A 72,089-nucleotide genomic window follows, 5' to 3' on the forward strand; every position below is an offset into this window, starting at 1 on the left:
GCGGCGCTTCCTGCACGCAGCCATGCCACCCTCCCCGCTTCCCGGCGGCCTCCTCCCTCCTTCTTGCCGGCCTCCTCCCTCCATCTCGGCCTCTGTGGAGGCTGAAGCCTCCGCAGAGGCCAGGAAGGAGTGTGCGGGGCCGCCAGCAGCGGCCTCCTTCTCAGCCTCTGTGGAAGTTGAAGCCTCCGCAGAGGCCGAGAAGGAGCGCATGGGGCTGCCTTATTTAATTATTTATTTTTTGGCTTCGGCCCACCAGTTGTCTGAGGGACAGCAACCTGGCCCCCGGCTCAAAAAGTTTGCTTACCCCTGCCCTAAAGTAACCCCATCATGGGGTTTTCTAGGCAAGGTTTGTTCAGAGGAGGTTTGTCATTGCCTTCCTCTGCAGCTGAGATAGTGTGGACCTTACTGCAGAGGATCTCCGCAGAATGGCCTGAAAACAGAATGGGAGGGGCCTGGAATGAGTGGGGGGATGCATTTTACTACACAGAGAAGTCCCTCACTCGTTCCGTTCCATTCTCTTCCATTCCCGTTCTGTTCCAGAGGAGGCGATTTTTGAGAACTGTTCAGAATCAAAAATTGCCTCCTCTGGAACAGAATGGGAACAGAAGGGAATGGAATGAGTGAGGGACTTCCTTGTGTGCTGTAAAATGCATCCCACTCTCATTGCATTCCCTTCCTGGCCCCTTTTGGACTGTTCTCAGACTTTCCCAGGAGCCCTATGCAGTAAGATTTTGTGACTTGCCCAAGGTCATCCAGTGAGTTCCCTTGGCTGAATGGGGATTCGGGCCCTGATTTCCAAAGTCATAGTCCAATGCAGAAATCACTATACCATGTTGGCTTCATCACCATGACTGCATTTTAACATAGCCATTGGCCTGCAACAAAGGGGAAATCTGGGATTTACTGCTTCAACTGGCCCAGCCAGCTGAGACATTTTTTAGTCCCTTCAGTCTGGGATTTTCCAGGTATTCTAGGACAAATGACAAACCTAACCCAGCCCCAGCTCTCCTCCCTTCATTTTCTTTTGTGCCCAGGCACTTCTCCAGTCTTTCAAAATCTTCTGGTGCTGTCTAAGGACACACTAGCCCCTTTGAGCAGCTGGTCATGTTTTCCATAGGGGTCAACTGGCAGTAGTAAGGAGAAAGAGGAGCTAGCATTCCTGGCAGGAAGAGGAAGGGGGGAGTAAGGCTCCAGGGAGGGGAAAGGCAGCTTCTACCGTTCTTCACAACCTGCTGCCCAAGGTAGCCTCCTCGCCCTGCCTTGAGGGTAGGTATGCCTAAGGTACTGTTTTGTGCCCCGGGCCACATGAAGTTTCAGCATTTTCTTTGAAGCTGCAATCTCATGCCCACTATCTGAGAGTGAAACTCCATACAACTCCAGGGGATCCTGCAATTGAGCTGGCAAGTATACAGTAGAATTGTAAATACACTTATTAGTGGCTGTTAAAAAATTCTTCACTCTTTCACTAGGAACTGTAAAACCTCTCTATGGGTGAAGGGCAAAAGGAACAGAGGAACAACTCAGAAGGCACCCTTAAGAAGAGCTACCATTTTTTTTAACTAATAAGGGACATTAAGAAAGAGAAATATGTGAGATGTCTTGAGAAATGATCAATATAATGACCAACCAATAAAAAATATTCAGCTAATGCATCATATGCCTTTCAGTTAATACAGTATCATAATCGCTACTATCACGTGAATATTATCCCCACATCTTCTCTAGGGTCAATATTACAGGGGTCAATAACATCACCCACAACATCAGAGATACTGTATTTTCTGGCGTATAAGACTACTTTTTAACCCAGGAAAGTCTTCTCAAAAGTCGGGGGTCGTCTTATACTCCGGGTGTCATCTTATAGGGCAGATGAAACTTCTGAGCCGGACTGGAGAATCTGCGGTCACCGCATATGGTGGGGGGAGCTCAAAAATGGCCGCGGCCACATCCCCACCACATGCAACGATCGTATGAAAGCAACTACCACTCTGATAGTCTTGGAGACAAGGAGGGCTGGGCAGGCAGGGAGAGCTGACCAATCCAAGCAGGCTTCGTATACAACAAGGTTTCCTGCTACGTATCTGCATGTCATTTGAATTAAAATTACCACATTGAAATCAAATCTGATGTTTTTTTTAATTTTTATTTGGTGTGCGTTGGAAGAGGGGTAGTCTTATACAGTGAGTATATCCCAAATTCTATATTTTAACTGGAAATGTTGGGGGTCGTCTTATACGCCCAGTTGTCTTATACGCCGGAAAATACGGTACATTTAACTTGTTATTCCTCCTCCAATGTGATATATGCATCCTATGTCAATAATGTCCCTCTGCACTCTACACTGGACAAAAGCAGGACAGTCTCTACATTTATTTTGCAAAATGTATATATGCAAGAGGACTAATGGACACAAATCTGACATTAAAAAGGACTTTACCCAAAAACCAACTGCAGAAATTTCAACCTCCCTGGACCTACAATGCAGGATTTATATATGCAGACCCTTGAAAAAGTTAGGGTAAGGATCATGATTTGCATTTTTCTCAATCCTATTACATTCCATCCCACTCTCACATCTGTGTAAATACACTTTGTAACCTGAGGCTTTAATATCACTCTGTACTGCATCTGAGGAATTGGGTTTATATCAATGAAATCTTATGCTAAAATAAAAACCAGTTTAAAAGCGCTTCTATGTTTTTTCCCCTCTTCCACTCCCTTCCTCCTTTTTATTGATTTATAATGTAATCCATTAATTGTCATAGCTAGGAAAAGGTGAAAAACTGGTTCTTTTTTTTAAAAAAAAGAAATATCTTAGCAATTTTAACAAATGTGGTCATAAAAGGGATGTAACAAACTTGGCATTTTAAAAATCTGAGGGAAAAAATGAAAAGCAAAAATCATCTGCTCAAATAGAGAAGTTGAAGTGTGTAGCCGTCTTGAAAAAAAAGTTTGGCTTTGAATTCCTATATGTTTGTTATGATTTGTTGGGATTTCCACCTCTTTGTTCTGAGATGCTCTTGACCTTTCATGCCTACATGACAAGCAGAAACAACATATCATGCCTATTCATGTTGAGATAGAATATCTTTTGAATTTGCCCTGCACAGATGTTCAATTGTTTGACTTGGTTAAAATTTTGGCAAGAACACCAAACTTTGGCAAGAACTTACCAAGCAAATGTCTTCATGAATAGAATGGAAAGAACTGGAGATTTCAAATGTTCTAATACAGGTGAAACTGGCAGATTAGTCCACCCAAGTCACACATCTAAGTTTTCTGTATTTGAGAGAGATTTCAACAGCAAATTTCAAAAGACAGAAACAAGAAGAGGCATAACATTGCTGGGAATGATGTGATCCTTGAGATTTTGGTGGAGTCCAGTTCTCAGTATGCCTCATCATTAACTGTGCTAGGTAGAACTGCTGGGACTTGCAGTTCAACACCATCTGGAGGGCCACATGGTTCCCACCCTATAAAGGATATATTTTATAATTTCCCCAAACATTTGCAAATGGTTGGGAAAGATAGCAGGAGAATCAAAACAGCAGCAAGTTCCCATACATGCCTAACTTGAATAATACAGATGAGAGTTCTAAGATGTTTACTGTGTGTATTTCCTAAGAGTGCTGCATTGGCAGGGAGATGAGCGAAAGGTACCCACGAGGCATTTCAACTAATCTCTATGATCAAAGAGATGTAATAGAAGACTATCCCTATAATTGCTTTCAGGAGTTTCAGGCTGAGTGTGTTATATAGGTTTTAGATGTCCATCAAGAGAAAAAAATTTGAAGAGGATTTTCATATTTTGCAAGGAGGAAGTTATTTAGAAAACCTTGTCGCCTTTTGAGCAAGCTTGAAACGTTACTTCTTAAAAGTGCTTGCAGTTCTACTTCCAAGGCTCAAAAAAAAAAAGAGCTAGCTACCAATTTTGCTTTACTTTCCCATTTTTAAGAAAGTAATTATTTTTAGTTACTTTAAAAAAATTCAGAATGCAGCTGCACAAGTCACGGCACAAACCAGTATTTGAACCTTATGAGCTTTCCCACCATTTAATCAGGCTAACTTGCCATAATTTTAAAAGTAACTAAAAGCAATAATAATACTGCAAAAGGAATGAAAATATGCATTGCTTAACCTTCATCACAATGTAACATAAGGTGTATCTACATGGTAAAAAATAATGCAGTTTGACACCACTTGAAGTGCTTATACCTCCATCCTATGGAATTCTGGGATTTGTAGTTTTACAAGGTATTTAGTCTTCTTTGCCAAAGAGTGCTGGTGCCCCACAAACTACAAATCCCAAGATTATGGCAGTTAAAGTGATATCTAATGGCGTTATTTCTACAGTGTAGGCCTTGTCCGCACTGCAGAAATAAAGCAAGTTGAAATCACTTTAACTGCTGTGCTTCAATGTTATGGAATTCTGGGATTTGTAGTGTATTGTAGTGTAGATTTGTGACATATGGCTTGGGCCCAGGGTACTTGGAGGACCGCCTCTCTCCATACAATCCGCCCCGCACACTTAGGTCTGCCGGGAAGCAATTGCTAAGAGTCCCAGAAGCGAGATATTCCAGCACTAATCAGAGGGCCTTCTCCATCTCAGCCCCTAGGCTCTGGAACTCGCTTCCCGGCGAGCTTCGTTCGGCCACCTCACTGGACCAATTTAAAAAGGGGTTAAAAACACACCTGTTCCAGCAGGCATATCCCTAATGCCCCTGAAGTACTCCCCTCTCCCCTCTCAGCAGCACTGTAATGCTAGCTGGTGTTATTTGTATTGTATTGTGTATTTGTGATTTTATTTTGAGGTTTTACTGTGTATAATGTTGTGATGTATTTTAACATGTTGTTACCTGCCTTGATCACTGGAAAGGCGGGCTACAAATAAAATTTTATTATATTATTATTATTATTATATTTAGCCTTCCCTGTCAGAGAGCTCTGGTGTCCTACAAATACCACACAATTTGCCTAGTGTCTTTTTTTCTTCCCTTGGATAACACCCTAAATTAACCTCCTTCATGTTTTCTGAATACAAAAAACACTGTATGTTTCTCGCATGATTTGGGGAATCATCTAAATAACTACCAGTTTCTATTTTGTAAAATGGCAGTGTTATCTATTACATGCTGGCTTTTCCCTACAGTCTCACATGTAGCTTGAACTTTGTACTGGGAAAGTTTCAGCAAACCTTATCTTCTACCACTGTGTACCTCTCTTTTCTTGACTAGGAAATATGTCACTTCATACATTTTTTGCATTAGATTTTAGATTAACCTTTCAGATAACTAAAAGGAAAGAACAGCATTATTCATATTCAAAGTGGTCAATTCCACTTTCTCTGTGCTCTCGGTAACATTCTAGCTGAACATTTAGAAATACAGTTGTTGTTGGGGGGCTCCAAGTATTTATGGCAACCCTAAGGTGAACCTATCATAAGGTTTTCATGGCATGTTTCTCCAGAGGGCCAAAATGACTAAAATTTCAATAATATGACATTCTAGTTGAGCATTTAGAAATTAGGTACAGTCAGTCCTTCATAGCCATGGATTCTTTATTGGTGGATTTATTATTATTATTATTATTATTATTATTATTATCATCATCATTATTTTATCCCACCTTTCTCCCAATATAGGGACTCAAACCATCCACAGCTTGAAAATATATTTAAAAAGACATGAATTTCAAAAAGCAAATTTTAATTTTGCCATGTTATATAAGGGACGCCATTTTCCTATCCCTTGTATTTAATGAGCCTTGACCATCCACAGATTTTGGTACCCATGGGGAGTCCTGGAACCCAACCCAACAATGTACAAGGGCTCATTGTACAGGCATTCAAAGAAAAAGGCCATGTAAATACAGCAGGCATAAGAAGTGTGAATGAATTTCAGTTTCTCGCTCCTTCCAGTGCTTGGATTTTGAGGAATTAAGGCAAATTTCATTGGGAAGAGAATTCTTACTGGAAAGCCTTTTGCTCCCTATCCCCATAGCTATATCCCTGCTGCAGATCACCCCAATTTGTTTGAAAGGTGAACTGCCTCTCATTCCAGTATAGATGATTCACCTCTTTTGGGGGCCTGGAAAAGGGTCATTCAAGGGGCTTGGGGGAGCACTGACTTGGGGGTTGCCCTTTACCTACCCCTTTAATATAAGATGGGAATGTGGCATTTTTAAAACTCCAACAACCAGCTCAGATTACCATGTCCTTGACAAGCCCTTCTCCTGCCTTTTAATAGCCATAGCTTGCAAAAATAAAATCCAACAGCTAATCTCCACCCTCCTCTCCACCCACCTCATACACACACACACACACAATGAAGAGAAGTGTGGAGGAATTCATCACCATTTAGTTTCTCCATATCAGGTCACTGATATGGGTTACGTTTTGTTAAAAGGGGGTATCTTGCTTCTAACCCAGTCAGATGCTAAGAGCACACTGCTTGTAACTTTTCAACTGCTATGGTATTTCATTTTTCAGGGATAAGTCTGTCCCTGGTCCCTGATTAAAGAAATCATAGTGATTAGCCAAATGGGTCTTGATTCATTAATAAAATCTGCATAAACTGGCCTATGCCAAAAATAATCATTTTGGAGAAAAAGAGGACATTCTTTCTGCATAGATGGTGCCTGTATATGTCCCAAAAAGGATCCATCTAGAGGAGGCTTTTCTTCCTGAGGGAGGGAAAGAGAATAAATAATCTAATCCAAATTTTTTCTTAGGCTGCATCTGAATTGCAGAAATGGTGCCACAACAAACTACAGTTCCCAGGATTCCATAGTATAGAGCCATGGCAGTTAAAGTGGTGTTAAAGTAGATTATATCCGCTGTATGGATGCAGCATTCAATAATTATTTAAGTATTTATATATTTATTATGAAATAAATATAATTAAATAATTTCATTTTAAAAACTGGTTTGCCTGATTAATTAAGTGGCCTTTTTATATGATCGAAGAGTTTTTTAAAAAGGGTTCCTGAGTTATCAAAGGCCCGAGACAGACGGGCAAAAAGGCAAAAAGGCAAAAAGCGACTTTAGGGTTAGGGACTGTTGTTATGGTGACTCTAAGATGGGCCACGGGGTTTTCTGGGGCTGAGAGTGTGTGACTCATCCAACATCACCCAGTGGGTTTCCATGACTGCGCAGGCATTCAAACCCTGGTATCCAGAGTAGTCCAATGGTCAAACCACTAAACTATGCTGGCTCTCCATAAAAGGATTACAGGGTCCCAGTATATAATATCCTTTATTTGGGGCAAACAAAGTGGCATTGATTAGTTGTTACTATCAAGCCAGCAGAGTGAGTACAGTTCATGTGGGGTAGGGGGTGGAGGGTTCAAACGTAACATAACAACTTCTCTTTGATGCTTCTCTCCTACTCCAGACATAAAGCCATGTCACATCTGTGAAATATGGTCAAGAGGACACCTTCAAATTTCTGTTAATAGCAGACAGAAAAGAAAAGTAGTGAAACCAGTTTGAAGCAACTACTAGTACACTAAGATCCAAGGATTTACACAAACAGGAGATTAATGTATCCAGTGCACATTGGCTTGTTCTGGTTCCTGTGTATAAAATAATAATATTCCTCACAAGGGAACAATAGCATCAAGGTGGGGACTCAGGGAGACATGGTGGAAATATTTGTTTGTAGCAAATATCTTGTTTACACTGTAATCTTTGCAGGTAGGAACTATGGGCAGCTTCTGCAGTCTATGCCCTCAGCTGTCACAGAATATGTGGAAGAAGAGAAAAGAGTCCACATACATACATCTCAGGTGGCTTCCAGATGGAGGTGATGTCATCATTGCTCTTCTACTTTATGCTACTAGTGGAATTGTAGTTGGTCAGCCACACTTCAAGGATCTAGCATGCTATTTATGAAAGAACAGGCAGGTGGATGGGAGGAAGGATGGATGAGATGTGTGTCTTGTCCCCACAGTGGTCCCAACATAGTTGTGTTTGTTCACTGCCTTTTCTCTGTCCCTCATTGACTTATTAGTAAGAATACATATCTTTCTCTTTCCAGGAGAAGTTGGTGCTTCTCAACAACACTTTAGCACCCCATTTTGTGTGTACCCATGTGTATTTGTAGTTTTCTGAAGCAGTTCAACTGCAATATAAATAATTAAATGCTGACTGTAAAACAAGTATCTACAGCACATAGCAAGAAGATTACAGCTAAGTTTACTTCCAAGCAAACATGGTTACAAAGCAAGCTCTAAGTAAAAAAGATTTACACATCAAGGTGTAATAATTTCACCTGGGAAAGTTTGATCGCTAGTCAATTTCATAACCTCATCTAATCAGATAACCTGATCTAGTCAATTTCATAACTCAACCCAGCTAGGAAACTTGCTGTCTTGATTTTCCCTGCTAATTAGTGGGTTCACTAACAAGAAAAACATGTCAAACACTAATGCAGGGGTTGGCAACCTTTTCCCCCTGAGGGCCACACATTGGGGATGCTTCAGAACCTTAGAATTGGCCCCAGGCCGCCGCAAACTGGTGGTCTGTACTGGGCCTATATTTCTAAATGCTCAACTGAAGTTTTAAGTCACTCCAATGTTAGAAATGTGGAAACTGAGGGGAAAATAAGGGCATTGCCCTTATTTTGATCCCCTCCACCAATAACTACATACCTGTATCACAAACCCAGTATCTTATTTTTTGTCATTCACTCACCCCACATTCCATATGCATGTGCATATGTGAAGCTGGGATTGTCACCCTAATATTCATCACTTTGTCCTTGCTTACACAAAATCACATTTGCCATTTTACTGCCTATTCTTTCAGATATTTTTGGAGCTCCTTGCTGTCTGTTTTGGTTTTCATCATTGAATAATTTAGCATCATCAGCAAACTTGAATATCTCACTACTCCCCACTACCTCTAGACTGCATACATTAAAAATACCACTCCCAATATCTCAGAGAGAACAGAGCTAATGTATTCTTTCACATCCAAAAGAGCAGATACAATCATATCAGAACCTCACAAAGATGAAAACTTTACAAGGTAACAACAGATATGTCTACATAGGCCATTTAGACCAGTTTCTCCCACCCCATCACCCTTGGCCTCATGACACCGGGCCAAAGCCCTGATTCAACTGCACGCTGTGATCACAACGTAAGGACAATTCTACATTGAATCTGGACCATTCCTACCTTAAAACAGTTTAAAAGAACTTGCCTTTTGCTCTGGATTTCCCAGGAAAATACAGAGCACTCCAGAGTGACACCCAATGGCTATCTACACAAGCATTCAGTTGTGGCATCCAGCATCACTGCTGCTGGTACAGGCCAGTCTCTCTGAGGTCACAGCAAGATGCCTGGCCATATGATAGTTATTCTTCATGTTTTACTGCAGAAGAAGTGACTCATGCCAGCAGTGGTGACGCTGGGTGGCACAGTGGGATGCATGAAGAGCCACCTGGCATTGTGCCAGAATGAGGAGGTAATGGGATGGGGGGTTGGGGGGTCAGCATTCTTTGGAAACAGCCCAGAGTATTCTGTCCAGTGTAGACCCACTTTATATCTTTCCAAACTGGTCTATGACTTTTAGAAAAAATCTTTGTTATCAAGTGGAATGTATACATGCTGTCTTTCTTTGGAAAGCCTAGTAGAGGCCATTCTGTTCACATCTAAAAATTGCTCAAGTGTGAACTTTGAAATCTTTCTGTGAAGGACTCTGACTGTGCAAGACCATTGCTTGCATATCTTTGTTGTGTTAATTGTTCTATCAAAGCACCATTTCTGGTACCATACTGATGGGCTATTGGCAATCAGAGTTGTTTGTCCAGCTGCTAGCTCTTTCCATTCAAGTGGCCTGAGGAAGGAAAGTCACAAGGTCTTCATGTGAAATATTCTTCAAGTGTTTTCATTGTGATGCAACCTCAAAGATGTTCTACTTTTAACAAAAGATAGACATTGCTCCTAAAAATGGAATAAGAAGTCATGAAGCAAATCACAAAAGTGTTCCGAAATGCAACAGGTCTCATGGAGTGATGCAAAATCTTACTGATTTGTTCAAATCCTTTCACCTGATATCTCTACCATTTTCCACAAGTGGCTTTAAATGTGCCCTAACTACACCAAACATTGTGAAATACACGTGTCAGTCTTTTATCGCTCTTTGACACTGACAAAATGTGATTTGCCATATGATGTTTCAGCCCTTGTTCTGCTCCACGTTAATGCAGTTAAGAAATATATATGATGCTGATTTATATCAGGGCAACCAGCAATTTAAACTCTAGCACTATCTTTACATTGTTTAAGATGAGCTGAAATAATGGATAACTTTTGCAATCACCAGCCAGAAGTCAGGGCACCAGTGAAGAAAAAAACTGGTTTTCTGGATGGCAAATTGAAAACACAGGGGTTGTACCGATGGCCACCCCTTTACTGACCGGATCGGGGCCACAGAAACCCCATGCCACAGCCCCATTCTGGCCTCTGGAGAGTGCAAAAAGTAGCTGCAAAAAGCGGCTCCTTTTTTGCCCTCCAAGGGGCGCCATAGCCACAGCAGTGTGACTTTATGACACCCCTTTGGTGCTGCATCACATGTAGACCGGCATGCACCAAAATGGTGTCCTAGGGGAAGGATTAGGGTGTCCAACATGTGGACGTTGTGCCCTAACTCCACCCACAGGCAGGCACAAAGTGCGGGGCTGTATAGGCTCACAATTCAGAAAATCTTCCATATGTTATTTGCCTCTGAATTGGGGAGAATAAGTAGTATTTCCATTTTCTAGTAGATTCACTACTTGTTACTTAAAATTCTCCTCTCTTCAGTGAATGAAGATGTAGCCATCTCAGGTACCAAAACCAAGCCTGAGATGGTGGTGATGATGATGAGACTAAGATTTCAGCTCCTTTTGCACCCTGGAAAGAGCGCCACAGCTCCATTGCTGTGGCTTGGCAGTGCTCCTTCAGCACTGCATCATATGGACACAGTGCTGGAGGAGTGCTGTGACACCACACACCATATGGAGTGGTGTGTGGCATCATGGTACCATGGGTGCAATCAGGGTGTGCCTCCACGCTAGCCTTAATGACCGGTCTGAACAGGGCCTAAGGCTGCAATCTTATACTTACTACTCTAGGAGAAAGATAAGATCCATTGGGACTGAATCAATGGAACTTAATTCTCAGCAGACAAGTATAAGTTTACATTAACAGTGCTGGGCAATGGTTTTTGTTTTATCTTCCCAAACACAGGACTTTGGTTTTTCAGTGCCTCTCTCTCTATATATATATAGACAGATGCATCAAGAGAGGGAAACTGAACTGGCAGAGCCTGTCATTGCTAGCACCAAAAGAATAGGCATCCATCATGACAGTCAGTGTGATTATGTTTTTCATGCAGCCATTTGTATGTCCTACTCATGTTGTTATTGTTGTGTTGTTGTGTGCTGTCAAGTCATTTATGGCAACCCAAATGGGAACCTTTCACAGGGTTTTCTTGCAAGATTTATTTAGGTTTGCCTTTGCCTTCCTCTAAGGCTGAGAGAGTGTGACTTGCCCAAGGTCATCCATTGAGTTTCCATAGCTGAGTGGGAATTCAAATCCTGGTCTCCAAAGTTGAACCCTGAGACCACCTATACCACATTGGCTCATGAAATTATGAAATATGATTGGGTATAGGTTACTCATATGCTATGGCTGAACAGTGTGTGAAGCTTATTCTTGCAACTAGTAACTCATAATTCATGAACAGTTGGACTACAGCTCTGGAGACCAGGGTTTGAATTGCTGTTCCACCATGGAAATGCATTGGGTGACCCTGAGCAAGTCACATTCTCTCAGTCAGGAAGGAAAGGCAAATCTCCTTTGAACAAATCTTTCCAAGAAAACCCCATGATAGTTCTTATAAATTGGAAATGACTTGAAGACACACAACAACAAATGTTTTTATATTTTATAAATGAGTTACACCAGTTAAACTCCACTTAACATTCTAGTTATTGATGCTGTGGAATATTCACCTTATGATTTATGTGAAACTTTATAAGAAAAAAAAAACCTCTAGAGGGGAGATCCTTTTTGCAGTTCCACCATCCTCACAAGCACATTGGTGAGGACATAAGAAAGTTGCTGGCTTCTCAAACTTCCTGTCAATGATCCACTCCCTGCTATCCTTCCCCTAATGAGAAAGTACTTTTTTTTAATTGAACTGAGCTTTTGCTGAGATGGCGAGGGAGGGGCTTTTAAGGGGTGTGTTGTATTTTTATCATTTTAAACTAGGTTCTATTAAAATATAACAATCCATTTAATTATAACTTGATTTTAAAGCTGTGTTTTAATCATGTTGTGAGGGATCTTTGGTTGCAGTATTTGTAGCATAAGTTAAAGAAAATAAGCCACTCTTTTATTGAAAATGGAAGGCTTCAGTACAGGCATTACACTTTGTCTTACCTGCAAGTGGGTTCATGTTTAATCATTTCTACCAGGCATTTTGTTTATAGGGCTTTCGTGGCATACACTTGATCCTAATATCAAAACAACATAAGTGATCTTCCTTCTCATGGAAGGTTCAGACATGAGAAGAAACAAGCTGGACCAGACCAAAAGACAGTCTAATCCAGCATCTTGTTTCTCCCCATAGTCAACCAGAATCCTTCATCACCAGGTCCCAGACAACAAATCCTGTCTTTGTTTCCCTTTGTTTGTGTCTTCTGTTATCCTGCAACATTGCTCTAACCTTCCAGTGTGTGACTTTGCTCAGATCTCAGTACCAATGCACACCTGTCTTGGAGACCTCACTGACCTTTTGACCAGTAATGCCATTTTACCCCTGTGTGCCTGTCAACTTTCACACCTGAGGATTAAACAGGTTTACTCTTAACTCAATCTGTAACATGAATGTAATATTTATATGAGCTGCACTGGATATTCAGTTGCTTTTCTACCTTCTATGCTATGCTAACAACATTTATGTGTGGCACAAAAAAGTGTCTTCTCTTTGAAAATGTACTGTAAGGGCTAAGGACACAGGAGTCTCTCTTCCAACAACATGACATCCACAGATTGGATGAGATTTATAATCAAGTGTGTGTGCAGGGGGGGGGGGGGGGTAGGATGTTTGTCCAGTTGTTCCATGGAATTGCTGATAACTGCTACATAATTCAAGTCTCTGTTCATCCCTTCACTGCTGCTGACAAAAATATTACATTCACATAACAGTGGCCCTTGTTGTCCACTGGGGTTTGGTTCCAGGATCCCCCGTGGATAAGAAAATCTGTGGATGATCAAGTCCCAGTAAATACAACGGCATAGCAAAATGGTGTCTCTTATATAAAATGGCAAAATATTTTCAAGCTGTGGATGCTTGAATCCATGGATAAAAAATCCATGGATAAGGAAGGGCAACTGTACAACTTGGGTGGCAGAGCTTAGAAAATTCCTCCCCCTCCTCCTCTTCTTCTTCAACTTCTTCATCTTCTGGACTACAGTACTCAAAATCCCACAGAATCAAACATAACCAAAAACTTGAATTGGGTTTAGCTCCTCCCTATTGCCAAAATCACAACACCTAGCCAAACTGACAACGACCACCCCAAGTTGGAAGCTGTCTAAAGTGCCATTTTGGTGCACGCTGGTCCACACAGCACGCGCTGTGATGATGCACCTCTGGCGCTGCACCCAAACAGCATAGCCCCAAAAGGGCAGCATCACGCTGCACAGTGGCAGCTATGGCACCCCTTTGAGGGTGCAAAAAGGAGCCAGGTTTTTTTGTGCTCTATGGAGGTCAGATTGGTGCCATGGCATGCAGTGGCCACGGCACCGATCTGACCAGTAAAGGGGCAGCTGTATGCCGCCCCAAAGGAGTAGTCTCCTAAGATACTTTGTGAAGCTGATTTCAGCTGCCCAGGGCTGGTGAACTGGGCCTTGGCAGGGAACATGGAAGTAAGCCCATAGCCAGGGCAAAGGGGGTGGATTGGGGGGAGGGGGCTACCTTTCTGGATGAAATCTTCCAGAGCGCACCATACCAGCATGATCAACTAGGGATTGTATGTTGTGTGCCTTCAAGTCAATTCCAACCTATGATGACCCTCAGATGAACCTATGACAGAATGTATTTGACAAATTTCTTCAGATGGGGTTTGCCATTGGTATCCTCTGAGGGTGAGAGGCTGTGACAGACTTGCCCAAGTGGATTTTCATGACCGATTCAAACTCTGCTCTCCATAGTCATAGTCCAACACTCAAATCACTACACCACGCTAGGGGTGCTGGGAGTTTTTAATAATAAAAAAGTAACTTTCCTGACCTCTGCCCATAGGTTCAGCTGTTTCACTAGGTGGGTGGGATGCCTTTCAGAATCCCCTGTGCTTGTGATATCTGGAGGGTGATAGTCAGAACAATGCAAGCCTGTAGAACCACACAAATGCCTTTTTTATGGGCTGCTAAATCAACAGACCAGACAAGCTCAACTCCTCTTTGGGGAATATGCGATCCCTCCAAAAACAGGGGAACTGTGGTCAATTTTCTTTGTAAACTACTCAGCTCACTTCCTGCACTGCGTGGGAGACAGGAGATGAATTATGGACGACACACAATGGCCTGGAGGAGATGTGATGGAAAAGAGGAGATAACAAGTCCGAGCAGTGAAAACTGGCCAGGGTCTCACAAACTGAAAGATTCCTGAGAGCTAGAGGGAAAGGATGCTGAACCACTAAATCCCCCCAAACTATTTTGCCAAACTTTGACATGCATGATTTCCTGTGCTTATTTTTTTTCTTTTTCTTTTTTATAGCAAAAATAACCAGCTGTTCCTTGTATAGTCCAGGAAACAAGTTTGATTTATGGCTTGAAGGCTAGTTTTGAAAAGAGGAGGGGAAAGGCGTGAGTGGCTTGTGGCAGCCCACAGGGCCGGAGAAGTCACTCAGGCCTGTCCACTTGAAGAGCTCCCAGGCCCATTTCCTGAACAGCCCCCTTCTACACTCATCACCTCCGACAGCTATTATTGACAACGGGTTTGACTGGGGCCTGGGAGTATTTGAAAGCCACAGGGGTCCGGGGGAAACAATCCGGCTGTCAATTACCTTTTCCCCTGTTGTGAAAAGGGGGCCCAGGACAATGGCCAAGGCTCAGCGGGTGGGTGTGCTGTTCCAAGGATGTGACCCACTCTGCATTCAAAACTGGCTAAATGGGGGTGCCTGCCTCTCCCTTCTCCCCCTGCCCCATCCCGCCTCTGCTCAGATGAGGATGACTGGAGAGCAGAAGGTATATAGGTGTTACCATGGAAAGGTTCAGAAGTTCTGCTCAGGCAGAACTGACTTTGGCATCTTATTAGCATCTTATTGCGGATGCATCTTCCTTTCTTTATGTCAGAGAGGCTGGCAGCAGCAGGGGGAGAGGAGGCCTTCTTTTCTTCCTGCAGTGCACCTCCCTTTGCTCAAACAGGCCTGACCAGAGCAGCACCGCCCAAGCAGCAGTACCTACATTGTGTCTTTAAAACACACAACACACATGCACACACACATGCACACAACTTCCTGCTGAACACTGATGACTTGCTGAGCGCCCTGTCCATCATCCGGGCCTCTTTGTTCAGCAGTCACTTCCCATTTGAATTTGACTGACTGAGGAACCCAGAGTTATTTGTAAAGAACAACAAGGCTTTTCATTCATAATTCCAGGAGGGGAGAGCGAGAGGGTGGGGAGGGGAGGGGAGGGGAAGAGAGACCAGGGTGCTAATGACCAGGCCTGAATAACCATGGAATGTGGTTTATTCAAGGCAGGAAGATGCCCAACTGGCAAGCCAAATGAGGGCACGGGTGGGGAGGGGGATGGTGGAAAAGCCACTAGGGAAACAGCCCTTTGAAAAGGGAGACTGTGGAACTGGGCTCATATCATTCCAAAAGAATGAAAGGTTAGAAAGAGGGAAGATTGCTGGAGCTGGGCAGGAAGGGACATAAAACTTGTATTTATATCTCTGTGCGTTTCCTGAGAAGCCAACATACCCCAAAGCCTCTGAAAAGCCACCACTCCATCCCTGCTACTTCAGGAGAGGGAGGCAGGGAAGGAAGGAATTAAGTATGTGACTTCAAGTGAAGTGTGTTGTTTTGCCTTCAAGTCATTTCCGACCTATGTCAACCTTGCCACAGGGCTTTCCTGGCATGTTTCTTCAGAGGGGGTTTGCCACTGCCTACTTTTGGGGCTGACAGAGTGTGACTTGCCCAAGGTCACCCAGGGGGGTTTCATGGTTGAGCTGGGAATCGAATCCAGGTCTCTGAAGTTATAGTCCAATGCTCAAACCACTATACCATGCTGGTTCTCTGTCAAGTAAGGTTTGTGCCTTCAAATGGACCAGTGTGGTGTAGTGGTTTGAGCGTTGGACTATGACTCTGAAAACCAGGATTTAAATTCCCCACTTGCCCATGAAAATGTACTGGGTGACCTTTGGTAAGTCACATTCTCTCAGCTTCAGGTAAAGGTAAAGGCAATCCCCCTCTGAACAAATCTTGCCAAGAAAACCCTGTGATAGGTTTACCTTAGGTTCACCATAGGTACTTGAAGGTACATAACAATGACAACAACATATGCCTTCAATTCATATATGTTGGTTTATGTGACCCCCATTAATTTCAGAGGGTTTTCATAGGCAAGACACCCAGAGGTGGTTTGCTATTGCCTTCCTCTGAAAGGTAGCCGGCAGCCCTCTCATTTTCCTTCCAGGTAGTAACCAAACCTTCCCTGGATTTGTTTCCAAAATTAGATATCCGGTTCGGCCACAAGCTAAGAATCAGTGCTGGGGAAGCATTGTTTATTAATGGCTTACATTTACATCCCACTATTTAAAACTTGGCTTTAAAAATAGATTTTGCCAAAGACAAAGGCAAGAGGGGCCACTGTTCCATTTACTTCAGAAGATGACTGGACTGGTAGCTGACCTTTACACTGAAGACAGCATAGTAGCCTCCACTGCACCTGAAGGAAAGAGGAAATACACAGGACAGGTCATATGGCTCAAGATTAGTGGCTGAGGGGTTTTTGCTGCTTCCCATTCTGCCTAATGGATCTGGATAACTTTTGATAATTTTGAAGGCAGAGATCCTGCCTGCCTATTAGAGAAAAAGATCAGACTAAAACACTGGTGCAACAAGAAATATATCCAGGAGGTAACTGTGTTGGCCATGCAGCAAAGTACAGTAACATCCAAATCCACAAAACTGATACCTTCTTGGGGCCAACCAAAATGCACGAAATACATGTTGCAAACTTTCAAAATTCCACTGGCTTCTTCTTCAGGCAAAGATGTTTAAAAGGAGAGCTATAGTATAAGTCACATGCACAGTGACATCCACATGACAGCTTTGCAGTGTGGCTTAGGAGAGAAAGGAAAGACTCCAGAGCTGAGAAGAAATACAATTTGATTTGGTTTCATAACTACCATGCACTCTTTGCTTGCCCTGGCCCTATCTGCTGTTCCAAACCAGATTCCATTTTTGCCCTGGAGAATCCAAGGGGAGTAGACAGTCAAGGAATCAGGAGAGGAATGGTTGGTAGAAGTTGCACCTACAGCCCTTCCTATTTGCTGGCACATTTAAGAGGTGTCATGCAGCATGGCTGAACTGAATGTGAGAGTGTGATGTAGCAGGCAGATTATTGTCCAGTTTGGACCAAGGAGTCCTGTATTCAGATCTTCAGTCAGATGTGTTGCCAGCTCCCAGAGATTGCAAGTAATTTGTCATAAGGCATAGTGTTATCTAATACACTTTTCAAAAATAGTGTTCGCACCCTTGCCATTTCCCCCAAAGAAGGACAACTAATGCTACTTTTTCAAGGTCAATATTTAATTCTAAAATATTGGCTAGTCTTTGAATGGTTCAGGGGTTATCCATTTTTTCTGTTTTTAAGTGTATTTTGTAAATTAGTACAACTAAAAAGTAGCAGAAAGTGACATCTTAATCATGGAACACATAACTTAAAAGTATCAGGTAATGACTAACAAGTTGCTTTGAAAAACAAGTAATACACATTATGTTTTAAAAAAATATGGAGGAGAGGCTGTTGCAACAAACACAGACTAAGAAGCTTTATGTATTTGGCATATGCCTCTATGGATTGCAGCCCACTTCATTAGACAGCAGATCATATGACATAAAACTGCTTACAATTCAAAATGGACTTGTAGCTCTGTATGTATGTGCGTGTGTATACACACACACACACACACACACACACACACACACACACACACACTACCCCAACCTGCAAGCCATCCTTGGCTTGCCTATCCTGAATTTGCAGTCAGTAAAGTGAAATATAGGGTACCATAGGGTAGACAAAAGACTACAAAAGGATAAAACTCTCAGAGTGGGACAGAAACCTGTCCCTCTCTGTCTCCTGCTGGAAGGCAGAGGTCATGAGGATAACCATGTGAGACAATGAGAAAACCAGTTATCTTTCCTGCACCTTTTATTTAGAGAGGTGGGGGGGGAGGGGATATACTCAAGCAAGGTAAATTTATAACTTGCATTCTTCCTTCCTTCCTTCCTTCCTTCCTTTATTTTATATGCCACCATTCTCCTTGAGTGGGATCCAAGGTGGTTCACAAAAATTATAAATTAAAACCCAACAATTAAATATTTAAAACAATTAAAGTTGCCACATTAAAACAGTGTAAAATATTTTTAAAGCATACAAAAGTTAAAAATAGGCCCCCTTGAAGGGTTTCCCAGAGTTTTACCACCACAGAATCATGGAACTGGAAAGGACCACAACCATCCCATCCAAGCCCTTGCAATAGAGGAATATACAACAAAAATACTCCTGGGATATGGCCATCCGACGTCTGTTTAAAAATTTTTGAAAGAAGGAGAGTCTGTCATCCTCTGAGGCACTGTCAAATAGCTCCTGAAGTGAATAACTTCTTCATAATATTTAGCATGAGTATCTTTTCTTGTAATTTGACCCCATTGGTTCATGATCTAGATCTGGAGCAGCAGGAATAAAGCTTGCTTCATTTTCTACATTATATCACTTCATATATTTAAAGATAGCTATTATATCACTTCTCAGACTGCTCCATGGTAAACATACTCTGCTGTCTAGGTCATTTCTTATAGGCTTGGTTTCCAGACCTTTGAGCATCTTGGTTTTCCCTCCTCTAGACACATTCCAGCTTGCCAAAGTCTTTCTTGAACTGGGGTACCCAGAATCGGACACAATACTCCAGATGAAGTCTGACAAAAATATTACAGAGTGGCAATAATACTATCCTCAATTAGGATACTACACACCTCTTGATGCAACCCAGCATTTCATTGGCCTTTTTGGCTGCTGCATTACAAAGTTGGGTCATGTTTTGTGTGGGGTCTATGAAGACCTGGCTTTCAAGCTAGGTATTATCCAGCCTATAGTTATTCGTTTCATTGTTCCTGCCTAGTTTTATTTATTTATTGAATGTATACTCACTGGGATCCAAGGTGCTAAATGTAATATGTGGGTGTGTATGCACCTTCAAGTCACCTATGGCCCCATGAATTTTATAGGGTTTTCTTATGCAAGGAATATTCAGAGGTAGTTCTGCCAGTTCCTTCCCCTGAAATATTGGGGCTCAACAGACTGCCCAAAAACGGCAGACTGGAGGCTCCCGTTTTAACTCCAGAGGGACGCTGCAGCAGTCAAACCATGTGGTGTCCCTCCAGAGTAAAAAGAACCTGCGAAAAGCAGGTTCTTTTTGTGGCGTACTCCGCATGCCATGACTGCGCCTGCCGTGCATCCATGACATAAGTGCAGTGCCCGGAGGTGCGGGTGCTGTGCTGCACTTGTGTGATGCATGCATGTGCTGTGTGGGCGGGGCCGCCCAGTCATGGTAGTGCCCGTACATCCTAGGGTTCGGGGGCATGCGGATGGTGCGCACTCCCCAACCCTAGTATCGGCAGCGGCACACTGCTTTTGGCCCATCTGTTCTAAGCCTTTGTCGACATAATCTGCTATTCTTTGGCAGTCTTCTATTCAAGTTTTAGCCTGGGCTAACCCCACTTAGCCTCCCAGATCAGACAGAGTATTTGGGTGCTAAACCCATGGAAATTCATTTTGGTAGTTTTGGCCCGCCTCTCCAATGTGTCAAGTCATTTTGAATATTGATCCTGTCCTTTGTAATTAGGTATCATCTGCAACTTTGATAAATATACCTTCTATTCCATAATCAGTTATTTATAAAGATGTTGAACAACAGCAGGCCCAAGACAGAATCCTGAAATACCCCACTAGTTACTTCTGTTCAGGCAGGCTGGGTGGGGGGGAACACTTCATGAACTCACTGCCAGCCTATTATAAATCCACCTCAACAATACCACTGCCCACATTTCACCAGTTTGAATGCAACAATATCATGGGGGACCTTGCCAAAAACCTTACTAAAAACAAAATATACTACATCTATAGTACTCCAATAGACTGGAAGGTAACTGGCTAGCTCATGCTCATGCTTACACAGCTAATGTTATGTCACACCTTTACTTTAACTATTATTTACCCAGATGTGGCAAGAAAATTAGTTCATGCTCACTATCAGATCACTGATAGTGAGTTTTGGTTACCTTCCACAGTGGGTACTGATTAACTGGCCAAAGAGAAGGCACCCGGCCATCCGGTCTATTTCATCAGTTCTCTTCATGTGAAACAAAGGCCTGAGATACACCGGCCAAAAGTGGTGTCCCCGCACCGAAACTAGGGTTCCAGAGCGTGTGGCAACCACACGCTCCGGAACCCTAGTCTGTACAGGTAGCAGCATCATGGCGGCACCTGTCCACATGATGACACCAATGCCATGCAACATCTGCATGTTGCTGCACATTTCATAAATCACAAGTGCGCCAATGGCACACTAGTTACACACGCAACGTGCCACAAAAAGAACCCGGAAGAACTGGGTTCTTTTTACTGTGGGGGGACGCCATGAGGTTTGGCAGCCGCAGCATCCTTCCGCAGTTAAAACGGGCAACTCCAGCCTGCCATTCAGAGTAGTCTGTAGTGCCCCATTGGCAGTTATTAAAAACTCCATCAATGGGAGACTGAAAAATAGAGCTTTATTCATGGTGAAAACTATTGCATGCCTCAAACTCAAAACTGGATATACTTAGAGAGCTTTACAAGCAAAAGTGGACCTGACCTAGAAGCATATAAGGGCCAGTTAGGACAGGAAAAACTGGAAACCTTCACAGAACAACGCAGACACCACTGTCTTCCTTTTTATGGTTTTGAGTGGTTCATTGCAAGAGGCTCCAGCATACAGACTATGTTGAATCCTATTTGAACTTGACAGGACTCCAGAAGGTGAAAGAGGCATCAAATACTGGCTGCCTGGCTCTGAAGACAACTCAGTCAATTTGGAGGGAGATGATCTCCCAAGGCCACTCAAAGAGCAAGTTCCTGATAGAGATAATTAAGCCCTTTCCTTCCTTAGATGCATTATTATCTTCCTCTCTTCCTTTAGGTTCATTACCGCTCTTTCAAATGCTCAAACATGAAAAGAAAATGTCAGTTAAAGGTTTATGTTTCGAAGGAAATGCTGGGCATTAGTGCTTGTCTCCCATTCACTAAATAATGTCCCGGATCAATATCTTTGCATTAAGCCATAACACAAAGTACAAAATGCTCAAGGGATGCTCCAGACAAATGATGCAGCCGTCTGTTTGCAATGAATAAGCAGTTTAAGGAAATGCACCCGGCAGAAAGATAGCTATCTATTTGTAATACTGAGCTCTTAAAACAGAAATAAAAGAGACACACTTACCCTGTATTTCTTCCCCTCCCCACTCTCACCGTTTTATGCAACATGTTTAAGAATTTTCTTTTATCAGTTCCTATAGACTTGCTTGATTTGTAGCCATTGGAGCCACTTAGAATTATGCAGGGAAATTTGCTGTAGGCCCTTGTGCAGAGAAGTGCCAAAAAGTGGGCTGTGTTTTGGGGCCTCTTTTGATATTACAAGGAATACTTTTGCTCTTGCCAACCCGTATCGTTCCCTAATGCCTCTCTGAAAATGTCTGATAAGAGAAATGAAGGGTGCCAAAAACTTGTTTCACCTTTCTTCTTACTATTTCAGTTCATTGGTGGTGGTTGCTGCTTATGGCACATGGGAAGTGGTAGTTATGTGGTGTTGACATTACACCAAATTTTGGGAGGAAAGAAAGATGGAAGGTGAATACCCTTCATTTTGTTCAGTCTAATTCTAAGTGGCACAGCAGGTGTGCAACTTTCTTCATGTGCTTTTTTAAAAGGGGGCTGTGAATATCATTATTTTCCTGACAGATTTGGGAGGCTGTGGTTTTTTCCCCCTATAGCTGAAGTTTGTACTTGTTTACCATATTAAATTTGGTTGGCTTAATATATTTTAGAGAAAAACTTTGGTGGTGATATGTACGTGTGGCAGGAGACTTTGTTTTTATTTTGCACATTTCTTTTCTATCCATTCTCCAAGGAGCTCATGATGCCATAGATAGAGATTAATCTATTCTGTGCTCACTGGAAAAACAGAGAGAATGAATCTACCCCCTTAACACTTTAAGACAGCTGGAGAAGGGGCTACACTTTGACTGTGCAGAGGCTTGGCTACTTTCCTCCATATGTTATTCTCACTGGAGTACCATGAAGGAATGTGACGGTCTGAATGTCACACAGACACCATCATAGTTAGCAAGGAACTTGGCTTAACCTAGTCCAAGCATTTTAAGCACTGCCTTTTTGCTCTCTCTCAGTCTCCCTTTCTCTGTGTATGTGTGTGTGTGAGAGAGAGAAAAATCAATTCTTTTTTTAAATAGAGAAACTGCATGCGAATTTTAGAAATGTAGCCTCCAATATCTCAAGTTGAAAGGATCTCAGGAGATCTTCAGAAGGTATTTCAAGGGTGTGTCCAATGTGACATTTCTTACACCTTGAGCAGGCTATGAGAAAGCCTGAACTGTGGTGATTCTTTGTTGTTATTGTGCACCTTCAAGTTGTTTCTGACTTTTGGAGACCTTAAGATGAACCTGTCATGGGCTTTTCTTGGCAATTGTTGTTCAGAGAAGGTTTGCCATTGCCTTCCAACGTGAATTCGAACCGCCCAGTGCTGAAGACCCCCAGTTCCAGACTCATCTGATAAGGGCTATTATTTCTCTCCTGCCCTAGGAACAGCATTTACACTGAATGAAACCATATTCAACACCTAACTTGGGAAGTGGTATTAAGTGCTCTACTTCAGCAGCATACAGAATAACTAAAGAATACATAGAGAGATTTTGTAGCACCGCTGAGACTAACTGAAAGAAAGAAAGTGGCAGCATTCTTTCAGTCTACTTCCTCAGATGCAGTAATGTCTGATAAGAAAAATGGGGAAGTAGACTGCAGTCTACGAAGGTTCATGCTGCCAATTTCTTTCTTTGAGTTAATCTCAAAGGTGCTACAAGATCTACATACTGATTCTACAGACTAACATGGCTATATTGTTGAATTCTACCACTATAAAAAATGCATAGTCAAGACCTAATCAAGTATGAGCCTGTAGTCCAGATTCATTGAGCCTCATAGAATTTAGAATTCATATAATGCCTTCCTCTTAATGTGAGTGAAGCTACTTAGGTATCCCTTTGACAGACCAGAAGTCCCTCTTTGGCTGCAGTGATAGTGAAATCCTTTACATCATTTTTTGTATACTTTCCCTTGTATGCTGAACGATGGATTAATGTTTATCATATAGTCTCATTATTCAAACAAATTTTTAGTGTTATAATGGTGCATTTATTGGAAGATAACCAACCTTATATCACTTCTACGCTTACATTATATTTTGTAGCCACTGGAAATTACTTCCCTGTCTTATGACTGATTTTTGAAGTTCCTACTTGTTAATTGTAAAGGATTATTAATATAACTGCTGAGGTTTTGTTCATGACCAAAGTAAACCAAAAGTAGACTTTTGTATTATTGCATTTCATTTTATGGATTATTTTGCTTATACTAGCTGCCACACTGTAATGGTCTTTAAGCCCACTGGAGACTGGCATGTAATTGTGTGCTGTGTTGTGGGATGTCTGGAGCACAGTCCTTTTAAACCCTGTAAGAGCTGCAGTAGAACATGAAGGAATGTCTCTAAGGAGACAGGGAAAAATAGAGAAAAAACAAGGGAACCTTCCAGCCAAGGCCATGGAGGAGAAAAGTAGTGACCAGCCTCTGCCCTCATATACCAGTATTTATTTAGCTGCAACTTCAGCAAAATGGTCAATATGTGATTGTGGAGTCAGAGAGACAACTGAGAAATTCTCAGCACTGACCTGTATCTCACTCAAGCACTAGCCTCAATGCTAGCCTAAAACTTGCACCTGTTAAGTTACTGTCCTTATTTTTTCACTGGGAATGTCTTTCAAAAACGTTGTTGGTACAGTCAGAATGGCACTGAAATTTCCTTTACCTATCCTCGTCGCCATACATATGCCTGCCTAAGGACTGGAGGGGCCTTCTTCTGTGTCCCATCAGTATGGCCAATATAACAGAGATGACTAAGGGAAGGACTTTCTCAGCTATGTTATCCCACTTGTGGAATCCCTTCCCTTAGGAGACCCAGCTGGTTTCTTTTCAGTGCTGTAGTTTTATATCAGGGGTGGACAAGGTATCGTTTGTAGACCACATGTGGCCCTCATTTTTGTGGCCTCCAGAACTTCCCAGGAGGTAAAAGATGCTCCAAAATGACCCCCCAAAGACCTAAACTCTAAGGCAAACCTATCATAAGGGTTTCTTAGCAAGATTTGTTCAGAGGGGGATTGTCAATGCCTTCCTCTGAAGCTAAGAGCCTGTGACTTGCCCAAGGTCACCCACCGAGTGAGCATCAATGTTGAGCCATGATTGGAATCAAACCGTAATCTCAACAGTTGTAGACCAACACTCAGACCATTATGTCATGCTGGCTCTAGGACCCATTTATTTGTCTGCTTAATAGTCCATGGTTGACTTAGAACTCTTCTCCAGCACCACATTTCAACTGAGATTACTTTCTTCCTACTTTCTTTTCTTTCTCCTGGGCCAATTTAGGCCCAAGAGAGGTCTATTTTGAAACAAGTAAATTCTGCTCACTTCCTGATGTTTTTAAAAAGGCAGTCCTGGGAATAAAATGGCCCAGGAAGGCACCATAACATGGTAAAAATGCCCACTTGTTCTCTAGAGGTTAGGTTTTTTGTGGGAGTGCATATGGTGGGAGAAGCAGCCCTTCAAAGTGTCTTGGAGGACTAATACAGTTTCCTTACCCTTCAACAGTTGCCTACCCATGCTTTATATTAAAGCCCTTGGGTTTTAATTTACTTTTAAGCATGTGTACAGAATTTCAAAACCTCTTTTGGCTTTCTTCTACTGTTTCAACTTGTTCAGTAGTTTACTATCTTTTTATCTATTCTTCCTGCTTTCATTTGCTCTGCTTAAGTCTCTGAATAGGTGGCAGAGGGGCAGTACAGACCACTCCAAAAGGGCGGGCTGCACTCACCCATTTTACCTGCGAAAGGACGCAGCAGCCACCAAACCTCGCAGCGTCCCTGTGCAGTAAAAAGAACCTGGTTCTTCCGGGTTCTTTTTGCGGTGCCTGGCTTATGTCACAAGTGCGCCATTGGCGCACTCATGATGTATGCAATGCAGAACAACGTATGGATGCTGCGCAGTGGCGACATCATCATGACAGTGCCGGGTGGACAGGATGCCACCATGAAGCCGTCACCATGACGTACTAGGGTTAGGGACCGTGCGGTTGGTGCACGGTCCCTAACCCTAGAAACGCTGCCGCCACACCACAAAGCGCCCTCTGTATTGGTCCAGAGGCAGTTTAATCTGCTGATTTTAATGCAGACTTTAATCTACATATAAACTCAAAACATCAGTTGTCCATTCATTAATTTTTCCATTGTTTATGTCAACCTTTCCCAAGTTAGTGCTCTCTAGATGCTATGTATAACTTCCATCAACCAATGGCAGCATAGCCAGGCTGATCTCATGGCCACATCTATGGCAGGGATGTGAATGATGAGGCCCTCCAGATATTGTTAGACTGCACTCCTATCACTCCTCATCATTAGCTGTGCTAGCTAAGGCTGCTAAAAACTGCACAACACTTGGAAGGCTGCATAATCCCTATCTCTGATTTTGGGCCTAGCAGAAATACCATATTAAGCCCTTTTCTGCACCCCACTAACTACATGTTGGATACAAGAGTAAAGAAAAGAGTGGGGATGAAGCAGCGAGGGAGGGAGGAGGCATTTAAAATTTTAACTCATCTGCATCCAATATGGAATCAGTTAGCAACAATTAAATGGGTATTTTAAAAAAAACTTTTACGTTCAAATTTTCAACCAGATTTGAGCCATCTGTTTCCCCCAGTTAATTTCTAGGGCACACATGTTAAAAAGTAGGATAGGGGAGGTGGTAATCACCTAATTTGAATGAAACAGAACTATTATCCTCTGCAGCCAGCCTACTCCCCTGCTTTTGTTCATGTCATGGAGACCTGGTATTGCAATGCTAGCCCAGATGGAGGCAGTTAGAACTATCAATAGCAAAACAAACAAAGAAAAAACAGTGTGGTTTGTGATCAGTACACCAATCAAATGAAATTATGTTCCATAATGGAAAGGTGGCTACTATTCTGTGAACTGCCCAAAGACCTTCAACTATTTGGCCAGACAGAAATGCAAAAAACAAAGAAACCCAAAATAAAACAAATTACATCCTTTGGGCCTGTGATCTCATGTGATGTTCTGCTCATAGGTCTAGATTTGTTCTTAGCTGTTGTTGACTCTGAGATGAAGGGCATCCAATGCTTAGACCCTTAGCTGGATCCAGTCTTGGCCTGAAGAAACTTTATCTGGGTCCTGATGGCCCAAATTTAATCAAGAGTAAAGCTTTGTTCAGCTTCACTCAGAAAAATCACCTTTTCAGTCTACAGTCTCCCAGAATCTCCCACTCAGTGTGAGTTTAAAAAGAGAGAGAGAGAGAGAATTAATGATACTGAATGTGCATATATTATCATCTGCCACTTTTCTAACTTAAGCATACTGGATTTCCCCAACAATTCTGAGTGGGAGAAGAAATTTTAGGTAGCATTTCACAATATGGTGCACCCCCTGAAAATACAGCAGTTCCCCATGTCTGCCTCAGAAAGAGAGCATTGTTCCAAATACAGAGGCCACATACCTGCCTGTGAGTGTGTCATTCAAAACCATTAGCAATGCTGCCCTGTTTCCATATATTAATCACTTGTTAATTTAACAGGACTGTGGTCTAGAGACTGATAAGCTCTGAGCAAATGCAGATATATTTGCACTTGTCTATATCTCAACCCTCCTACCCCCAAAGCAGGCCTGTTGACTTTAAAAGGGCTACACCAAAGAATACAAGGAGTGGACAGTGTCTCAGGCCTTCCTATTAGCGAACTCTATTTCTAGTATCTGAAAAGGGAGAATGATTGGTTAGATTTTTCTTGCAGCAGGTAAAAACTGGCTAATGCCCAGGCTTGTTGGAAAGACACCCTGGGATGATTATAACGCAAAGACCATCAGTCTCCAGCTACTGCTCTTGTTTTCCCCTTTCAAACAACATACATGGTTGTGCAAAAGCTCAAAGGGGTGTGTGTGTGTGTGTGTGTGTAGTGGATTTTGTGTCAGGGCCATCAAGTGATGTATTGTAAGCTAGATGAATTAGGGATAGGTGGTGTTCTTATTGGCTTGGCCTAGGATTGGCTGGCAAAATGTCTGAATTGTTTTCACAGGTAGCTACAAAACAGCTTCCCAGTAGCATTACACAAGGAGGAAACATTCCTCCTTCCTGCCTTGCTTTCTCCCTCACAGACTAAAAGTGAAGACTCTTGCTTTCAAACCATCCCAGTCCTAGAAAGAGGAGGAGGTGACAGGCAGCTCTTAAAGCTGATGGTAACTTTATATACCAGGAGACAAACAAACTTTTTTCCCCTCCTGTCTCCAATGTCCTGAAATTGGTGTGTGTGTATAAACACATACGCACCCACGCAGAGTATATACTGTATATCCCTTAATAGTGCACAAAGCCAGTTAATTCATTGCTCCCTCTAGTGGGCATGAAGTGAGGAAACCTTTGTCATTCATAAAATCTCTGAATGAAAACAGCTTCGCCATTGGGAAGCTACCTGACTCCAGGCAGCTGAAACCACCAAAGCCCTGGTGATCTGGCGTCTGCCACCTGCAGTGCCATGAACCAGGTATTGGGGTTTTTTAAACAAAGTGGGGTAAGAAAGAGCATCCATAATGTGTAAATAATGAAGGATATTTGCTAATGAACAATCCCCAAAATAAAGGATTTCAGGCTGTGAAACTGTGGGGAGACTGTTTAAAATGTGTATTTGGAGGATCGGGAGCAGAAGGACTAGTTTTCAGAACAGTTTCATTTCTAGTTAACTATCAGGAGACAATTTTTAATTTTAAAAAATGCTTTAAATTATAGTGACGTTCCAGCAAGAAGAACTGAATTTAAAAAATGGATGTCATTTCTATTGCATTGTATGATTAGCTACCAAGTAGGAAGACATTTTTCCTTTTAATTTTTCATCAAAGAGTTGGATTCAATAGATCTATTTCCTTTCTCTAACTACAGGGCATTTAATTCTCCACATACTGAACTATAGCTTAAAATCCTGGTTTGTTCAGAAGCTGATGTCCTTAACTTCTTGGCCTGGACAAAATGGGAAACTTTGATATTTACAGTGTTAACTCCCTATGACTGAGAGGTAAAAGCAAAAGCCTTATAGATGCCTATGCTTAAAAAGACATATGTATTCTTTAAATATGGCTATGTGCTTGACTGACCTGGAGATAAAATCTCATTCCTATGCGTGTTTGCTAGAAATTAATGGCAAACATGACCCCTGTATTCACAAAAATCCCACTTAACTTAAAGCCAAGTAAAGGCAACTGTAACCCTCCCAGAGATTTTGGGCTGCAATTTTGGACATTGGCTATATGGCTATATATGGCTATTTTGGATAGAGCTGATGGGAGTTGTAGACCAAACAGTATCTAGAGGATCACCAGTGCCAGCTTCAGAAGTAAAGACACCATGACCATTTTGCCCTTAGTCCTACCACTGAACTCTTAGCTCTCTCCTCTTTTGTGTTGCAACTAGCCCTCCTCTGACTTTCCACAATTTGGAATATGATCCCTAAGCCGGGGAAAAAAAAGGCTTCCCTACCACAAATGTATAGGATGGAACCACACATCTAAAAGAATTGTATAAGGATTGCAATTTAGGCCTTTATTGGTAAGTTCAAACTTACCTGAGCAAAGCTTTGTTTCTATGCAAAAATGCAAAGGATTGGGATGCAGTTCCAAGCCTGATTGTATCGATTTCAAAGCTAAGATTTGTGAATGGGAAATAAACTTTGTTCTATCACTCACATGCTATTCAAACAGAACATCTGGAACGAACAGAATTTCATCACCTCTCCATTTCGACAGGAAGACAGCATGAACCATCACACAATGCAAGCACTGCAGGTGCCTTCGTTTTCTGACAGATGGTGTTTGTCCTGCTGTCTAGAATAAATAGTATCAATTATATATGATTTGTGGATCACACTGCCAGATCACAAACTTTAAAATGCTTCTCTGCCCCTGTTTTAGTGATCAGTGAAATTACCCCAAAGGGGAAAGTATCCAGATGGCAGCTAGCTCAGATGCCTTTGCATGACATCTAATAATAAAAGCAACAGTTTTTTTAAAAGAAGGAATGAATGGAGCCCTATTAACATTCCATGAAAAGGTGAATTCCAGTTTATATAATTCCACTGGTGGCACTCTAGCCTACTGTCCATGAAAGCGTATGGTAGAGGTAGGAAAACTCTGGCACCAGAGGTCAGGGTTTCTGAAAGTTTGGGCCTCCAGGTGTTGGAGTGTCAGCTCCCAGAAGCCCCAGTTTGGCCAAGGGCAAGGGATTCTGGGACCTGAAGTCCAAAGCATCTGGAGGACTAAAGTTTGAAAATCTCTAAACTAGATGTTTTGCACTACATCTCCCAAATGCCCCACTGAGCCTGGTAAGGGATGGTGGGAGTTCTAGACCAAAACTTTTGAGGGCCAGAGTTTCTTCAAGAAAGGAGTATAGGGATGCAAGGTGCAAAACAAATTCATATACACTTTAAATGTTTTGAACTTAAACCTTGGCAGCTTTCCTCCAACCTCATACCCTCCAGATGTGCTGTTTTCTGGGGATCATGGGACTTGTCCTGGTGGCGCAGAGGCTAAATGCCTGTAGTGCAGCCACTCACTCAAAACCATAAGGTTGTGAGTTCAGTACCTGGGAAAGGCCTCAAGCTTGACTCGGGCTTGCATCCTTTTGAGGAGGTCACTAAAATGAGTACCCAGCTTGCTGGGGGCAATTACAGTTAACCGCTTAGACACTCAGTATGAAGCGGTATATAAATGAAGCTGTTTGTTTTGTCATCCAACACACCTGAAGGGCACCATATTGCCAGGTTGACAACTGCTATCCAAATGGCAGGCCCCAGCCCTCTGAAAGAAATGGTTTTTCACCTAAGCAAGCAACTGCAGCTCAGGTTTCTTGTGCACTGTAGAAATGAAGGGCCCGAACAGACAGGCCCAAATAAAACTGCTTCGTGTTACTTTGGAGGTATGTTGTTTAAATGATGCATGTGTCCTAAGAGGCCGGAAGCCACACTAAGGCCATGCTCCAGTCTTAAGGATGCAATTTGACCCTACCTGCCATGGCTCCATTCTACAGAATCCTTAAGGACTGGCACCTTTTTGGAAGGGAAGGCCTAAGGACTTTGTCAAACTACAAATCCCAGGATTCTCAATGCAGTTTGACACTGCCTTAACTTCCATGGCAGAATCCTGGGATTTGTAATTTGTTGTGGCACCAGAGCTCACTGACAGAGGATGTGAAACTGCTCACAAAGCTACAGATCCCAGGATTCCAGAGCATGGCCCCTTGTCAATCAAAGAGGTGTCAAACTGCAGTAAAGTCTGCAGTACAGAGGCAGCCTTCGCCTTCTTGTTCGCACTAACTACCGTTATGGAGGAGGCTTGGCACCTAACATTTCTCCTCCATCTGGATCCAGCCACCAACCTCTTCCTCTCCCTTTACTTCCCCCCCCCCCTCTCTCGTTGTTGTTGTGTGCCTTCAAGTCTTCAGGTGGACTTATGGCGACCCTAAGGAAAGCCTCTCATGGGTTTTTCTTGGCATGTTTTCTTGTCACGTTCCTCTGAGGCTGAGAGAGTGTGACTTGTCCAAGGTGGCTGTTGTTGGGTGCCTCCAAGTCGTTTCCAACTTATGGTGAACCTCTTGTGAGGTCTTCTTAGCAAGTTTGTTCAGGTGGGGTTTGCCATTGCCTTCCTCTGAGGCTGAGAGAGTGTGACTTGCCCAAGGCCTTTGGGTTGCCTTCCTTTTCCAAGGGGAGGGAAAGGGACTAGCTCCTGAGGCAATCCTCTCCCCCCCCCCCCAAAGGTTGGCTTTTGCTCATTTAAAGGAACAAATATAGTCTGCGTCCACACTGCAGAAAGAATCCGGTTTGACGCCACTGTAATTGCCACGGCTGTGTGCTGGGGAACCCTGGGAAGTGTAGTTTGTTGTGTGTGGGGGGCAAACTGACAAAGAGCTTCCGTTCTCCCTCGGAGACTTGACTGGCAAGCGCTTGCTTCTCTGAGTGAGGAGGAGGATGAATCCCAGGAGCTCGCGCTCGCCACAATCTTGGCGCGCGCCTCTAGAGCGAGAGAAGCGGGCTCGCGCTCTCTCTCTCTCCCAGTCTCTCTCTCCAAAGCCAAAGCGGCTGGAAGTGAATGCAACGCCACGCAATGCAATGCAATGCAATGCAAGCCATCGGAGCCAATGAGCTGGGACCGGATGCGTTGTATCCTCTGGGACAACAACTGCTCCCTCTCTGTGTTCCTCTCTCCTCCTCCTCCTCCTCCCTCAGATCCACATGACGCCATTTATTCCTGCGGCGGCTTTTAGAGGCGAGAGAGAGAGAGAGCGAGAGAGCAGCACTCCTCCGGAAAGAAGAAGAAAAAGGAGGAGGAGGAGGAGGAGGAGGAGGAGGGGTGGAAGAAAAAAGAGGGGGAGAGGAAAAGGAGGGGAGGGGAGGGAGGAGGAGGAGGGAAAAGTCTGCCTCCTCCTCCTCCTCCTCGTCCCTTCTCCAACCTGCCCTTCCCACAAGCAGCAGCGACGGAGCCAGAGCCCTCAGACCTTGCAGAGGAGAAGGAAAGGAGGAGAAGGAAAGGAGGAGAGCTGCTGCTTCAGTGGCTCCTTGTTTTTCCACCTTCCAGAGAGAGAGAGAGAGAGAGAAAGCGCCAGCCAAAAGCACACAAAGCAGCCCAATAGAGCCCAGACACACAGACTCTCTCTCTTGATGTTTCCCTTCTCCAGGGAAGAGCCGAGCTCCCTCCGAAGCCCCTTTCTGGGGGACCTGACTTCTTCCCCTCCTGCTGCTCTTCAGCTGCTGACTTTGCCTTTCATTTCTTGGGAAAGGGCCCCTTCGGGAGATGCCTGAAGCCGCCACTCGGGACTGAGGGACCCTTCCTTCCCTCACAAGGAGCCAAAGAGAGAAACAAGCCAGAAGGAAAGCAACGTGTTGGGATTTGCGAAGGGACGAGAACAAGACAGAGAGAGAGAGAGAGAAAAAGAGGGGGAAGAAAGGAGGGGGCTTGCCCTTTCTTTCCTTTTTCTTTTGTGGCTTTTTGTTTCGTTTCGTTGTCCTATTTATTATCCTTCCTCCCCGGAGAAGAGAGAGAGAGAGAGAGAGAGACGGTGGATGTTGTTCTTCTTCTTCTTCTTCAACTCCTCCTCCTCCTTTTCCCCAACGACGTTTCAATGATTCTCGCTCGCAACCTGGACTTGAAGTGAGTTTGGAGGGAACTCCTCCTCAGCCGCCTTGCCCTTTTCGCTTCTGGGCTTGGACTGAGCCCCTTCACAAGAAGGAGATCCGGGGAAGAAGGGGAGGTTGTAAAGTCACGCCGTCCCTCCCTTTTGCCTTCTTTGCAAAGCTTAGCAAAGGGGGGGGGGGGAGTTTTCCAGCCGTTTTTCTTGGATAGAAAAAAAAAGGGGGGGTATTTTTATTTTTCCCAGCATGGAAACGATCGCGGAGCCCCGCTGCCTGGCTTTGGAGGCAGCGTCCGCACCGCAGCGCTTGAGACGGTTTGACACCGCGTTGAGCGCCCTTGCTCCATCCGATGGGATCTCTAGTTTTACCAGCAAGCTTGGCTAAAGAGTGTTGGTGGCCTCCCCCCCAAAAAAGGGTAGTGGGAGCCCCTTGGCGCCATCGCTGTTGTGGGTCTCTTAGTGTTGGGAGATGTAGGTCCAAAGGGTGCCACTCCGGCAGGAGTTTGGGGGCTCCTGGGGCTCCCTGATCCTGTCAAGGAAGGCGGAAGAGGTCAGAGCCCCAAGCAAAGGTCAGGGGCTCCTGAGATGCCCTTTGCCAGCCGCCCTCTTGAGAAACGGCTGGAGGTTTTTCTCCTCCTCTCTTTCTTTCTTTCCTTCTTAGGTGCAATTCGGAAGTGAGCGAACGCCTTGTCTAAACCTTCCTGGCTTTGCTTCAGGTGGACTCTCCTCCGCCTGCACTGTAGAAAAGAGTGCCCCTTCGATCCCAGGGGCTTTGGCCCTTTCATGGGCAGCGTGGCCTCAGGGCCCTGACTAAAAGGCCAAGCCCCAGGGGCTGGTGGGCTCCAGTGTTCCGCTTCAAGGGGCGTCAGATTGCGTTCTTTCTTGAACCCCGGAGGAAGCTATTAGTAGCCTTCCTTCCTTCCTTTCCCCTTTTGCCCCTGCATGGACTTTGGCATTTGGAGTCTCTGGGCTCATCCCTCCCAACAAACCCTCAGCCAGGCGAGAGAGCTTTGGCAAGCAGATCAGATCGCTCGGGGTCTCTCTGGCTGCAGGGCTTTGCTGCCTTTCGACGGCTGGGGCTCATTTGAGGAGGAACCTGGGTGCGTTTCAAGGCCAGGAGGGGAGCAAATAGCCTCCTTGCCTTGGCCTGAAGGGTGGCAGGGATGGCTGGATCTCTGCAGATGAGGATGGAGGGTTTTGTTCCCTTGGGGCAATCCAATCCCGGGGATGGCTTCTTATGCAAAAGGGAAGGAAGAGGACTACTTTGTCATTCATGAGATGGGGATTTGCTTGGAATTTACACACATTAAACAAAATAGCCAGCCCTCTCCTAGGGAAGGGAAGGGAAGGGCTGCTTAGACACTCGTGGGACAGGAAGGTATTGATTGAAGCATCCCTCTCCTTACCTGCCTGAGAAGGTGCTTGGAATGGAGGCAGGAATCCTGTAGGCATACCTGAAGGAGGAAAAGAAAAGAGCTCTCTGCCATCATCTCCTGCTGGGAGAAGGAAGGAAGGAAGGAAGCCAGGCTCTCCTGATAAGGCAATCTTTATTACAAGCCCCATTCACTCCTTTCTTCCCTCCCACTGGGATGTCTCCAGTGTTTTATCTCCAGGTTGTGGGCTGCCTTCCTTTGGAGCAGCTCAAGGCAGCCTAAAGGAAAACAAACAGGTTCCTGAGATCACACCTGCTGGGCTCTTTCATGCTTGCTGCCTGGAAGGAAGAGACAACCCCCCAATAAACAGGAAAAGGAGGATTGATGCCCAGGGGTATTGGTGGGGTGGGCAGAAGGAGGGAAGGGTGAACACCCGGACAATCCTTTCTCTGGGGCTTTGTGATGAATTTTGGACCAGCTTGCAGCCTGATCCAGTGTAAGTTTACTTGGAAGTTTTATTCAGGCTCACAGTCCAGACATTAATGGATTTTTTGTTGTTGTCATATGTCTTCAAACTGTTTCTTACTCATGGCGACCCTAAGGTGAACCCATCATGGAATTTTTTTGGCAAGATTGTCATGGCCTTCCTCTGAGGCTATGAGCATGAGACTTGCCCAAGGTCACCCAGTGGGTTTCAGGGCCAAACTGGGAATTGAACCCTGGTCGCCAGAGTTGGAGCCCAGCTCTCAAACCTCTACACCATGCTGGCTCTCAAATGCTCTCAGAGAAAGGAACTGGCAAAACCACATCTGAGTGCTTCTTGTCTAAGAAAGCCCTGTGAAATTCTTGGGGTCACCATAAGAGTGTGTGTGTGGCATCTGAAGGCAAATGTGGGCCATACCTCTTGAGCCTATCTCCAAGCAGTCTGAGGGATTTACTTGAAAGTTGAGGGAGCGTAGGATTGCAGTGATCATGCCTACTCAGAAATAAGTCCTGCAGAGTTCATTGGGATTTGCAGCCTAAGCTTATACATACATTTACTCCAGAGTATCTTCTACCAAATTCAGTGGAGCATGCTCCCAGATATGCATAGGATTACAGTGAGATTAATGTGATTGAAACCATTCCCCTTCAGAAGAATATAACTTCATAAACTTAAGTGTTAAGCATAAATGTTTGCAAATTAAGTTGTGAGAAATCAGGATTTTTTTTAAAAAAGGCTTTTGACTGTGCTCTGGTTGCATGTTGACAGTTCTGTTACTCTTTTTGTATGGTTTGTTATGTTTCCGTACTAAATTGCATGCTATTGGTATCATGGCTTAAGTTAGAATGGTATTGTCATATGCCTTTTCCTGGAATCATGTGGTTTATAGTTTGCATGCAGGATATTTGTGTGTTGTAAGCCAAACCGCCTCTGCTGGCAACATCCAGGAAGTGAGTGGATTATCTCTAGGTGTTATGAATTGACGATAAACACTCTTATAGTGCCCAGCATTGTAATGTTCAGGTACTGGTACTTAGAATTGCAAAGTAGTGCACAAATGTGAAAGTTCTAGGGAGTGATGTGTTATTTATACTGTTAACATCTAGGACTGCATTAACTCATGTAAGGCTGACCTTAGGAACCTTATTGCTGTTTGGCATTTTTATTGCAGCAAATATTGCATCAGAATTTTAAATTTGCTTTCTACATGGTGTTAAAGCTAAATGTACAGAGAGGAGAGTCTACCAAAGTATTTGCTAGATTTCTGCAGAATGCAAATGTTCTGTCATTAGCTGATCCCATTTTGCTTGCAGGCCTGGTTGAATTACAACAGTGTGGTGTGGAGGAGGGAGGGGATTTCCTTTCCCCATAGCTTAGGCTGCAGCCCTGTATGCCCTTCATGGGTGGGAACAGGGTGAGTAGTACTTACCTAAATGTTCCTAGGATTGGGCTACATGTGAATTCTTAAGATCTCTGGTCTCAGGGAATTGGTGAAAAGTTTTGAAATCCTTACGATGCCTAGAGTCACAAATAGAAATTGTGGCAGAGATACGGGAAAACCTCTTCACTTGTTACATTTTTTTTAGATATGAACATGTAAAATGTGAATGAGATAAAAGAAGTACTTGAAAGTATATGTGTCAGGGCACTAGGAGACCTCTGCTTCCTCTGAAATATGCATTCAGGTGGTAAGCTAAACATTCTGTAAGTTTGTATTAACAGTGAAAATCCATACCTTGCTATGATACTGAGTCAGAAATGAATGTTAATCCAGAGAAATGGCTGTATTGTCGACAGCATTCTGGTTTAAGTACTTGTTAGTAAAAGTTCCATAATCTTAAAGTAGTGCATGGGGGGACCATTGTGCTTACTTGATTAACAGAATCAACCAAATTGCTTTGACTTGGGTAGGATATGATATGAAAGCATGTTGCGTGATTAAACAATCACTACTGCCCTGCAAATACCACCTGAAAATGTAAAAAAGAGAGAAACTCCTAATCTTCTCCTCTTTTTTCATAGGAATTCAGATGTGTTCTAAGCTTGCTGGAGTGATCACTCTTCAGAGTACTGATGGAGACAAGAGCTCAGAATGGCAGCGGGTCACAGCCCTTACTACAGGGTCAGCATGACAGTGGGAGGCAATATGGCGATTCTGACCTGAGGGATGTCCTGGTGCAACAGGTTCACGTCTTGTCCCTGGACCAGATCAAGGCAATCCGAAACACAAATGAGTACACCGAACCGCCGACTGTGGCTCCGCGGCCTGGGGTGAAACCTGCACCACGCCCACCGGCCCAGCACAAAAGTGAGAGACCGCATGGGTTGACTGAGCAGCGGCATCTTAGCAGGGTCCAGCATCCCCCAGTTCACATCTCTTCCCAGGTCCCCCTGTCCCGTTCCATTAGCACAGTCAGCACTGGCTCACGGGCCAGTACGAGGACAAGTACTAGTAGCAACTCCTCAGAACAGAGACTCCTGGGGTCATCTTTAGGGACTGTTGTGGATGGGATAATCCGAGTGCAGCCCAAGTCAGAGCTGAAGGTGAGCGAGCTCAAGCCCCCCAGCAAAGAAGATCTGCACATGCATGCCTATCGATGTGAGGACTGTGGGAAATGTAAGTGTAAAGAGTGCACTTATCCACGAACCCTTCCCTCCTGTTGGATCTGTGACAAGCAGTGCCTTTGCTCACCCCAGAATGTGGTTGATTATGGGACTTGCGTCTGCTGTGTGAAGGGGCTTTTCTACCACTGCTCCAATGACGATGAGGACAACTGTGCCGATAACCCTTGTTCTTGTAGCCAATCGCACTGCTGCACTCGGTGGTCCACCATGGGGGTTGTATCCCTCATTCTGCCTTGCTTGTGGTGTTACTTTCCAGCCAAGGGTTGCCTTAAATTGTGCCAGGGCTGTTATGACCAGGTAAATCGGCCTGGCTGTCGCTGTAAACACTCCAACACCGTGTGCTGCAAAGTTCCCAATGTCCCACCCAGGAACTTGGAAAAACCAACATAGCATTACTAATCAGAAGTGTGGCAAGTCATAAGGATTCTTCTGTAACATCATCATGTGCAGCCAACTAAAAGAGCTATAATTGTGGCACTGTTCAGAAAGATTGAGGGCAGGGAGGGGACATAGAGGTTTGCAGTGACCTGCTTATTTTTCTGTGTGTTTGCATGGGTCAAGTTAATGGATATGTATCTTAGAATCTACCAGTGGAGCTCAGAAGGGGGTACACTCCGTGGGACCCAAATATTGCATAAGCTAACTCAACTCAGACACTCCTAGGCAATCTGTTGTGTTGTATGTCTGTGTGTGTGTGTGTGTGCGCGTGCGTGCGTGCGTGTGTTTTTTGTTTTTTAAAAAATGAATAGTACATTTGTAAATTAGAAAACTACTTCATCCCACTCCCAGTTATTTTCTGCCAGAGATGTGCTATATATTTTTGTATATAGGATATTTTCAACTGTGAAAACATGAGTGTCATAGAATATATGGCACAGGTCACAAAATATTATACTAATATGTTGTACATTCAAAAGAATGTGAAATCAATCAATATGTTTTAGATTGTATTCTGCCTTACAGAAGCCCTTCAGTTGCAAGACTCTTGATTCCCCCTCCCCCTTTTGGGACTTCATGTATATTGTACAGTTACAGTAAAATTCAGTCTTTATTTTCTAATTTTTTCAACATATTGTTTAGTGTAAAGAATATTTATTTGAAGTTTTATTATTTTATAAAAAAAAGAAATATTTATTTTAAGAGGCATCTTACAAATTTCACCCCTTTTTATGAGGATGCCACAGTTGCTGCAAATAAGGGGTGAAAGATACATATGTTCCCTATAAAATAGAAAATATATTAACGTTTGAAATTAAACTGGGCTGCTTGTCATTCTTCTTCCTCTGATTTTCTAAATGGAAAGGTTTCTAAAGCTGTTTCTGAAGGCTTTATTTTAAGTGAAAGGAAGCACACAAACATTGAGATTATCTGCAGAAATTGTTATTTGATAGACTTTCCACATGTAAAAATGACACAGTATTACTGGAAGTAAACGATGCTAAGAGGAGAGAGCATAAATGAACTCTTGATTAGTGTGTGAATATTTTTGATGAACCGGATGTTACATTATGTATGCAGCACAGATCAAAAAGGCAGTCATGTGTGATTTCTATAACAGTTTTGTCTTCCCTGTCCTCTGCCAATGACAAGCCATGATGTGGAGCAAGATGGGAGACATCAGGATATGGGGTAACATGTTAGTATGGAGTGAGAGAGGGATAAGTAGTGGAAAGTCTACAGTTTTCAGCAGCTTTGTAAATATCAATAGTGTTTCATTTTGGCCTGTGGCCTAAGTCGAGTTGCTACTTCATCCAGAGTAACCAGTTGAATCACTGGGATTGACACAAGTGTTGACTTAGTAATTAGATGAATGAATCTGCTCTAGTTGTGAGTGGCAGTTGGATTTAATCCTGTGTTAATTGCTTATTAAATATCTGTTTTATGACAAGTGCCAAAAAACCCTGATATACTTCAAGATGAGGAAAAGGCAGATAGTTTAAAATTGTTAATGCCAGGTTCTAAGGAACAGAAAGTGCCATAGGGATTTAGAAATCTAAATGCATTCAATGGTATGTGAAACAAAAATTGCTTGGTTGCTTTCTCACTGATGGTTGTTACCTCCATTGAGGTCAGTATCATTACATTGCCATGTTTCCCACCAGAAATCTTTTTTAAAATGATTTACTTCTCTGTTTGAACTACAAGCTGTTTTGGGCTTAAACTAAGTGCCTACAAGTCCACAGCTCCTAAGTGCTGACTGCGTAGCTGAGTGAGAAGGAAAGTGGGGAGGGAGGGTGAAATCTGCCACATGTTTGTGTATGGAGGGGTATTTTGCAAGAATCAGATTGAATAGATAGTTACTCTCTGGTTCTCTGAGACAAAGTTATGAAGGCCAGGTCAAAAAGTTACAAATTATGATTCAGCTGGTGATCCACCAGAAACATGTGGACCAAAGCTTAGAAAGGTTACTCTTTTTTCTTTATTACTCTCAGAAATCCACTACCAAAGTGTTGGCCCAAAAGGGTAATATTTCTATAGTCCTATATGTAAACATGGCCTTCCAGCTTGCAGAGATAGCACTGCTATGCATGTTCCATTATGCTGAAAAGTTAAGCATGGCTGTGTTGAATGTTGCTGGTTTGCTTTGTTTTTTTTTTCCTTTCCACCTGTTGCAACTAGTAATAGTGCCAGCTTCATATATATATATATATATATATATATATATATATCCATGATGGTGAACCTTTTACAGACCGAGTGCCCAAACTGCAACCCAGACCCCACTTATTTATTGCAAAGTGCCACATCCCTCTGGCTTTCTAGTAAGAAACTCTGGCAAACTCTGTGCTAGGGCAAAAGCATGTGTGCCCACAGAGAGGGCTCTGAGTGCCACCTCTGGCACGCGTACCATAGGTTCGCCATCACTTTTATTATATATATATATATATATATATATATATATATCACATTTCCTGCATGGAATGTATTTTTGGTAAAAGCATTAAAAAAAACCAACATGGAGACTAGATCAGTACATGTTACAGTTTGTGTCGCTCAGTGGACAACGGAGAGTTTTTTTTCAGTTCCATATATTTACATTGTATACCTATGCAATGGCTATATTCTAGTATGTGTTAGTTGCATATGAACCTCAGTTTGATGTTAGCCCAAGCTATGAACTGAAATCAATGGAACCTATGTTACTTCTGGCAAAGCCCCATTCATTACCATGGATCTACTTGAATGGGGAATCATACTGATTTTCATTTCATTTATTATGGCAAATAGCCAGCATAATACTGATTTTAGCCAAAGGGGATCTGCACATGTTTCATGCTTTTTCCCAATGCAGAAGGATGTTCTGTATAGAAAACATTTGACCTAAAAAAAAAAGACTTCAAAAGATCTGACTCCTATAAAGCAGAAGTGGGGAGCCATCCATATGTTTTGGTCTTAGGCTTTCATCAGCTCCAGCCAGCATAGTTAACAATAAGGGATTAGTGGGAATGGTAAATCAAAACACCTGACCTAAATAACTGAAAGGCACCAGATTAGTCTGATCTTGGAAGTTAAACAGAGATAGCCTTGGTTAGTACTTGTATGGGAGACTACCAATGCCAGGTGCTGTAGTATATATTTCAGAGAAAGGAACAGGCAAAACCACCTTAGAATAGCCCTCACCTAAGAAAATCCTATGAAATTCGGGGTTCCCATAAGACAACAGGCAACTTGAAGGCACACAGCTGTACAGATGAAAACATCTAGAGGTCCAAAAGGTTTCTGACCCTGCTTAAAAAAATAACAATACAATAAGTGAAATATATAATGATTGCTATAAAAACAAAAGTGAATTTCTGTCTTGGGCAAATCTCAAAGCATCCTAACCATTGCTTTATCACATGCTGCAGTGCCTTTACCTGTGTTTTATGTTTGGTGCCTGTCAGTTACTATAGACAGCAGTTATCTTCAGATTTCTGGGCTTCCACAATGAGCAGCTCGATAATGTAGAATGGCTTCTCCAAAAGATAGCTTTATAAGTTGCTTTTGCAACATCAAGTTGTGAGGAGACATGGGTGTTTTCTAGACAAAGTTTGGAAAGTTTATTTTTGGACTGCAATTCTCAGAGTTTGAGAATTGTCATTAAGCAACCTTATTTTAGCTGTATCTGTTTTAACTTTTGTAAGTCACCCTGAGTCTTGGACTGGGAAAGCAGGGGCACTAAGTTAGAACTCTTAATGCTGGAGTTCTCTCTTTCTGTGTTCAGGTTCATTTTTCTTTTGGTAGGTAGTTATTGCAAGGGTAGCCCTCCAGTTATTTTGGATTACTATTCTCACAATCACTTACCTTTAGCCATGCTGGGTGGGGTTAATGTGAACTGTAAACCCAAATTTGGACTGTTAGTCTAATATTTGAGCTGTCATTTGATGATCTTGATCACTTGAAAAATATATATTTCCATGTAAATCTCAAAGGTATTTTCTTAAACTTCTTCCAGTTCTCTTGAGTCTCAAGATCTGTTTCAAGTGCCTGCCCTTTTTTTAATAGAGAAAAGATGCTGTAAGCCTGAACTCAGAATTAGAATAAGGCAAACTTACATTCCCTTTGTACTTGCTAATGGGACCATTGAGTTCTGGCTGCCTTTTATGTGTAACTGTTGGCTTAAATAATGGGCTGCCAGGGTCAAACTTGTGGGACATGCAGTGGACTTTTCAGAGCTCAGAAAAGTTACTTGTACTCTCAATAAGTAACCTTTCTAAGCTCTGATAATTTGTTTTAGTGGGATAAGATGGGATTTTTTTTAAGAAAGCAAAAAGATAGAGTCCAAGCTTGCAAAAGTGTATCAAGAGCATTTTGCCCATGCATGGACTGTCTCCCAGTTTTCAGACTGTAACCCCTTTTGCTCCTAGGATACTCTGGCATTCAAAAGGGTGATGCAAAATGTTTCAGTGGGGAGTCTTGAGAATTCTCTGGCTGTCTTTGGAAGGGCGGGGGCACACAGCAAGTTGAATCTTATTTCTTCTTACAGGCTTAGGGCAAATAATAATGATTTAGATCCAAATCCTGCTGAAATAGTTTTAAATAAGTCAGGCACAGTAAATCTTGAAGTTCTCTGGATTTTTTTTTTAAACACATGTTTAGTATAGCCTTAACAACCAAAACTTAGCTCGCTTTTTTTTTAATCCACCATTACATCCATGGAAAGAAGGTCCCAATAGTTGGAGCAGTCATCAAGAAAAGACCACAGTGACCTGCTGTCTGAACTCAGTAAGAGAACAGTTGCTTTACGAAAGTGTCTGAAGATGGTTTCTCCAGATGTACCACCAACTGTAATGGAGCAGGCAAGTGAGCAGATGGCACCCTAGGCTCAGTGCTTAAGAATGTTACTTTGGGCCGGAGTCTACAACTCTCACAATTGCTAGCCAGTATGGTGAGCATGTTGGCTAGTAGGTTCTGGGAGATGCAATCCAAAAAGTTGGGCCAGTCATCAAGAAAAGACCACAGTGACCTGCTGTCTGAACTCAATAAGAGAACAGTTGCTTTGCGAAAGTGTCTGGAGATGGTTTCTCCAGATGTACCACCAACTGTAATGGAGCAGGCAAGTGAGCAGAAGGCACCCTAGGCTCAGTGCTTAAGAATGTTACTTTGGAGTATATAACTCTCACAATTGCTAGCCAGTATGGTGAGCATGTTGGCTAGTAGATTCTGGGAGTTGCAATCCAAAAAGGTAACATCTCTAAGCTCTGCACCTTAGGCCTTCCTTATTTAAAGAACAGAGTTTAGCAGTTTTCTGCTCAAACCATTGATTTGTTTGAGTGGGGCCTGTGTGTTTCAGTGAGTAATATAACCAGAACAGTATACACAGTAGGTTTTAAAAATAGTATCTATACACAGATGTTTAATTGTGTGTTGCACTAGTGTGTGTTAATCTCTGTTTTAGAAAATTCTCCCCACCTTCAGATATTAACATGTGTCTTGCATGCAACGGAGGAGCTGTTTCCTGTTCTTGTCTAATGGATTTATGTAAAATTATAATATTTGTGCAAGCAACAAAAAAGTACAGTATGTGGAAATACCTTTGCATGCTATCTCAAACGGTAAAGATGGAATATACTTGAACCCATTTTTAACACTTGACCTGAACTTGCCCTTCACTTATCCTGAATTTCAAAACTAGTAAACGTGCATCTGAGTTATGCATGTTCAGGATCAGCACATTGCTCCTGAACATGCTTAGTATAGGATTTACATTTATGCAAATAAATATTAAATGATGAAGTGAAGAAAAGCCTTTATCAAAAACATTTTTATTTACATTTTGATTAATAATTCAGTATGTGAACTGAGAACACTTTAATATAACATGTTTCTTAAGTCTCCTTTTCTTAAGAGGATGTCTTAGTTGTACATACAATTTATTGAATAATTGCCAGTGAAATGAGGAGTGTGTTCTTACCGCATGTCATTGCTTACGCTCTTTATGCTGCAGAAAATCATTGTAGAAACTCATGTGCTCCATACATAGAATGCCTTAATTCAAATGGATACCTATATGTATCCATGAGTATTCATCACCAATGAAATCAATCTACTTCTATGTGACAGGCAGATCAGTTGACTGGCACATATACATACAGATATGTGCATGGGTTCTAAGCCATAATTATGTTTGATATGAAATTGATAGTGTGTAAACTGGTTTCTATGCAGCAGTGCACATAAAATCCATATGTGGTGTAAATGTGCCTTGTGTGTCTACACTTGTGTGTCTATCTACTTATGGAGTGCTAACTAGTACTTAATTTCTTCAATTTCTGTGCTATCTACAGGCTATAATTTGCTCAGAGGTCAGTTTGACCTTTCTATTTGGACTGAGGACTAGAAAAGAAATTCAATGAATTCTGAAGAAGTAGGGGACAGTGAAATCCAAAGGGACAGACTGAGAATGAAAATGTGCCTTGCAAAGGGATCTTACAGCACCTTTGAGGAAGTAAACTAGGTGTATGAAAGCTTGTGCTACAATTTCACCTGTTTAGTATCACAGGTGCTACAAGATACCTTTGCATACTGATATTCAAGACTAACATGGCTATGTCTGAATTCTACTCCACCTAAAATGCCCCTTCTATGTTATTAGCTTCCTGCTGCTAATTTACATATTCATTAACTTTCCAGTGCTGAAATGTACTGGAAAAGACTATCCAGGAGTTTGGATGCTCTTAGCACTCATAAGACAGCTTTCTTAAGACAATATTCCCCAATGTGGTGCCCTTGAAATGTATTGAACTTTGTCCCATCAGCCCCAGCTACCATGAAGATGTTTGTAATCAAGCAGAGCTTGAGGGGATCAGTTTAGAGAAGGCTGATTTAGGATGGCCAAAAACAGCATATGATTTTTAGCAATCTAGAAATGAAGTCCAGTGGTTGGTTAATGACATAACACATATTCCCATGGGTATTCAGTGGCTAAGTGTAAAAGATGATTCAGTTTTATGCTTGGTTTAAAATAGCTGGCTCTTGATTCACCTGATGTTCAGATGGAATTATTTAGTCTTAACGTGGTTTGATTCAGTGAGATTTAGTCATAAATTAAATCTGTGTTACTTGTACTTGATCCCCCTCCAACACAACTACACTGCCACTAGTTACGTTAATAGTTCCATGAGTAGAGGAGAAATGTCACATGGTTCAAGTGCTGATTTCTGTTTTGTCTCATGCTGTTGCTCTGGGTTCTGTCGCAAGTGTTGAGGTGACAGCAAGGTAGATGGGAGTATATATTTGTACCAAAACCAAGTGCCTTGTAGAAATGGGAAAATAAAGGACTACAGTCACCCCTCCATTTTTGCAGACTTCAAATCCGCTTCCCTCGCCCATTTGTGGGCAGCAAATGGAGGGGGACCAAATGAGTCACGTGTCTGTGGCGCATGCCTGTGAGTACCGACAGACACGCACCACCATTCAAGTCAGTGGGGCTTGAATACCAGCGATTTTCCAGTTTTGTGGGAGGGGGTGTTCCAGAACAGATCCCCCCAAAAATGGAGGGGCTACTGCACTTTTAAAACTCTCACAATAAGCAGTTTCTGTTTAGATCCTTGGAAATACAACTATAACTAAGAGCTTTTTAAAGTAATTTTCCAAGCTCTGGTTAAAAGTAAATCAGATGTATGTTCATTTGCTAAGAAAAGTGATAGCAGATTTGGCCTTAATCCAAAACAGTTGAGTGTGACCAGGACCGTTTAAATCAGTGACTTAAAGCATACCAGTTCCTGTGTGTAAAGTGTGGCATTTGTGCATTGAAAAGCATTATTGGAGCTACTGTGTCACAGATAGGCCATTTGTGGGATTATTTCTAGAACTAAATAATGGTGTATTTTTTCTCAGTTCAGTTATTATATGTGTCTAAAACAAAATTATTTTTAGCAAAAGCAAACAGAAGGGTTGGCTTGCTGAAATTTCAACTAGGACAAACCATAAATTAGTTGTTTCCTCTTAATTCATGGAAATGTTTCTTGCCTCATAAAAATGAACTCTCATTCCTTTCTTATAAGTAAATTCTAACTGAAGTGTTTTGAACCTAGAGTTGCAAAATCTAGTTCTACCGGAACCATAATGTGGCAGTGGGCAACCTGTCCAAAGTACAGGTTATATTCATGAAGCTAGCACCTAATTTGCAAGTCACAACTGGCAGTGTGCCAGTATCCAGTCTGCCATGGGAGCTACACCCATTGCTAATCCTGCCTACAGCAAATACATTGAAAAGATGAGTGGGTGCATCTACGCTGCAGAATTAATGCAGTTTGATACTACTTTAACTGCTATGGCTCAATACTAGGGAATTCTGAGGTGTGTAGTTTTGTAATATATTTAGCCTTCTCTTCAGAAAGCTACTTCGAAAGAGCTGGTCATCTTTACAAATGTGTAGGTGGGCAGAGATCCTTGTGCTCAGCAGTAAGATCTGAAGATTGTGCTGATGCATTTGAGTTACTCTGACATTTTATTTTTTTTCTTAAAATATGTTGATACCATTTGGGGGTTGAATACTGCCCTAAAGGTTCTCCACTGCCTTTAAGAACATCACCCATCAGGGATGGGAAAACAGGCCCTCCAGATTTTTATGAACCACCTCACCCATCACCCCTTCTCACTAGCTACTCTGATGTGGGTGGATGGGAAATAAGAGTCCAAAGGGGTTACTGATACCTCCCATTCCTGCTATCTAGCTTCATCCTTGCAATAAGCTGTAGATAATTTACATTTTCAGCAAAAAAGTAAACCTCCACCTTGTTTCTCTTATTTATGCACTTCCATATTTCTTTACCCTAGCCATGTTTGGGCTTTTAATGCTCCAAGGTTTATTACAAGTTTAGTGTAAGGCACAAAAGAAAAGCACAAAATGTACCAACTTCAAAAGCAGGGCTTTGCCCTTGAGGGTTTTATGATGAAGTGATGAAAAGATTTTGCTTTGCATTTCAAAGCGATTTCCAGCATTTTCACTGTATACATGTTTTCAGGCCCCAAATGTTTCCACATATATTGCTGTTTGCTTTGCACGTGTCCTGCTATGACAAAATAGAATTGGAGTTTAACCTACTTTTCGATCACTTCAATTCAATGTGATTCCAAGATGTACCAACCTACAGCACTGATTTTGAGTCATAAGCAATCACATTTATTATCCTTTATCACTGGTCTCCATTCCAAAGGGCTATTCACATTCTAATGCAGCAAACATTCAAAGTTGCTCATGACCCCAACCCACTCTGTGCACATGGAACAAAATGTTGGTATAGAGTCCACTCTATATGATCAGACACCCTTCTGCCCTCACAGGAAAAATAGCTTTTCCAGACTTTGGGCTAATGGCTTTAAACATCTTCAAAGTGCATGTGTTCATTAATGAGACCAACTCCTAATTTAATTCAAGGGTGAAGTAGAACATTGGCAGAGAAGAGCATAGTCCTACCTATGAAACATTGGTAGAGGGTGCACAGTCCTATTCTATCTTCATCACTGAACTATATGCAGAGGGGAGCCCTGTATTTTTCTTATTCTCTGTTCTCTTATTCTACCATGAACCTGATATGTTGTAGCAGTGCATTGTGAGAGGATTTTTGCTGGGATATGCAGAAGAGTTCAGAGAACATCACTAATATATTTCCTCCTCCTCAGAGCGCTTTTTAAGGCCCTCTTTCTGTGCAACATCAAACTTGCATTTTACCGATCTTGATCAGTGAAACATAAGTGCCTTGAACAAAGCGAAGCTTTGACAAAGTAAAAGTGTTAGTTCTGAGTGACACTCAAATTACTCCACATAAAAATGTGGGTCAAAAGGAGGGTCACTTAAATCTGTTCTACTCATATATATCAGTATAATATATTAAGCCATAGCAGTTCTGGAATCTTGTGGTTAAAACAATCCCTGGAGGTTGACCATAAATTAGTGTGGTGAATTCAGAGTGTTGAGAGCATAAAATAATGTATGTCATTTTATTATTTCCCAAGTATTTTCCTAGCTGTCCAGGTTCACTTGTCATGGAAAGTAATGCCTGTGAATAGTACCTTTTGCAGGTTTTGGTGGAAATAGCATTCTTAAAAAATAAAGCAACAGTATCAATGACACTTCTCTGATCTCAAGTGCTATTTTAAATTAGAAATGTGTTTTGAAGTAATTTTAATGTATTGATTTTAAAATTGTTTGAGAACAAAATACAGCCAAATGGACAGTTTCAACAGCTTGGCTATCAAACTGGGAGGGGAGAATTAATTTTTAATGTTAAGCACAAAACCACTACCCTCATTTAAACCTCTAGGACAGAGGTGCACAGACTTATTGGCCTCCGAAGTGCAGTGGCATCACCAGGAGTGCTGTTTGTTTAGGTTACAACTATTGCCTTTACATTCAGTGATACGATATATACTTGACTATAAGTCGACCTCATGTATAAATCGAGGGCAGATTTTGATATGACCTGCGGATGAGTCAGGGGTAAAATTTAGGGGCATCTGACAAAAGATGTAAAGGATGAAGAAAAGGAAAGCAATGCCAACAAACTTATAAAATTGCTGCAGGCATAACTATTTGTGCTCATACTGAAGGCTGGCTGGATGAGAGAGTAGGTGGTCAGTGCTTCCAGGGTAGATTAAACTTGTCTTTCACCAGGAGATGTTTTAAATATATATGTGATTTAAAGGACAGTACTTATATTGACCCATGGGTAAGTTGACTCAGGTTTTTGGGGTCAATTTTTTAACCTAAATTTCTAGACTTAAATATGAGTATATAAAGTATATGGTAATTACAATTTATGAGTAACATTAGTACAAAAAGCATTACTAGAATTCTATATGGTGTGGTATAGGACGAGGCCAATGTGTGTGTGTTTGTGCAGGGGGGAGGTCACACCATGAATTCCTGCACTGGGGAACACCAACTCTAGTGGCGCAACTGCATGAACTTCATCTGACATTGCCTGGAGAACCAAGGGAGCATATGTGTGCACATGCACATAAACAAAGATAGAAAGGAGTGCAGGCAGACAAAGAGGCAGTGGGCAGCTGGAGGTTCCAGTGTCAGCAAGGAGGGGAATCCATTCTGGCTTTTAGTCTGAAGAGTTAAATTGATCTTGGGAATGAGGTTCTGCCCAGGCATAGCCACTTTCAAGTTTGGACTCAAACTCACAGTGGAGTCACTGCTCCATTGATATCAAGCCTAAAGGAACTGAGGAATAATATCTTTCATATCCAGCCAGAGAGTTGGAGACTTAGGGTCTGTACAGACCAGCCAAAAGGGCCAGTGTTGGGTTGGAGTGAGGATGTGGCAACTGCATGCCACAAACCCTGACTCCACTTCAAATGTGGTATCACACAGCCCACCCGCCCACCCAGGCAGCAGGTGGCGTCATGACATTTCTTTGGTGCTGCGTTTAGACACACTGCACCAAAGAAAGAGGGAAGGGCCATGCATTGGTGGCAAGGTCGCCTTTTTTCTGGGCCAAAAATAAAGCATTTTGCCACTTCTTTTTGTCCTAGAAAAATGCCAGATCAGGGCAATAGTGTGCAGTTGCCGCAGGCACAATCCGGCGCTTAAAGGGGCAGCGGCAGGCCACTCCTTTGAGGTAGTCTGTTTTGCCCCTTACCGTCTCTTTTTTATATTTGATCAACTGACAAGAGAATCAGCAGCTACTTGCACACACATCTACCTGGGCCTGAATGGGATGTTTAACCCTCTCTATGCTGTTCAATCAGCCCTAGAAATCACTGGTAGGGGGAAAGCCTCCACTTGCCCCCTCCCATCTTCCAGCAGTAGAAAAACACTTGCTACTAGCAGGAGTTGAGATTGTTGGGGCAAACAAAATCTAAAGCCCCTGCCCTGAAGCACTCTTAGTGAAGTTATTGTCTGCACAGAAACAGCAGTCTTCATGTTGGTCATCATGGACAAACCACAATCTCATTGGGGACTCTGGTGGGGGACTCCATCAGCAATCCCAAGTGAGTACTTTATTACAAGTGTATTGCATTTATTGCTGTAAATCACAATTGCAACAGGATAATAGCATCTTTGGTCAATACTTATCACATGACATTGTGTATCTCTTGTTGTTGCTTTGCATTTCAGTTGTTACTGGAGCCCACCTTTTCACATTTGGGAAAAAAAACTATCAGTGGCTCCCAATATCACTGCTTTTTTACTACTGCCTCTGGTGCCATAGGTCTCTTGTACCGCAGCATTTCTGTCAACTAGCACCATGTCAAGAGCCAACACAGTGCAGTGGTTTGAGTGCTGGACTACAACTCTGGAGATCAGGGCTGTGTTTCCTGCTTGTCCATGAAAACCCACTGGATAACCCTGGCTGAGTCATGCACTCACAGCCCCAAAACAACCTTGTGACAGGGTTGACATAAGTCATAAACAGCAGCTCCATAGCAAGAGGGAAGAATCTAAGGGAATTGCTTAGCACTTTTAAAAGGGAGTAGGGGTTAGTAAATTACATAATGTCTGCAGATTAGGGGGTATCGAATTTAATCTGCAGTGTGGATTGTTTAAGATGTCATGGAAAACAGAGAAACAATCTTGCCTTCTTACATAAAACAGACTTAATATTTAAAAAAAACTGATCATGCTTGATTATCAACAGGTGGTAGGACAGTCATGTACAAACTGCCAACACATAGGAAATGCATCATATTTGCCACAAACAAGAACATTTCCATTTTCATATAACTTATATGTACAAATACAAATTTCAAAATAGCATAATTTGAACAGAAATAGACTGTATCTCACTAGAGTGTAGAAGACTGTGACCAGGGAACCTGTGTCTGTTCCATCTTTGTTGTTGTGTGCATCCAAGTTGCTTCTGACTTACAGCAACCCTAAGGCAAACCTATCATGGGGTTTTCTTAGCAAGGTTTCTTCCATGGAGGTTCGCCATTATCATCTTCTGAGGCTGAGAGAGTGTGATTTGACCAAGGTTACCCAGTGGGTTCCCATGGCTGAGGGAGGATTTGAACCCTGGCCTCTTGGAGACCTAGACCACCACTCAAACCACTAGACCATGCTGGCTCCATCTACTGTCCAGCTGTTAAAAGGCCTCTGTTTTCCTTCGTTATGTTTCTTTATCTGTAAATTAGCCTTGGACCTCACAGCTATTCAGAAGATGTCCTCAAACAGAAGGCTTATCTAACAACCTTTCCAATGAAAGACTTTCCTCTGTGAAATAGGATGTATTATTATCTTGACATGACATCTTCCATATAAACTACTTACCTCCATGCTCTACAGCTCTTCTAAAGTAGGATGGGGCAAAGTGAAACCTGTGGCCAGATTTCATCCCAGTCCTCTTTCTGCAGCTTCCAAGACCCAAGCACTGGAATCCATTTTTACAAGTTGGATGAGAAATCACTTGAAAAATACCCAAGTTGCTGTCAAAACAAATCAAAATATGGCAGTTTAGTTTAACTTGCCCCTCATGCCCTCCCTCATTTTTGCAATGGAAAAAGGAGCCAAAAATAAACCACATCAAAATCAGAAGGGACTTCTGGGTCATCAGAATGTATCACTTCAACCAGCTAGGAGGGGCAGAAGAGTTAAACTTGGTCTCTGACCTCTCAGCAGTTTCCCACCCCATTCCTAAAGTCCACTTTTCAAAAATATATTGACTGTTTTCTTAAGGAGAGCTGTGAGAACGGCCAGCTGTACATCTGCAAACTTCCCAAGTGAGGTTTTTGGTGAGTCCACGGTTTTTTGAAGTAAATAACTATTCCAGAGAGTTGAAAATAGCTTCCCTCTTACCTTGGCCTGTTCCCATCTTTGGAAGATCTGTGCATTCTCTTCCGCTCTCTCTCCCTCTCTCTGCTTCCAGTCTAGTTGCAAAGGAGGTAGATGGCTTCTGGAAATCATAAAATTCTGGATGATTTTACACATGGATCCTTGGATGGGACTCGAGTATATACTGCATTTGAGCCTGGCATCCAACAAGGGTCTTAGTAACAAATGTTGAACACACACAAACAGAATCCAGACATGGAAAGAGAGAACTTTATGCTTAAAAGTCCAAGTCATGTGCTTGCTTTGTCTCTCTCCTTCTCTTTCCTAATTGTAACCAGATAAAGAAGAAAATGAGTCCATTCTTAAAATATACACACACTCACTCTACTGGGTTAGCCAAAGTGGCTGGTGGACAAATTTTATACTTGATTATTTACGGTGTTGTTTAGGTTAGCACTTTTAAATCCTATTAATTTCAATTCTATCCCCTTGAAATCAATAAAAAGTTTGGGTTGTGGCCTTGGACTCAGCACAATATTGCCAGGCATCAGTCCCACTGAGTTAAATGTGTCTTATATCCTACTGATTTCCCTTAAGATGGCATCCTTCATATATCAATATTACAGTTTGTTAGAATCTTTATAGTTTTCTACAATTTCCCATTCCTTCCTTCCAGGTTTTTACAATATTTTTTTAAAAAGCTTATTGAAAGCTTAACTCACTATTAGAATATACTCCTATGAGTATGCTTTGGTAAATTAATTCAAAGATATACTGGAGACCAGGGTTCAAATCCCAGCTTGGCCATGGAAACCCAGTGGGTGACCTTGGGCAAGCTGCAGTCTTAGCCTCAGAGGAAGGCAATGGCAAACCATCTCTGAACAAATCTTCAAGCTCAGACTGAAAGGTGGAACAGGCTTGCTGCCCATGGGCATAAAGGCCATCAGTCACCACTGGTGTAAAGTAGATAAAGCAGAGAGGGAGAGACAGGTCCAAGTATATGCATTTTACACCTGTTAGTGCAAGTTAGGTTTCTCTTTCCACTCCAGTGCTTGGAAAACCTCTGTTCCAGGGCATATTTAAGGTATGTGCATGTCAAAAGGGAGAGAAAGAATTGATTATTTCAGCCATGTCTACAGTGTACTTTGTGGCTTAGTGGGGAATTGAATCTGGATCACCCAAGATACAGCCTAATATTTTAGCCACTATACTACATGGGTTCTCACCACCTCAAATGTCAACGCCACCTGGGAGAACCTCAGGAGATGTTCTGCACTCAATTAATATTTGCATATAATATTCTCTCCAAGTAAGCAAGAGGCATTAACTAGAAACAGAACACCTTAAACACCCACTTGATAGAAAAAGGTAGCCCAATAAGAAAAGACACAGCACAAACTCTCCAATTCTATCAGCCACAGCAATGAAAAATGTAGTCTCTGACCTTAGTCCAAAAATCCACAGGTGCTCTAATAGGCACAATGATTACCCAGACAACACAGGTCTTCCTGTTCAGCTTAGGTGTCCATTATAGGAATTCTAGGGGCTCAATCTAACATTATACAATGGGACATTTCTGCCCCACTCCAGGGCCTGGAAAACCCTACCCACTCTGCTCCAGATGATTCCCCAACTTTCCATAGCAGATTTAGGTTATGTACATGGTGTCAAAAGAGGAAAGGAATCGAATTTGTCAGCCATGTCTATTCCACTGTGAAAGAACACTGTTGGATCCAGCCATGGGCATCTTCCAATGTAGATATGCCACCTCCTGTCAGCTATGCCCTTCTGCATTTTCCATAAGGTCATCAGATCAAAAACTATAAAAAAGAAACGGATACAAATTTGACATCAGAAAGGGTAGGGTTTTTTATTTTTTATTTTTTTTAAAAAAAACCCACATCTCCTAGGATACTACCTCTCTGACCTTAAAGTGGCATGTAGAGCACAAAAACTTCAAAGGGAGATTAGGGCTAGTGACTCCTCAGTTACAATTCATCAGGAAGTTGCAGTCTCTCACCAGAAGTTTGAATTAGGATAACAGATTCTTATCACATTACATGTGTTAATAGGCTTACCTAAAGCCAGGATGTTTGCATTATCAGCAGCAGTTTTGTGAATGGTCAGTGTTAATAATGTAATCATCACTGTCAGTACTTTATGCCCTTAACTTACTTCTGACCTCCACGCCTACAGCCCCAATCAGGTACACTTTCTATATACCTGGCATTTTGGATAACGTATCATGTTTCTATTGAATAGTTATAGCTAAAAAAGCCCATGCTATAATAAATCTGCTAGTCTTTAAGGTGCTATGTGATTCTTAGTTGTTTCATTGCAAGCAACAGGAGAGCATGGCTACTGCTTTGGAAACACTGGGAATGTATATGTTGAGATGAATCACAAGGACTATGCTTTCAGGGATGTTCTCTGCCCATCAGTAAGATTTAATGGGAATAGAACGTCATCAATGTCTAGACAGGGACGTAGCTAGGATTTTAGGAAGGGGGGGGGGGTCCAGACTAAGTGCCACCATTATACCATTATAATGGGGCTTGGGTGCGGCGGCGCAGCAGCACACACCATTCATTTTTCTAATGGAAGGGGGGGTCCGGACCCCAAGAACCCCCCTTCTTGGCTACATCCCTGGTCTAGAGAACTAAAGACTCCCTATCTACATGGCAATACCTATACCTCTAAAAAGCAGATTTTTTTAAAAAAAGCTAAAAAATCAAAGAAAAGTTGCTATGAATTGCTCTGCCCACAAAATGCTGTTCTAGCTCATGATCCTTTGGGTCTGATGCTTTAAATCCTATGCTGAAAAGAAGCAGCACATGGGTCCAAAACACACTGCAGAAATAATCCAATTTGAGAGTACTTTAACTGTCCTGGCTAAATGCTAGGGGAATTCTAGGAACTGCAGTTTAGTGAGACATTTAAACTTCTCTGTCAGAGAGCTCTGGTGTCACAATAAATTACAATTCCCAGGATTCCCTAGCACTGAGCCAGGGCAGTTAACGTGATCTCAAACGGGATTATTTTTGCCGTGTGTTTTGGACTTCAGAAAGATCTTGGAACCTAGTGTGGATTTACAGTGTATAAATAGTGCAGTTTGACATTACTTTAAGTGCTGTCGCTCCATCCTATGGAATCCTGGGATTTGTAGTTTACAAGGTCTTTAACCTTCTGTGTCAAGAATGATGATGCTTCACAAAACTACAAATCCCAGAATTCTGTAGAATGGTGCCATGGTAGTCAAAGTGCTGTCAAACTGCATCATTTCCACAGCATAGATGCACTGTAGAAGTACTTTTGCTGTAATGTTGTTCTTAGCAGGGATAAACCAAAAAAGTGTTTTCCCCTGGTTATACTTAGTATACTTAAAAGAAGGAGGGGGAAGATTGTAAGATTTAACTTTCTGTGATCTTTGATGAAAAGACCTAAATCCAATCACAAGTTCCAGTTAGAGCACAACTGCTGAATCACCCTGCTGAAGGGCAATCAACACTTATGTAAATCCCATTGATTCAATAAGGCTGCTGTAGCTGAGATTAGCAATTGGATTGAGGCCAAACAATTTTAAAGATGCAGTTCTAAATTTACTTGAATAAGGAGCCCTGGTGGCTTCTGTCTTGGTTGAGTAGTGGGTCCACTCCAGCTTTTAGTCCAAACAGCAACAAGGCAGTGTATTGGGAAGAATCTATCCCCTTGTCATTGTGCTGATTGACACCTTCTATGAGTAGAGCAACATTCACTGGATTTAATGCAAGGGTTAAAGCAAATATTATCTGCCTGTCACTTGTGGTCTTTTTTATAATACTGACGTTGTCTTTAAGGGTTAAAGATCACTTTAAAACTTGCTTTGAACCATACTTTCCAAGATATTTTATAAATTCATGCAAATTCTTATAGAGCAATTCAAGCCCCCTGGAAAGCTGTTTGAGGGTTTTTGGGAAAGTACAAAGGTGAGCAAGGGGTTCACTTTCACCAAAAAGGCTCTGTTGGTGGTAGCGTTCTGAAAATGAGAGGCCATCAAATGAGGTATTCCAGTGACAGGACAAACACAGCCTTGGAACCACTGGATCCAAAGGCCCTGCATTCACTAGAATCATCCTCTATCTATGCTAGCATGCAGCTGATGCACTGGAATGGGAATGGCGAGTTCAAGACAATGACTATGGGCCTGAACAGACAAGCCAAAATAAAGCTGTTTCAGGTCACTTTGGAGGTATGCTGTTTAAATGACACATACATCTTAAGAGGCCAAAAGCTGTGCCAATCCTGCATTCTAGTACTTAGGACTGGAATGTGGCTTTGGCACAGCTTCCGGCCTCTTAGGATGCATGCAGCATTTAAACAGCATACCTCCAAAGTGACTTGAAGCAGCTTTATTTTGGCCTGTCTGCATGGGCTCTATCAGTTTTTATGCCATGCTTCCAAGTAATTAAAGTACTTCCTATGCTGAACATTACTAATGCACATTTCATTGTACTTGAGCACATGCAGCCCTCTAAGGCCTTACCTCCATTGCTGCCTTGACCAACTCCACCCCAAATCCTTCATCCATGCCAATTTACATACAGGTTGGTTCTTTCCTGCTACAGTGAAAGAATAAATTGTGAACATGAATGGAGAGAAAGCTCTCCACTCCCTCCAATATGGGAAAGGGGAATGCTGGTGCATGTGGTGGGTGTGACCTCTGATGCTTAGCCTGGCCACTTAATCTGGGACCAGTCTGGAGTATTATGTCTTGGACCAGCCCTGGACTGGCCCCAGATCAAGCACAATGGTAACCACTTGCATCAGGTCCAATCCAATACAACACCATGACTGTGCACACAGGCTAGCCAGGCTGACTCCGCATTGGCCTCTCTGGACTTTTCCCTGTTTTTGGAGCTGCTACCGCTTCTTCCTTGGTGTCAGGAACTCTATGTAAACCTGACCAGTCCACTGCTGCTTCTGCTGATGTCAGAAAAGCCCACCCAGACATGTGATCAACAAGGAGTCTAGATACTTCTGTTCTTAGCTGAAGCAATGGCATGCTAGGCAGGCTTTATACAGAGCTCCTGCCTGTGAGGAAGCAGTGGCAACAATTCCGAAAACAGGCCATCCCCTTTCCCTGTTTTGCTCAGCATGGGGAAGGAGGATGGTATGGTTCTTGGTGTGTGGACAACTGGATTTGCCTGAATTGGATCTAATCCAACTGACCACAAATCAAAAGTAACCAAGGTCACTTTGGGGTTTCTGGGGACCCCTAGGATTTCCCAACTTTGCTTAGATCAGAGCAAAGTTAGGTTAAGGGCAGAAAAACATGGATCCTTCCGCAGAAGTAGCCATATATTGTCAGGACTGCCAGTACCAGGTTCAGGGAGACTTTGGCATTTTCACTGGTGTGAACAAGCTCCATGTCAGCATCACATGTGGCTCTTGGGCCAAAAAAATGAGCAACCAGGATATACATTGTTGTTCTTATTGTTGCTTGCCATAAGTCACATTCAATGTACTAAGACCTTATGACCAAGAGGTATTATATTATTGACAAAGAATTTCATGTTTCTTGTCTAAGATAATTTTGAAAGTCCACAATTTAAGTGGTACTTTGTCTATTTATATTATGTAAAAATATTCTATACAAGTTTGTGATCAGTATTTTGTAAAACAAAAGCAATTCCCATGTTTACAACGGTGCTGTAAATGGTTATTCTGCTGAATGTGTTTAAGTAGCTTCAGCAAATGATGAAGATGAAACTTACACATTCCTAATTATGGGTTTATATACCCTAAAGGGAACAGATTGATTTGAGCTTGGATGCTAAGCAGTCACTACAGCCAGTACTTGGATGTGAGACCATCAACAAGTACCAGGTGCTGTAGGCTACATTTCAGATGAAGAAACTTGCAAATCACCTCTGAGTATTCCATGCCTAAGAAAACCCAATGAAACTCATGGGGTCTCCTTAACAGGCAACATGAAGGCACACACACACACAATTGTTCTCTCTCCTAAAAGGCAGAGGGAGAAAGAATTGGTGGAGGTAGCCCTCCCTCGATTTGCTAGAATAGTGCATAAATGAGGTATGCAGGTGGCTGACAGAGAACCCGCTAGGATTGCAAAACATGCAGCTACAGGTCCTCTTTGGGGAAGAGTTTAGATCCTGTCTCTCTCGTACATGTTAAAATGTTGCCCCCTGGGGAAAAATATCCACCCACACTAAAAGGGGAAGCCAAATTGCCTTCCAATTCCAAAAACAGTATAGATATCTGCCAAATGTCATTTCCAATTCCCTCTGTTAAAGCGGGAAGCTAAATGGAAGCAGCGACCTTCCAATAAACTCATTCCAAACATTTCCTGATTAATTCCAGATCCTTTCCAATTATGTACTGCTCCCAAATAAGGCTCACATCTTGTGTTTCATTTGGGACTTGGATGATTTGATAGGGCGTGCACTTCCAAACTCTTTGTAAACAGTGTTCTCCATCATTATATTGAGGAGGAAGTCAAGAGTTTGACTTATGATAAGTGCAATGCATGCACATTTCCTATGTGTCACTTATGGAAGTTCTTTATGTGTGCTCCTTAGGATATAACTGCTGACTGGTATTGCCTAATGTAGGCAAATGTATCCTGCCAAGAAGCGCTTCTAGATCCTGTAGTGATGAAAGGGGGACTAGTCAAATAAACAGCATGATCCAGCAAGCTCCCCTACTGTGAGAGCATCTCTGACAGATGGTTCTGAAACATGGCAATTATCAGAGCTGAATCAGAGAACATGATTTCTCCTCACTTGGTTACTACATATATGGACCAAGTTCACACATAGATGAATATCAGTGGAAGGAAATACTTTTCAACCCAGGCTAGTTTGCAAAGTGTCTCAAGCACCTCCTTCCATCAAGAGGTTGGGACCTAAGGACAGAAGGCAGGGCCAACAACAAAGTAGATAGGGCCAAAGCAAAGTGGGCAGACACAGATGTAATTCTTAATCATTCTCTTACTAGTTTGGACATTTTCAAGTTCACCTGATTCCTATACATAGCTGCTCAGGAGTAAACCCTAGTGTAAAAAACATATCTGTCTGCAAAAGACAGTTCAGTTCCATACAATAGCTTTCCTGTCTACAAACCATCATCTGTTCTACATAGGGCATAGGCAGCCTATGGTCCAAGCAAAAGAAGGGTAACTTAGCCCAGAATTTTAAAATGAGACACACCCAACCCTTGGACCTCAAGCCGCCCTGATGCAGGGTCTTTGAAGTTTCTTTAAATACCCTCTTATCTCTAAACACTCACCAATGGAGATAATAGCAGAAGAGACAGGCTAGCTGGAAGAGGGAATCCCTCAGATACTATATTTTATCACAAGAAGCTGGATATGTGAACTGACTCAACTGAAAAGCATTGTTCATGCAGTGATATGAAGATTGTGCCTGAAGTGTAATCTCTGCAGTGACTCATTCACACATGCATGTTCTTTTATATGCTGTTCCTACTCATGATCAAACATCTATGTTTTGTGGTTTATATAGATTGTAATTAATTATAATATGGTGTAAGTCACCCTGAGGGGACTTACAACACACACACACACACACACACACACGTATATATTGAATGAAGCAATAGTATTTCCAATAGCAAACTAAGGCCTGTTACAGACTGCCAAAATAAAGCTGCTTCGGGTCTCTTTGGAGGTATGCTATTTAAATGATGCATGGGTCCTAAGAGTCCGGAGGTCGCACCAAAGCCATACTCCATTCCTAAGCACTGGAGTGCAGCTTTTGGTGCAGCTTCCGGACTCTTAGGATGCATGCATCATTTAAATAGCATACCTCCAAAGAGACCCGAAGCAGCTTTATTTTGGCAGTCTGTAACAGGCCAATGCAACATATTCCCTTCTCCCTTCTATATGGAGCTAACAGGAACAATCTGAGGGAGGGGGCACTGTTTTCCCTCTCTACATGAAGAAAATTAAGTGGAGACACTTGACTAGGACTCTTCTATTTTTTTGCCTGTTCAACATAAGTAGACCTCTCATTCAAGTTATATCTAAGAAATATAAGGACAGATCTCTAACTCCAAGAGCTAGCTAAACACAGTGAGCCCTTGGTATCTACTGGGGTTCACTTCCAGGAACCCCACCCCATGGATTTAAAAATCCATGGAAGCTCAAGTCCCACTAAATACAGTGGCATAGTAAAATTGTATTATTTATATAAATTAGCAAAATCAAAGTCTACTTTTTGGAATTTATATTTTTTGGAATATTTTCAAGCTGTGGATGCTTGAATCCATGAATAAAGAATCAGTGGATATGGTGGGCTGACTGTAAACCTAATTGTGGACCTTCTGCAATGTATGTAAGATAGTTTGCTTTTTTCTTAAAGCCTAGCCTTTGATTCCATCATTAATAGATTAACAGCAGTATCTATGAGGCTATCAAATGGGACCAGGCTCTAGACTTTGGAAACAAAACAGACAGGTGCATCACTGGCTTCTGATCCATTTCTATGTACAATCTGAAGGGAAGTGTTGACCTTTACAGGTCTGCATGGTTTGGGATTGAGATCTTTTTCATATCTTCTAGGGAGCATCTTCCTGCACACTAACCTGCTCTTCCACTGAAGATGCATCTGGCTGAGGATTTTATCATAGAATTATCATGCTTTGTTATCTAATTTTTGGAAGGTCCAAATCTTGTTGTCTTCATCTTATAGCCTCTTAAGTTTTCCCAGCAATTTCTTCATATTTTTTTCTTTAATTCTGGGAAAAGAAAAGAAAAACAGTTAAGGAAGAGAAATAGCTGTTTGAATGGCAAAGCTGAAAGCTCTCTATCTGGAAGCACCCTAAGAACTTGTTCACAGATGGATCACTTTCTGAAACCCATGTCATTTATTATATTTTTAATTAATTTTGGAAGCCACTCTGAACATTTTGAATTGAAGGGTGGGATAGAAATGTTTACAAAGTACAAAAATTTCCTCTTCATTTCTTTGACAAGAATTCCGTGGTAGATATAAAAACCCCATGGTAAATATAAAAAGAAATCCTATCTGAAACACGAAACAAAAGGAGAAAATCAGAAAAGCAGGCAAACACAAGAGAAGGATGTGGAAAGTGATGAAGAACTAGAAGAGTAAGAGGTTGAATTAGCCATTGCCTTCCTCCGAGTCTGAGACTTGCCCAGGGTCACCAGTGGCTTTCTGTGATTAAGTGGGAATTCGAACCCTGGTCTCACAGGGTCCAACACTCAGACCACTAAAGCACATTGGCTCTGCATTTCATGCTAGATAATCCCAATTGGGGACCTTGTGGATTATGAGATTTGCAGTCTAATGGAACTGGAGGGCTCTCTTTTGGGGGAAGCTTCTTGTAAGCTTGGAAAGCCAGAAACATCCAACATTAATATACTTCTGGCAAGATGACAAGAAAGCTTAAATACATTTCAAAAGGAAGGCAATGAACAAATGATATTTCTTTTATACATTCAAGCTGAGAGGGCAGTGATGTACCTATGAAACTCACACTAAATATTTTTTGTGCTCAGAACAGCAACAAGATTAATACACATTTGAGGCACATTGATAATTTGGTCACGGAGACCAATGGTAAATGTGATGTGGTATGAATCAGCGAGATGGATATAAGTGCAGCAGATGTGATCATCCTAGCAACTTTTCTCCAGCTGCTTTGGTGACATCACTCATTTTTTGCTCTCTACAGAGGAGCCATTGTCATATGTTACAATGATGGCCTTTAAGCCACTCTCTGTTCTTTACAGCCTGATATTCCTATGATGAACCGAAAGTAACCCAATCATCTTGTTATTGCAAGGTTTCTTCTCTGCCCTGTTCTGTCTCACTTTTTCTCAGACTTTCTCCATTTCTCTCTTACACTTTCTTGCCCCCCACAACACAATTTGTTTTTCTCCTCCTCCGTCACTTAATTGCAATTCACCATCATTTTTTAATTAATTTTATAAATTTTATTTTTTTGGTGTGAAAGACAGGGCTGTGATGGCAAAGAGTTAAAGACATCACTTTAAATGACAAAAGCTGAACACTTTACCCCACTTTCAGTCTCTCATCTATTAATCCTTTTCATTGTGAACTTGGCTATTTCAGCTTTCTAAGCCCTCTTCGACTACCTGCCCCTAATTTGTATTCCTGGAAAGAGGCTGGGGTGGGTTCCTTTGCATTTGTCTGGTGACTAAGATGAGCTGGCTTCTGAGAAGGAAAGTTTGTGAGGGGAGGAACGTCCAAAAGGGACTGGTAGCAAAGTTATTGGGATGGATGAGAATGAGGAAGGAGTTTTCTGGGAAAAGAGAACAATTTCTTATCCAAGTTAGCACTGTGTTTCCTTGATTCCAAGGGAGTTGATGCTGTGTGGAATTCTACCTTTTACATAATGTCATTTAAGCAAATATGTTGGCCAAATGCAGGCTGTGGAGAGATCTTAAGAATGCAAATTAGGCATTAAAACTATGACAGAGACTTTGCCAAGGGAGTTGGCAAAGATATTTTGCTGCCTGAGGACCAGCATTAAATGTAAACACCCATGCCTCCCAGTCAATTTATGGTGCCATCTGCAAAAGAAAATTTGCCTATCCCCTTACTTGGTAGAAAATGCAAGAATAAAATAACATTTTTGCTGAGTTTTCTCCCCATGACATCCAGCTTCACTCTGCCCAATGGTAAGAACCGGTACAGGGAGGGCTCAAAATGCATATTCAATTTCAGTGCATATGCTATGCTTATTTCCAATAGGAAATAGGAAATAAATACTCATTATGGTCAGAGAAAAGGACATTTTCTTCTTCCCCAATACCGGGCCTTTTGTAGGATGACTAAAATGGAAAGAGTGGTAGAGCTTCTGTATCTTTTGCTCACTGTCAGACAAGATGAGGGAATTTCAGCAGATGCTCCTTCTTGTAATGTGAAAGATCTCTCTCGATCTCTCTCGATCTCTCTCGATCTGTGTGTGTGTGTGTGTGTGTGCGTGTGAGTTTGCACACCTTCAAGTCACCTGTCAATTTATGGTGATCCTCTGAATTTCATAAGTTTTCTTCTGAAAACTCAGGAATACTCAGAATTGGCTTTGCCAGTTCCATCTTCTGAAATATAGCCTACCTGGCATTCATGGGCATTCAATTGTTATGCTAATATTTTACATCCAAATATTAACTAGAACTGGCCCTCTTTAGCTTCCAAGATCAGATGGGTTCTGGTGCCTTTAGGGCAGGTCTGTAGCAAAGGTCAACCTTCTGAAATGCCCTCTTCCAATAACAGGCACTCAGTGGTGATTTGACCTTGATTCCATCCTGCTTCTATTTAGAAGTCCTATGTGGCCATATCTGTGCATCCATGGGTTCTTGCTATGGAGAGGGGAGGGGATATCAGAGGCATGTCTCTTAGTCCGAATCTTGCTTCCCTCTCACACATTCATTCAAAGTGTGTGGGGAGGGGGTTGTCAAACCCCTCCAACATTTCACAGAGGAAAACTGGGACACGTGTGGACAAATAAGGCCAAAGTGTAGTCAAGGTGGGGAAAAAGGTATAAATGAGGAAGAACACACAAGCTAGGAAAGACCGTCGCAATTTGGTATTGCCTGAGCCTACTGGAAGGCCACAGTTACACCTCTCCTCTCTTCTCCTCCTTGCTGAGTAAACTGAGTACAAACAATTCTAGCACTTTGAAATGTGCAAAGACCGAAACCAGTCTAAACCAGCTGAAATAAGCTGAGGAGAAAGTGAGGGAAGAAGAAAGAAACTGGGATATTTTAAAAGTAGGTGAAGAAGTAGCTTGAAAGAGGATTAATCAGGACTGTCCCTGCTGAATCATAATAGTTGAAGGGTACAAAACAATTGTAATGATTTCATACACAGGAAATCTCTTCTTCATTGCATTTAGTCACCTTTCTTATCTTTTACAAGACATGATAAGATAGACAGTAGTGTTTAAGAGGGCCAACCCTACTGTAAGGCATGGGATAGAGCTTGTTAATGCCTTGATAATGTCTTGCACCTTCCAATGACTAGCAGAAGCTGAACAAATTATGTAAAATACTTTTTAAAAGTCTCTCTCCCTCTCCCTCCCTCCCTCTCTCTCTGTGTGTATTTTCTTCCTCCTCTTTCTTATTCTCTCTTTCTCTGTGTCTATTGGCACAATTCAGCATATCCTTGTACAGAATTTTTTAAAAAACCTCACTTCACCCAATCCTACAAATCTGTGGAGTGCAGGGGCGTCAAAATAACTCAATTTCTGAGTAGGTATGTATAGAATTCTGTATCAAAACTATTTATATTACTGTTTCAGAGGAAGAAACTGGCAAAACTAACTCTGAGTATTCCTTGCCCTATGAAATTCGTGGGGTTGCCGTAAGTGGGCAGGCAACTTGAAGGCACATACAGAGTGAGAGGGTAGTATTATTCACTTGTTTAGTACCACTAAGCATCTTTGTGCTTGTTATGCTAATATTTTTACATCCAGCTGAGTTTAGTTTCTCATTAACTAACTTGGAGACAGTATCTTTGCCATTCAATAGCCACAGTGTGAATGGAGGTTTGATTGGGTGGTCATTACTTACACTTAAATTTACCCAGAAACTTTCTGAACTTTTCATGGTATTTTTTAAAGTTACCAGAGAAGCTTATTGAATTTTAGGCTGCATTATATGGAATTGTCTTGTCAATAAATTAGTGATGCTACTATTTTATTCATATTTGGTTTGATAAAAGAATGGAATTCTGACACTGCAATCTCATACATATTCAGTAGGATTTACTCCCAGGTAAGTTTTCTGCCTAAGATGATAGCGACCAACAGAAATCAGTCAGTCAGTCTTTATTGTTACCATGACCCAAAATGACAGACACCGCTGAGCAATCTCTCGCTGTCTCCTCACTCTAGTTTCTTGGAGTTTTTATCACCTTGATATGTGGTGATAAAACATATGTTAAGGTGACCATTTGGGTTACAAAAGCTGAGTGCTTAACATCTTCTCAACTTCCACAGTGCAGAGATCCAGAAGTATCTTGTTGCTTACTCCAAAAAGGGCTAGGCATTTTCGCACACCCTATGGTTGTTGTTATGTGCCCTCAAGTTATTTCTGACTTGTGGCAACCCTAAGGTGATCCTATCACAAGGTTTTCTTGGTATGATTCATTCAGAGGGGGGTTGCCATTGTCTTCTTCTGAGACCTGAGAAAGCATGATTTGCCCAAAGTCACACAATAGGTTTCCATGGCTGAACAGGGATTTGAACTCTCCCAGAGTCCTAGCCCAGTATGCAAAGAACTACACCTGACTTGCATGCCGGGTAAGAAAAAGTTTAAAAATAGATCCAGAAGTGGTTGAAAAAGAGATTCAAGTAGCTGAAAAGTGGTGACAAACAGTCAACAACTTTGTCACCACTCCCTAAGGCCCAAGGATTGACTTCTAAGGAAGTAAAAAGGAATCATGGTGGAGAAGGGGGCTCCATGTCCTCTAAAATGGAACGCCTGTCCCCATGAGGATAAAAATACATCCCAGAACATCCAGCAAGAAAATGGTACTGTTCAAATAGTTCTCATTAGGGGTTTTGGCTGGTTAGCTTCATCTTGTGGAAGTTGAGAAGATAGTAAGCAGTAGAGAGCCCTGGTGGTGCAGTGGTTAAATGCTGGTACAGTAGCCATTCACTCACAAACCACAAGGTTGCAAGTTCATTACCTGCCAGTGGCTCAGGGTCCACTCAGACTTGCATCCTTCTGTAGGCTGCTGAAATGAGTACCCAGCTTGTTGGGGACAATTAGTTTACACATTGTAAACTGCTTAGGGAGTGCTTAAGTGCACTGATAAGAAGTATAGAAATGTACTTGCTATTGCTATCCCTAGCAAGGAAAAGTATTCTGCTGGCATACTGGGAGTGCCTGCCTCCTCCTCTACCTGTCTCTTTCTTGTGCCCCAAGTTCAGTTGCTGGACACTGGGGCAGGTAGGAACATCCCTTGGAAAAACAACCTTTGGGAGCCACAACTCACAGACTTCTCAACTAGCAGAAGAAAAAAGCCAACCCCCAGCATAGTGGTTCCGGGAATAGTGATTCAAAATAGTAAGTTTTCTCAACTCTGGGTAGGAGGATGCAGCAGTGACAATACAGTCAGACCTTCGTCTCCATGGTGGATCCATTCCGGACCACCCCCACCCCCACGCAGATACGAAAAAATGTGGGGCCTCAAGTCCCATTGTCCCTAATGGAGGTGTGACACACACATGGCTGGTAGTGTAGCCATGTGCATACACTGCCATTTGGAACAACAACTCAATGGTATCTTTTTCCATTGCCCCTTTAAGTAACAAGCCCAGAAAGGCTGAGTGCCAACAGGCCACGTTGGCACCCATTTTTTGGCCAAAGGTTAGTAGGAGTAGTTGGACCTGTGTCTCCTCCTCAGAGGTCTGGACAATCCTTGGCATTGTTCAGTGTTCCAGGAGCTTTTAACAAACAACTGTCAATTGAGGCTGTCTACATATAGAGCTGTTACCCATTTTGAAAAGTATCAATTAATATTGCTGGATTGTTGCTTTTAGGCATTTACCCATAATGTTGCCACTTTTCTTTTATTTAGATTTTTTACTCATCCCAGGAAAGGGAGACAGGTTGGCTTTGATGGAATTACAGACCCAGGGTTTGGAGCCGAGAGATTCTTATTGTTATATACTTAGAATGGTATGTACACACACACTTTTTAAAGAAAATTGTTGTATGCAGTCCTTCTTTAACATATACATACAATGGACATGATGTAGTCAAATTAAGTTGTTTTTTTAGTGTGTGTGTGTGTGTGTGTGTGTGTGTAATATATATATAATTGATTTCTGTAGCACAGATTAAGAACACAATCCTTGGCAAACTGATCTGGAAATTTGTCAGTCCTACTGTGTTTGATGGGGGTCTACTCTCAGGTACGATTGTGCGTGGATCAATGAGAAAGAGAGAAAAAAAGAGAGCTTACAGCCCAAAATCTGTATAACTTTAGGCTACAGCATATAATAAATGGGATTTCAAAGTGCTTTGCAGGGGCTGGACCATGCCTTTGGTCCCCTGCTGCACCCTCAGCTATTTGCAAAGAGAACTCTTGGATGCCAAGCCCAAAAGAAGAAGCAGAGGAAAAGACTAATTCCACCCTTTTCTTAAAAAAAAAAAAAAAAAAAAAAAAAATTCAGAAATGTGGGTGGTGGGCAAAGGGGAGGAGAAGAAGAAAAGCCACCCATCCGACATCAAAAACAATAACCTGGATGTTTACTGTGTCTTTGTGTGGCTCCCTCCCTCCCTCCCTTTCCTTCCTTCCCTCCTTCCCTCCCTCTCTCTCTCTCTCTCTCCCTCCTTCCCTCCAGCACTGTCTGCCTTTGGCTGCCTTCCTCCCCCTGCCCGGATGATTCCACAGCTCAGTGGCTTGGCTTAGGTACAGTTGGAAATGCCCTAGAATGGCTCTTTGTTGGTTTTCGCCTGTGCTGGAGCCCAGTGTTGCTGTGAAGCGAAGTGCTATTCAATTTGTTCACTCAGGCAGAACACTCAACAGGAAGGAAGGAAACAGCCATTCTTTCTGGTCCTATTGTGTGACCACCAGGCTTAAGCAATCAAACAGCTCTGTGGCCTGAACTGCAGGGCCTGCTGTCCTGCCTGCCTGCCTGCCTGCTTGGTTGGGGAGGGGGGTCTGTGCAGAAGGGGGGAGGGAATGGGAGGAAGGGAAGCAGGACATTGCTTTGTGGTGCTGGCTGGCTCTCCCCCCCCCCCCCAATGCACTCCAACTGCATCTTTTCATGGCTCAGAGCCTCAGGTAGCCTTGTTTCCAGCCCTGATGCCATTTTATGGATTGAAAAGACCTGGTCGAAAGAGGTGGGGATGGCTCAGTGGGGGCGAGAACATCTCTGGACTGCACCAATTCCCTTTCTTTGAAGACTTTGAAATCTATGAATTCTGTGGGCCCTAAGGAGGGAGGGGATGGACGTCAAAGGAAAGAAGCAGAGCAGAACAAGTCTGGGGAGGAACACGCACTCAGGACATTCCTCTCCAAATGCCTTAGTTTCCTAAAAGCTGTTATTTATAGTGTAGTAAAGGATGTGGGCGCTCATATAAAGGCAGCTGCAACTTGAAAGCTAGAAGAAGGGATTAAAGTGAGATTTTTAATGAAACGAGGGTGAGCGAGCAAGAGAATTATGTACAGGTGCATCCTATTTTAGCCTTTGAGTATCTGCTACACCAAGGATTAAGAACACACAGGGTTCAAGATATTGTTGGACTGCAGCTCCCACCACCCCCAACAATCATATATGTTGGCTAGAACTGATGAAACATGCAGTCCAGCAGCAACCTCTGTGAGCATAGACTGCATGTGGCCTGTGAAAGGAGGAATTTCTTGTATTTTGGGGGTGAGGTGTACCCTCTGCTTGGACCACCAGCCATTCATAGTCCTCAGTCCTGTCCTTTATGCAGAGATGGTAGGAAATAGCAGCTTCAGTCAGAGATGCCAGAGAATGCTGATTGCACTTGAAGATTTGGGACTTTCAAATGTTTTTGATCTCAGGCTTTCAGATATTTCAGACATGTAAAACGTCTGTAACCATGCAGTCTCAGAGGTCCTTGGGTAACACTGATTATCCACATATTTCCATCAGTAGGCCCTCACAACCGTTCTTTAAAAATTTGTTTCTCAAAAGTGAGTGTGACTGTCTGTGTGTTTTGTTTTTATTTAAACTATCCCCCATGTATTCCCAGAAGCTGACTTCCATTGTACTTCTTGGTTGAAGAAAGGCCTCTCCTGGGCCTCATATAGCTCAGTGTCTTCCCTCAATGTCTTTCCATGGAGACAATATGCCCCCCCACCTCCCAGCGGTCATCTACCCTGATGTATGTGAAACTACTGAATAAGATCATCCTGGTAACTAGGGTCCTGTGTTATCTGTATGCTGTTGACAACCACATGTTTTACTTCCCATCAAATTCCGGTGAAACTCAAAAATATGAATTCAAGGTAATCACATATGAGATCAACAAAGTACTGGATGAGGCCCAATAAACTTGCTATCAGGATGGGGGTACAATGGGTGGGTAGTCCTGTCTGATCTGGAAAATGGGATTGACTTGCTTTGAATGGGCTGTGTTCCTCTAAGGATAAGGTTTTTGTCTGATTGTGGAAGGTAAAGCAAGGTCAGCCCTGGCTAATACTTTGAGGAGAGACCACCAATGAATACCAAGCATTGTAGGCTATATTTCAGAGGAAGGAACTGGCAAAATCACCTCTGAGTATTTTTTGACTAAGAAAACCTAAGAAATTCATGGGGTCACCATAAGTCAATTTGGAGGCCCATACTTATATTATAGCTTGACAGTATCTGCTGGTCCAAGTAATTTCTTTGACATGAAACATAAACATGTTTTTCACCAGTAACACATAGTAGGCAGAAATAGCCTGGCCATAGTTGTCCATGCTCTGGTAACATCTCAGTTGGACTACTGTACTATGTCTATGTAGGTTTTCTTTTGAAAACTGTTCAGGATCTGCATTTGGTACAAAATAATGTAGCTAGTCTGCTGACTAGTATCATGTGTTGCGTTCACATGGTGGAGGACATTTCAATGTGCTGATTCTTACCTTTAGAGCAGGCATGCACAACTACAGTGGGTTCAGGGGCCACATGGATTGCCAAGAATGATCTCAAAAGAAAAGAAAAGAAAGTTGCTGGGAATTCATTTCTGTTTTAGAATGACAGATATCTTTAATGCTACAAAATACACATAATTCATCTCCTCCCTTTTTTATTATAGGAATATACAGTCAAGGGGGCTACCTTTCACCTGTGGGTCACACTTTGCCCACTCTTGCTTTAGAGCATTTGGGGGGGGGGGGTTTAAGAATTTACACTACTTCAAAGAAGGCTTGTTCCCACATAAATCTAGATGTTGCAATTCTAGGGGAGCCATTGCTTTCATGGGTAGTGTAGGTAGTAAGCAGAAATAGAGCCTGACTAGTTCCAATGGTGGCTCCCTAGCACTGGAATATCCTACTAAGGAAGGTTTGGCTGGTGCTGACTGATATTCCTTCGGGACAAGGCCATTTTTATTTGTCCATGTCTTTTAAATATTTGCTTTGAAATTTTTGCTTGGCTCTGGCTTTTATCTAAATTTCTTATGATTTACTGTTGCTGTTCTGTTCTAAAAGCTGCTTTGGGAAACCAAAAAAGAGTGGAATAGAAATATAGAAATAAATGCCTAACTATCTGTAACATTTAATAAAATTTATTATAAATAAATAAATAAATAAATAAATAAATAAATAAATGCCTAACTAAATGCAAATTTATGAGAATGGATAGCTTCACATGGAAGAATTTATCACACGGGAGGCAATGCACCCAAATTCTGTGGATAAATGGGGTTTAAATCCCAGGAAAATCCCGCAAGAATGGGATTGTTTTCAGACATGTCACACAAATTAAGCATTAATGTGACATTAACCCATACAAAAAGTGGCAAAATCATTTCACCAAAGTTTAAAAGTGGTGCAACTTTGCCACTTTTTGCACAGGTTAATGTCGAGTTAATGCTTAATTCAGGTGACATCGTCTGAAAACAATTTTCCCGAATTTAAAACCCCATTTATGTATGGGATTTGGGTGCTTCCCTCGCATGTGATAAACTCCTTATGCCAGATTTCTCATGGTTCCTTGCTGTGCCAAGGAGAAGGAGGCAGCCTTGTTCTTAAAGGGATACACACACACACACATCTCTTTCCCTCACGTGGCTGTTCTCCTCTTCTTGCAGCCTCTAAGCCAGGGGTAGGCAACCTTTTTGAGCCGGGGGCCGGGTTGCTGTCCCTCAGACAACTGGGGGGCTGAAGCTGGGGGGTGGAGTTTCCACCCTCTGGGGGTGGGGCCGCATGCTGGGGGTGGAGCTTCCACCCTCCAGGGGCGGGGCCGCATGCTCTGCCCCAGGAGTAATAATAATAATAATAATAATAATAATAATAATAGTTCCAAGCATGGAAACTACTACAAAGCAATTCAAAATAAAAGGCAGAAAGCATGCACACGGTCTCAACCCAGAAAGGAACAAGGTGATGAGAGGGGATTTTGCACACACACACACACACACACAAAAAAAAACGCTTGTCTCTCTCACACACAACCTCCCCCTGTCTCTCACATACATCCTCTCTCACATAACTTGCTCTGTCTCACACACAACCCACTTCTCTCTCTCTCTCTCTCTCACACACACACACCAAACCCCCGTCTAACACACACAACCACCCCCTCTCTCACATACACAACCCACTTCTCTCTCTCTCTCTCTGTCTCACACATACACACACACACAAAACCCGTCTCTCTCTCACACACACAACCCCTGTCTGTCTCTCTCTCTCTCTCTCTCACACACACACAACCTCCTTCTCTCTCTCACACACAACCCACTTTTATCTCTCCCTCTCACACACAACTCAATTTTCTCTCTCTCATACATAACATACACAACACATCTCTCTCACACATACAACCTCCCCTTCTCACATACCCTCTCACACAACCCACTCCCCCCTCTCTCTCTCACACACACACATACACAACTCGTTCTCTCTCACACACACACAAAACACACCTCTCTCTCTTACACACACACTGCTCTTACACATACATACACATAACTTCTCTCTCTCTCTCTGTCCCTCCTGCTGCAAAATGAGGGGAGGCCCCTCAGAGGCCAGGAAGGAGGCGGGGGACACCCATGCGGGGGTCCTCGCCGGCTCTTTTCCGGCTTCTGAGGGGCCTCCAAGCTCCTCAGAGGCCGGAAAGGACACGGAGGACACCCACACTGGCGTCTTCGCCGGCTCTTTCCCGGCTTCTGAGGGGCCTCCAAGCCCCTCAGAGGCCAGGAAGGAGGCGGAGGACACCCGAGCTGGCGTCCTCGCCGGCTCTTTCCCGGCTTCTGAGGGGCCTGTGCAAGAGGTTCAAGGCCCTGCACGGCTGCCCCGCGGGGCCTTTGGCGGCGGCAATCCGCAGCAGGACTGAGCAGGGGCCGGTCACAACGGCTTGGCGGGCCGCATGCGGCCCACGGGCCGTTGGTTGCCTACCCCTGCTCTAAGCCTTAAGTCTAAGCGAAGAGCTGGTGGGAGAAGGCAGAGAGAGAGGATGTTTTGGAATTCCTCCTGTACAGGAGGGAGAAATGGAGGAATATATCCTGGAAAAGGAAGGCACCTAGGAGTTTCAGCCCTTGCTGAACCCAGGCAGGTTTGTGGACCAGCCCCATCCTCTTCCTCTCTAGTGTGTGTGTGTGTGTGTGTGTGTGTGCTTGTGTGCAGTTTTATGGGAGTTTTCAAAGGGAAACCTCAACCTTCCTTTCTCTGAAACAGCTTCTGGGGCAAAGAGGATTTTCAGTTTCCCTTTCCTCTCTGGAGCATGTGTATGTATGTATTTGTGGAAATGACAGTTTAGAGCATGCACAAAAAAGTTATTTCCAAGCTAGCAATAGGATTTGTGCTCATCTGTCTGAAACCCAAATTCGCTTTCGACCCACTTCATTAATG

General features: G+C 42.6%; 1 protein-coding gene and 1 long non-coding RNA gene across 3 annotated transcripts; one reads left to right on the forward strand and one right to left on the reverse strand.

Annotated features, from left to right (window-relative positions):
- Window positions 1-16,779: 16,779 nt before the first annotated feature.
- Window positions 16,780-34,339, reverse strand: LOC149319160 (uncharacterized). The gene is made up of 3 exons (XR_016280152.1): window positions 34,253-34,339; window positions 29,411-29,548; window positions 16,780-16,949 (listed from the first exon to the last, which is right to left on the reverse strand). It is a non-coding gene; the product is annotated as an uncharacterized LOC149319160 (long non-coding RNA).
- On the forward strand, window positions 32,133-38,567 carry SPRY2 (sprouty RTK signaling antagonist 2). Of its 2 annotated transcripts, none has more exons than XM_089511177.1 (2): window positions 32,133-32,866; window positions 36,726-38,567. In XM_089511177.1, exon 2 carries the CDS (start codon window positions 36,777-36,779, stop codon window positions 37,716-37,718), a length of 942 nt encoding a protein of 313 aa, XP_089367303.1. In that variant the 5' UTR covers window positions 32,133-32,866; window positions 36,726-36,776; the 3' UTR covers window positions 37,719-38,567. The 2 variants fall into 2 exon arrangements, with proteins under 2 accessions (XP_089367303.1, XP_089367304.1); XM_089511178.1 differs by lacking the exon at window positions 32,133-32,866 and adding an exon at window positions 33,514-34,715.
- Window positions 38,568-72,089: the final 33,522 nt, after the last annotated feature.

The sequence above is a fragment of the Sceloporus occidentalis genome, unplaced genomic scaffold (genome assembly GCF_023333645.1).
Source record: "Sceloporus occidentalis isolate IW3139 unplaced genomic scaffold, rSceOcc1.0.p SCAF_2, whole genome shotgun sequence".
Taxonomy (NCBI): domain Eukaryota; kingdom Metazoa; phylum Chordata; class Lepidosauria; order Squamata; family Phrynosomatidae; genus Sceloporus; species Sceloporus occidentalis.

Bases quoted from the DNA above. Each gene is read 5' to 3' on its own strand.
- SPRY2 (XM_089511177.1), top strand. From the start codon at position 36,777: ATGGAGACAAGAGCTCAGAATGGCAGCGGGTCACAGCCCTTACTACAG.